The sequence below is a fragment of the Erpetoichthys calabaricus genome, chromosome 3 (genome assembly GCF_900747795.2).
Source record: "Erpetoichthys calabaricus chromosome 3, fErpCal1.3, whole genome shotgun sequence".
Taxonomy (NCBI): Eukaryota; Metazoa; Chordata; class Cladistia; order Polypteriformes; family Polypteridae; genus Erpetoichthys; species Erpetoichthys calabaricus.
The window spans coordinates 31,984,666-32,056,754 of NC_041396.2; the positions used below are offsets into that span (position 1 = coordinate 31,984,666).

General features: G+C 40.3%; 1 protein-coding gene across 1 annotated transcript; it reads right to left on the bottom strand.

Moving 5' to 3' along the window:
- Positions 1 to 9,560: 9,560 nt before the first annotated feature.
- Positions 9,561 to 56,939, bottom strand: zgc:64051 (leukocyte surface antigen CD53). The gene is made up of 8 exons (XM_028796560.2): positions 56,776 to 56,939; positions 31,005 to 31,073; positions 24,350 to 24,538; positions 23,039 to 23,113; positions 20,019 to 20,108; positions 19,736 to 19,846; positions 12,960 to 13,043; positions 9,561 to 11,524 (listed from the first exon to the last, which is right to left on the bottom strand). Exons 2-8 carry the CDS (start codon positions 31,065 to 31,067, stop codon positions 11,456 to 11,458), a joined length of 681 nt encoding a protein of 226 aa, XP_028652393.1. The 5' UTR covers positions 31,068 to 31,073; positions 56,776 to 56,939; the 3' UTR covers positions 9,561 to 11,455.
- Between the last annotated feature and the right edge of the window lie 15,150 nt (positions 56,940 to 72,089).

The window sequence follows — 72,089 nt, forward strand, 5'->3', positions numbered from 1 at the left end:
AATGCCATGTTTAAAGAAACAAATAGAAAGTTGTAACCTGAAATGAAATTAAAGTTGTCTTTAGTAAGCACTTTGAGCTCCTTTTTTGTATGAAAATGTGCTATATAAATAAATGTTGTTGTTGTTGTTGTGGTACTTCATGGGCCTGAGATGTTTTGCCAGCACATAAGGAATCGGATGAGATAAGTGGCAAGAAGAAGGCCTTTTCTTCCTAAGGTTGATACCATCCTTGTTGTGTGTGATGGCTGCTGTAGACAAGCACAGGTCACAGACAGATTTCAGTCCAAGTAGACTTCACAAGGAAGCTTTAGACACCCACTGCTCCAGCCTTGTGAAGCTTCTGCATGATCTGTTCTGCACTGGGTGGATTCATATAGTACCTTTCTAATGATACCCGGTACCTTGCTTGGTGGCATAAATATATATCAAGCATGGTCGCTGCTGTTTTTCACTTGTGTAACTCGACTTGCTTCCATGTTCAGATACTTTGTACTTTCATTACCAGCATGGGATCTTGGTGACTATCTCTTGAAAGTGTCCTGGACAGAAGGCTCAAGATGCCAGCTTATTTTATCCCACTGTACAGAAGCTCATCTGCTGGTACTCCCTTTATACCTCATCATTGATGGATTGTTGGATTTGTTCCATACAAACAAGGTTTTATAAGAGGTAAACATATTTACAAGATCTGTTGGTTTGATAATGAAATTTTTTCTGAGAATTTTTCACAAAGCCGCATTTTGAGAAAAAGCAGACATGCACCTAAAATAAATTAGTCTGTGCCAAGATATGTCTGTTACACTTATGGGCACCTTTATGGTTAACAAGAATGAGAGAGTTACCATATAATTAGCTGGCATATTGATAAGAGCTTGTTTTGTATAAGTGCAAACTCCACATGAAGAACATAGAGTTCAAAAATGGATGGAAGGATAGATCAATGATACAGAAGTTAAGAACACATGCAGAAATATCATTCATACAAAGACATGATATGTGCCTGGTGCCTGGCTGTTCAATAAACCAAGCCAATGACACTTTTAGTGTGGTCATAGTCATAGGATGTGTTTATTTCTGCAAACAGACTCAAAGAAAATGGTCTTACAGATCTGAGCAAGTTAACAGAAGCAGCCTATTTAACAAGTTCAAATATTTCTAAAATAAATAGAAACACTCAGTCCAAACAAGAGTGAAGAAAGCCGTGTTGCTTCCCTAACAGGGTATACAGACCACTGCAGGGCCAATTGGTCCAGCCCCTCAGTCAGAAACACGCTTGCAGCATCAGCATGAAGGTGAGTTCACAAAGTACAAGAAGCAAGATTTCACTAGATAAGTAATTACACTGGGTATATGACAGAAAAATAAATGTTTAAGAAGACAAACAATATTGTAATAAGTTAAATTACTGAGGGAAGCTTATTACTTACTGGCTGAGGCACCCAGTGTCTTGTTTGCATGCCTTGTGCAAAATGAAGTGATGGCGAGATGATTCTTTTAATTATGCAGGGGAACTTTATTTAACACAGGTCTTACATCCTTGGCATCCGTACTCTATGTTATACTCTAAACAAAACATAAAATTGAGGTCCTTTATTCAGTGTTTTCCTCACGACATAGGTGCCTACAAAATGCCTGATAACAGTAATAAATTTCAAAGACATAACTTAAAAGAAAACTGCACATATGTGTTTATATTTTGTTGACACATAAATATTACACCCAGTGTTGCACAGGTCTATTTGTATATTGCATAAAAAAAAGCTTCCTCATTGGAAGGCATGTTATTGGGATTGAGGAGGTCTTCGAAGTACTCCCCCCACCGACTCACAACGTCCCAAGTCGAGGTCAGCAGCGCACCATCACCACCATATACAGTGTTGACACTGCACTGCTTCCCCCTCCTGAGACGCCGGACGGTGGACCAGAATCTCCTCGAAGCCGTCCGAAAGTCGTTCTCCATGGCCTCCCCAAACTCCTCCCATGCCCGAGTTTTTGCCTCAGCAACCACCGAAGCTGCATTCCGCTTGGCCTGCCGGTACCTATTAGCTGCCTCCAGAGTTCCACAGGACAAAAGGGACCGGTAGGACTCCTTCTTCAGCTTGACGGCATCCCTCACCGCCGGTGTCCACCAACGGGTTCGGGGATTGCCGCCACGACAGGCACCGACCACCTTACGGCCACAGCTCCGGTCAGCCGCCTCAACAATAGAGGCACGGAACATGGCCCATTCGGACTCAATGTCCCCCACCTCCCTCGGGACATGGTCGAAGTTCTGCCGGAGGTGGGAGTTGAAGCTACTTCTGACAGGGGGCTCTGCCAGACGTTCCCAGCAGACCCTCACAACACGTTTGGGCCTACCACGCCTGACCGGCATCCTCCCCCACCATCGAAGCCAACTCACCACCAGGTGGTGATCAGTTGACAGCTCCGCCCCTCTCTTCACCCGAGTGTCCAAGACATGTGGCTGCAAGTCCGACGACACGACCACAAAGTCGATCATCGAACTGAGGCCTAGGGTGTCCTGGTGCCAAGTGCACATATGAACACCCCTATGCTTGAACATGGTGTTTGTTATGGACAATCCGTGACGAGCACAGAAGTCCAATAACAAAACACCGCTCGGGTTCAGATCGGGGGGGCCATTCCTCCCAATCACGCCCTTCCAGGTCTCACTGTCATTGCCCACGTGAGCATTGAAGTCCCCCAGCAGTACGAGGGAGTCCCCAGAAGGTATGCCCTCTAGCACACCCTCTAGGGACTCCAAAAAGGGTGGGTACTCCGAACTGCTGTGCGGTGCATACGCACAAACAACAGTTAGGACCCGTCCCCCCACCCGAAGGCGGAGGGAGGCTACCCTCTCGTCTACCGGGGTAAACCCCAATGTACAGGCTCCAAGTCGGGGGGCAATAAGTATACCCACACCCGCTCGGCACCTCTCACCGGGGGCAACTCCAGAGTGGTAGAGAGTCCAGCCCCTCTCAAGGAGATTGGTTCCAGAGTCCAAGCTGTGCGTTGAGGTGAGCCCGACTATATCTAGCCAGAACCTCTCAACCTCACGCACAAGCTCAGGCTCCTTCCCCTTCAGAGAGGTGACATTCCACGTCCCAAGAGCCAGCTTCTGTAGCCGAGGATCGGACCGCCAAGGTCCCCGCCTTCGGCCACCACCCAACTCACACTGCACCCGACCTCCTTGGCCCCTCCCATAGGTGGTGAGCCCATGGGAAGGGGGACCCACGTTGCCTCTTCGGGCTGTGCCCGGCCGAGCCCCATCGGTGCAAGCCCGGCCACCAGGCGCTCGCCAACGAGCCCCACCTCCAGGCCTGGCTCCAGAGGGGGGCCCCGGTGACCCGCGTCCGGGCGAGGGAAAACGGCGTCCAAATTTTTTATTCGTCATAGGAGGTCTGGAAGGACCTCGGCGTCTCAGGAGGGGGAAGCAGTGCAGTGTCAACACTGTATATGGTGTTGATGGTGCACTGCTGACCTCGACTTGGGACGTTGTGAGTCGGTGGGGGGAGTACTTCAAAGACCTCCTCAATCCCAATAACATGCCTTCCAATGAGGAAGCAGAGCCTGGAGACTCGGAGGTGGGTTTCCCCATCTCTGGGACTGAGGTCACGGAGGTGGTCAAAAAACTCCTTGGTGGCAGGGCCCCGGGGGTGGATGAGATACGCCCGGAGTTCCTCAAGGCTCTGGATGTTGTAGGGCTGTCTTGGTTGACACGTCTCTACAACATCGCATGGACATCAGGGACAGTGCCTCTGGATTGGCAGACCGGGGTGGTGGTCCCCCTCTTTAAGAAGGGGGATAGGAGGGTGTGTTCCAACTACAGAGGGATCACACTCCTCAGCCTCCCTGGAAAAGTCTTTTCGGGGGTTCTGGAGAGGAGGGTCCGTCGGATAGTCGAACCTCGGATTCAGGAGGAACAGTGTGGTTTTCGTCCTGGTCGCGGAACAGTGGACCAGCTCTACACCCTTAGCAGAGTCCTGGAGGGTGCATGGGAGTTCGCCCAACCAGTCTACATGTGTTTTGTGGACTTGGAAAAGGCGTTCGACCGTGTTCCTCGGGTGATCCTGTGGGGGGTGCTCCGGGAGTATGGAGTACCGGACCCCTTGATAAGGGCGGTTCGGTCCCTGTACAACCGGTGTCAGAGCTTGGTCCGCATTGCCGGCAGTAAGTCGAACCCGTTTCCAGTGAGAGTTGGACTCCGCCAGGGCTGCCCTTTGTCACCGATTCTGTTCATAACTTTTATGGACAGAATTTCTAGGCGCAGCCAGGGTGTTGAGGGGGTCCGGTTTGGTGGACTCAGGATTGGGTCACTGCTTTTTGCAGATGATGTTGTCCTGTTTGCTTCTTCAGGCCGTGATCTTCAGCTCTCTCTGGATCGGTTCGCAGCTGAGTGTGAAGCGGCTGGGATGGGAATCAGCACCTCCAAATCCGAGACCATGGTCCTCAGCCGGAGAAGGGCGGAGTGCCCTCTCAGGGTTGGGAGCGAGATCCTGCCCCAAGTGGAGGAGTTCAAGTATCTCGGGGTCTTGTTCACGAGTGAGGGGAGAATGGAGCGTGAGATCGACAGGCGGATTGGTGCGGCATCCGCAGTAATGCGGGCACTGCATCGGTCTGTCGTGGTGAAAAAGGAGCTGAGCCATAAGGCAAAGCTCTCAATTTACCAGTCGATCTATGTTCCTACCCTCACCTATGGTCATGAGCTATGGGTAGTGACCGAAAGAACGAGATCGCGAATACAAGCGGCTGAAATGAGTTTTCTCCGCAGGGTGTCTGGGCTCTCCCTTAAAGATAGGGTGAGAAGCTCAGTCATCCGGGAGGGGCTCAGAGTAGAGCCGCTGCTCCTCTGCATCGAGAGGAGTCAGATGAGGTGGCTCGGGCATCTGATCAGGATGCCTCCTGGACGCCTCCCTGGTGAGGTGTTCCGGGCACGTCCAACTGGGAGGAGGCCCCGGGGAAGACCCAGGACACGCTGGAGGGACTATGTCTCCCGGATGGCCTGGGAACGCCTCAGGATTCTCCTGGAAGAGCTAGAAGAAGTGGCCGGGGAGAGGGAAGTCTGGGCATCTCTGCTCAAGCTGCTGCCCCCGCGACCCGACCTCGGATAAGCGGAAGAGAATGGATGGATGGATGGATAAAAAAAAGCAAATATTGATGCATTTTTTTAAAGGTTGACTCTGTTGTCATTGCTGGCTAAAGTGCTTGTGTGAAGTGAGGCACAAGTGAAGTGCGTCATAATCCAGTGACAGGAAGAAACGACGTGCTTCCGGGGTGAAGATAAGGACTGTTTACCCTGACCCAGAAGGAATAAGGACTTGTGGACTGTTGGGCAGGAACACCTCCGGGTCAGGGGGTATAAAGGACTCTGGGAAAGCCCAGACACTGAGCTGAGCTGGGAGGTAGGATGGCTAAGTGTCTGGGAGCGGAGGATTTGTGATTATTGTAGTGATTGATAGTTATATGAGTAGTGTGGAGTGGAGGGTGCTTTGTGCACAGTATTATAACAAAATAAATAATTGTTATACTTTTACCTGGTGTTTGGAGTGGTACCTGAGGGTTCAAGAGGTGGATCGGAACCTCTGCTGCGACAGATCGGAACCTCTGCTGCGACAATATATATAAATGTTGTGGTGGACGGCCGGGTCCCATGACTGGCCGGGACGCCCCTTCATCGTATGTTCTGGGAGAGCAACCATGGACTACTCATTACCTCCCCCAGGACGTTTGGTGACAGCCTCCCTGGCTGATGATGGTGCATCAGTTTCCCGGAGGGCTCCATGGGAGATGGAGTCTTCCACAGCCCTGTGGGGATCTGGGGTGGCTGCCAGGGGGAGCTGCATGGGTTCCGGAGCCCTGCTGGACAAATCTTCAGCCCCACCCGGTAGTGCAATTGCAACCAGGTGGTCAAGCACCTGGAACACTTCCTGGTGGGCTATAAAAGGGGCCAGCCACCACCACTCAGCGGCCAGAATCGGGAGGAAGAGGACGAGGTTGCCAGGGAGGAGTGGTGGAGGAAGAGATAGTGTTTTGAACTGCTTAGTGTACAGTGCTTGGGACTGTGTTGTCGCTGGGGGGATTACAGGGAAGATGTGTCATCCAATTGAAGAAAAATAAAAGTTTCTTTATTTTTATACGTGCCTCCATGTGAGTCTGTGCCAGAACGGGCTCCAGAAGGTGCTAATCTTACAATTTTTTTTTTTTTTTTTTGTTCTTTATTTCGCCTTATACAATTTCTTGTATTAGGAATTTGGTAGTTTTCGCATACCCCTTGGGGTCAGAGCGCAGGGTCGGCCATTGTACAGCGCCCCTGGAGCAATTACAGGTTAAGGGCCTTGCTCAAGGGCCCAGCAGAGCAGTGGCCTTTTTTTTGGCAGTGACGGGGATTCGAACCGGCAACCTTCGGGATACCAGCGCAGCTCCTTAGCCTCAGAGCCACCACTCCGCCCTAAATGTATATTGTATACATTGTAATATGTATACAATGTATATATTGTGTCAAGAAGGGGGTGTTGCAATGAAAACTCTCAGACACAACCACCATGACACAGAATTCCGGTACAATAAAAATGTTTAACTTCATAAATAACTTACAAAAGACATTGAAAATCATAAATACAACACCATTCTTCTCCTTCTTTTTCTCTCTCCTTCCACATTCCCAAGCAAACTTCATCCTTCTTCCACCCGACTCCAACTTGCCTGAATGATGTCGAGTAGCTTCTTTTACCTTGAACCCGGGAATACTTCCCATGATAGGGCATAGCCCAATGGAAGTACTTCCTGGTCAAACAGAAGTCCCACAAAGTAGGGTTGATGGACCCCTGTAGCACACCCTGTGGAAAAGGACAAGGCTACCCTATGGGACTACAGTTCCCAGTGTGCCTTGTAGGTGCCTATACAGGTAGCATCACCCAGGAAGGCTGTCACCTTGCATGTCACCCTGCCAGGTTGTCTACCACTGTCCTTCCACCACACTGGCTGGGTTTTGTTCTTTGGACCCACTGCCACACTGGCATCTTCTTCCTGTGTCCTGGCTGATGCATAGAGATCTTCACCTTCCTTCTTCTGCCTCTAAAGGGCTGGCCTCTTGTCCAGGTAAGGAACCTTACCCCATCTCAACCTGGATGCCTGCCCATGCACATCATCCATCACTACATATCTCTATTATAAAAAATCCTGGGAGAGAAAGACTAGGAAGACGAGATGTGATCTTCACGTGAAGATCACAGAAGACACTTAAAAGACCAGCGAGACGAAAGAGTATCTTGCGGGGACCTTAAGCATGAGACTTTGTGCCAAGAGATTGAACCAGGACTGTCTCACGGGGACATAGAACATGAGATTCTTGCAAGACATGCCCTACTTACAACCAATATCAAATAAGACCACGGGCAACAAAACACTCAGTCATGAAAAGGCTTTGAGCACACACAGACCCAGGGCTCTCAGCGCATATAAAGTGTATAAGGACAATGCTTTATAGATGAAACATCGATGACTAAGTGAAGATGAAAGAGCAGCACAGAGAAAAGAGACTCAAAAGCGTTGGAGAGAAAAATGTGCAAATTCAGAAAATAAGGAAAGTAATTATCAGCCCAGAACAAGTGGAATTGAAAAAAAGCACGTCCAATTGGGCTCAGATTTAAAAGACAGAGTAGAACTTCATAAAGACATTCAAAAACGTTGGCGCTATACACATGCAGAGCAGGTTAGAGAATATGAAAGCAGTGGAATTCGAAAGGCTCAAAAAAATAAAACGGCACGATACACATGTGGAGAAAGTTAAAGAATATGAAAGTCGGAAAATTAGAAAGTATAAAAAAAAGAAAGTAAAGATCGCAGTAGCACAACAAATGGAAATTATTACTTGAAAAAAGGGAAAATAATCACCACGGACGAGGTGTCATTAAAAAAAAAGCAGGACAAAGCAAGGTCAGAAATAAAAGACAAAGAGTAGAAAACAAAGTAAAACGTCATAAAGATGTTAAAAAACAAGAAGGCCAAACACATGCAGAGCAGGTTAGAGTTAATGAAATCTGTGGAATTAAAAAGACTCAAAAAAATCGTAGGCGCGAAACACATGCAGAGCAACATACAGAATACGAAAGTAGAAAAAAATGACAGTGTCAAAACAAAGAAAGTAAACATCGCATTAGCGTAAAAAAGAGAAATTATTACTTGGAGAAATAACAAAAAGGCGAATAGAGATCGAATATATGGACACAGGTGATTTGTCTGAAGTATATAAAAATTGTAAGGCTTTGAAGTTTAAGTCAGAATATTTCAAAAACAGGGTTTGCCTCACATGCATTTATTGGTTACTTTGCAAAAAAAAAAATTAACTGCTGATGATGTAGATCGCTTTGTGCTGAAATTCAAAACAGTGAAACCTATCCTGAATTATGGTACAAAGTCATTAAACACTTGTCTCATGGACCTCATTTAAAAGATTCAGCATGTTGGGACTAGAAAGATTCCAAATATTGTTTTTACCAAAGTTATGAAATAAAAGTGAAACTAATGAAATAGCAACAATTCAAAAAAAAAAAAATCTTAAAAGTGTGTATCCGGAAAACCAAACAAGGGGGTTGGCGAGCGAAGCCCCCTAGGATATTTATATATATATGTATGTGTGATGTTGTATTTAATGTATGTATTTTAGCTGTATTCATAGTCTATTATTTCTATTATACTACTTAATGTCACTAGTCAGTGGTGGATATGCAGTTACAAGACAATAAATATAAACCTTTACTTAATTCCACAAGGTGGCATTGTAGCTCAGCCTTCTCTAAAATATTGGTAAAAATGCATGCCCTGTTATTCTGTCCTGTTCAGAGCTGTAAAGTTTTCATGGTCTCTTCAGCTTTGCCTGATTTTTCACTTCAAAACAAAGGCAAGAACAACAGTGTGAGTTGCAATACTACTTTGTTAACCAAAGTTCTAACATATAGTTTATGAATGACACTAAATAATTAAAGAGTCATAGAGTTTAAAGCTGCCAGCCCACAGATGCAGAATTCTGGGTTCACATTGCACCCTGTGCCAGTTTTTCCCCTGGTATTATAGTTTCCAACATGGCCTGTTGCATTAATTTTCAAGTCCAGATTGATGTTGCATTTGTGAATGTGGGTGTATGAGTTTACCCAAAAACAAAATGTATTTGGTTTATCCATCCATTATTCAACCCGCTGAATCCAAACACAGGGTCACGGGGGTCTGCTGGAGCCAATCCCAGCCAACACAGGGCAGGAACCAATCCCGGGCAGGGTGTCAACCCACCACAGGACACACCAAGCACACACCAAGGACAATTTAGAATCGCCAATCCACCTAACCTGCATGTCTTTGGACTGTGGGAGGAAACCGGAGCGCCCGGAGGAAACCCATGTAGACACGGGGAGAACATGCAAACTCCACACAGGGAGGACCCGGGAAGCGAACCCAGGTCCCCAGGTCTCCCAACTGCGAGGCAGCAGCGCTACCACTGCGCCACCGTATTTGGTTTATATGGATCATAAATTATATAAGAAAATAAATCAATACAAAGCAACAACTGAGAAAATTCATACTTACATTTTATTAATATATAAATACTGTAGTACAAAATCATAAAAAGCAATGAACAGCATGCATATTTGCAGAGATGATGCAATTTTCAAAAGAATGGCTTTTTGATTTTTCCTGGACCAGAGGACTATACAAGCACAAGGTCTATAGAGTTTGGCCTCAGGGTGTCACTTGGGTGGTTCTTCTGCATTGCTTCAGCTGTGATATGTTACCAGGGTGGGAGTCATGTCTGTTTGAGTTGCTGCTTTCTCTCAGCCCACCCATCGCACACCCTGGGCAGAACCCTGAGTCACACCAAAGGAAGCAAGAAAACTGCAGTGAGTTTAAACTGCATGATATTTCTGCGTTCAGCTGTCTGCAGTATGTCATTCTGACCCCTACACAAAATTCACAGGTTCCTAGCAAAAACATTCACACATATCTGGAATACTTCAATCCTTTGAGTAGGACTTCATCAACCTTTTTTATATTTTATAGATAGATAGATAGATAGATAGATAGATAGATAGATAGATAGATAGATAGATAGATAGATAGATAGATAGATAGATAGATAGATAGATAGATAGATAGATAGATACTTTATTAATCCCAAGGGGAAATTCACATAATCCAGCAGCAGCATACTGATACAAAAAACAATATTAAATTAAAGAGTAATAAAAACTCAGGTAAAAACAGACAATAACTTTGAATGATGTTAACGTTATGACAATGTATACATAAAAATGGTCATTATAATGCAAATAACATGCACTAACTAATGGTTTTAAGAAAAGTATTGAAATGTTGCAGGCTTTTACAAATAAATGTCTTCCAAGCTGCCAGACTGCATGTGAAAATGTTGTTAATGAAGGAGCTTTCAGGTACAGACCTCAAATGTCATTGAATAAATAAACTCTTGACCCATAAAAGAACAACTATGATGAGATACCCTGCTGACTGGAATGGCCATTGTTGAAATGAAACTGATACTGATGAGCAGTTCTCCTTTTAACCACTTCAACATTTAATTTCCTGCCAAAAGGATTACACACATTTTAAAACTATACCCCCGAGCACTTGACTGATTTCTAGTTTATTTAAATTACACTGCCTACCATGAGAGTTCTTATTACAGCATTAGTCATTTCATAAACCGCTAACACTAATAAGAAGACTAGCTTTTTCAGTGGTAAAAGCCATTGCAGCTAGGAAAGAACGAGCAGATCTGGACAGGACAAGAAGAGTAATGTATCAGGGAGCACAAGGGATCAATTGATTTCAGCTTATTTTTGAATTGCACTCTTCGCAGAAAGTTTAAGTGCTATAAGATCATTTGTGTCTGGCCATTTAATAAGAAGGGGTTCCTGAAGTGATACATGCTGCATTTAACCAGGCCTTCGTCTTTTTGTCTTACTTTATGTTTTGTTTTACCTCAAAGTTTGTGTTATCCCCTTCAGGGTTAACAGAATTCATCTTGACTTTGAGAAGGCAGGAGAATAAGTGAGAATTTCAGTGCAGTACAGCGGGCATGGAGGAAAGAAAACACTATAGAGGAATCTTATATTTACAACGTGAGACATACCGCCCAGAACAGTGAAATCCTACAAGTCTGCTGTCTGACAGACTCTAAAAGTGCAGATTTTAATTTCATGTAATATTGGACCAGTCCTACCAAATATATGAACTTGCAGGGTCCCAGACCATCTGTAAGTCAATCTGACCAATAATATGCTGTTAAATATCATACAGGTGTCCATTAGCCCATAATATCAAGGTAAAGATTGCTGTTCAAAGGAGTTGTCAGTGCTGCCGATTTACTTGCAAAATTGAGGAATAAGGAGCAGCCAGATGAGCAAAGAAAAGTCCATTCTTCTTCTTCCCTTATTTGGACCTTAGTTCATGGGAAAGACATGCCAGATTTGGAGATATGACAGTAGAGGGTTATTGCAAACGACATTCCGAGCACCTAGAAGAACAGAAAAAGTAAGAAAGTTATACTTGTAACAGGCTGGAAAAACAGATCCTTCAGACTGTCTTAACCATCTCAAGTATACTGTAATCCAGAACCATTATTAGATCCAGTTAGTGTTACTCAATGGATTGAATAATTATGTTTTATAAATTCCTATACTCAGCCATTTACAGGCATGAAGAAATTTGTTGTTCCCCTTACAGCTCATTGAACAAGAGGTGTATGCCTCCTGAAAAGCAATTGTCCCCTGTAGACCTGCATGCCTTTGATATGTTATTGAGAAGAAGAGCAATTGTGAAAAAAGATCAAGTGTCACTTATTTTACAAAGGTATTCTAAAATGGCCTGCACACATTTGTTGGTATTCCTAGGAAAGATAATCAATAATTAGATTCGAGTGATTTTTCAAACTAGCTGTTTCCTTTAATTAGTATCCCACGTGTCTCCAATCGTGCATCCAGTCATTCAGCCTATTTAAATGGAGAAAAGTCATCACTCTGCTTTTTGGTATCAACATACTGTATGTCCCATATTGAAGATGGACCAGAGAAAGCAAAGGAGAGAGTTGTCTGAGAAGATCTAAAAGAACATGATAGACAAACATGTTAAAGATAAAGGCTAGAAGGCTATCACCAAGCAGCTTGGTGTTCCTGTGACAATAATTGCAAAAAAGTTTAAGGTCCATAAGACTGTAACCAACCTCCCTGCATATGGCCACAAGAGAAAAATCAACCCCAGAATGGACAGAAGGATAAAGAGAATGGTAGACATAAAGCCAAGAACAACTTCCAAAGAGATCCAAGATGAACTCCAAGGTCAAGGTCCATCAGTGTCTGATTGCACCATCTGTCACTTTTTGAATGACAGTGGGCTCAATGGGGGAAGACCCAGGAGGACTCCACTGTTGAAGGAAAACTATAAAAAAGCCAAAATGGGAAAATGGCTGAAATGCATATTGACAAGCCATACTGCTTCTGGGAGAATATCATTTGGACAGATATGTCAAAACTGGTGTTTTTTGTCAATAAACAGCAGCTCTGTGTACACAGAGGAAAAAATGAAGCTTTCAAAGAAAAGAACATCAGACCTACTATGAAACGTGGAGGAGGTTTCGGTTATGTTTTGGGGCTGCTTGTCTAAGTGTGGCACAGGGTGCCCTGAGTCTGTGCAGGAAACAAGTATTTCTCTCTGCTTATTGTACTTGCTCTCCTCGATCCTCTGCTTATTCTCTTTCTTTATAATTATTTATCCATAAGCAAGTTTTTATAATTGGATGTGTAAGGTGGATGTTTAATTCATTCATATTGTAAATCAAAATATATGCCAACAGAATAATTAAAAACGGAAGTTTCCTGATAACACAGACTCTGACTTTGACTAATTTCCTGAACTTTCAGCAGCACACATTTAAAATACAGACAGACACCTACCTGAACAATAGATATACAGATGATGCCAATTCCCACATTCAGATAATTTTTTTCAAACCATTTTTTCATTTTCTCAAGGCAGCCCTGAAAGAAATATATACTTTAAGAAATATGTAGCTGAATATACTGTATTGTTACAGTGGAGGAAGAAACTTTCAAAAAACGTTTCCTTCTGTTCTGACTGGCCTTAAGAAGAAATAATGGAGTAAAGGAGTGAATATTAAAGCAAAGATGCATCAATCGTGTGTCAGTCACTCACAGGTCTAATGTTAAAAAGAGAAACACTGAATGAAAATAAAAACTGAAGACATTGCCATCTTTGATCATTTTGTGACTATTTTAACTAAATATTCCAAGCTGCACTCTCTGGTAATACAATAAACAAACAAACTCTTGGTCACAGCTAATGAATGCAAATTCTCCTTCATGAGGTTAGCCCGGGCAGCTTTACTCACCTGTAAAGAGGTTTCTTCCATCTTGAGTGAAACTCAAATCATTCAAACTTCTTGGCTCTTTGAAAACTCACAGGAGATACTGACTACAAGTAAGCCAGTCAGTCAGTCATTATTCAACCTGCTATATCCTAACACAGGGTCATGGGGGTCTGCTGGAGCCAATCCCAGTCAGCACAAGGCACAAGGCAGGAACAAACCCCGGGCAGGGCGCCAGCCCACCGCATGACACACACACACACACACACACACGCACACACACGCCCACACACACACACACACACACACACACACCAAGCACACACTAGGGACAATTTAGGATCGCCAATGCACCTAACCTGTATGTCTTTGGACTGTGGGAGGAAACCCACACAGACACGGGGAGAACATGCAAACTCCACGTATGGGAAGGCCTGGGAAGCAAACCCAGGTCTCCTTACTGTGAGGCGATAGCACTACCACTGTGAAACTGTGCCGCCCTACTACAAGTAAGAATCCCCTGAATTTTCTGACGTAGTTTAGTCCTGCTCCCTTATTCCAGGGCTTAATTCATTTCAGTTTAAATCGTAGTGACATAAGAGCAAGCTGAACTAACCAGGATATTCTGTCCTCTGCAACAGTTTCCAGCTCCTCCTGGTGATTCTTGTGGATTGAATCTTCTGTGGTGGTACTCAGGGGGTATCCTAACACTACATGCACAATCCACTCAGTTGGCTCCTCTCAGGATGACACAATCTCTAATTGCATATTGATGACCTGTCCACTCGGTCACCGAGTGATCCCAGTGTAGGAATCTCATTTTGGCCACCTGTAATTGAAATCTCATTGCATTATGGACTACTCAAAGCTTATGATCATAGATGAGGATGGTAAGGATGTGTATATAGATTATTAACTTTATTTTTTTTTCTGAAAACCTAGCTCCTCCTTCTCAATATTATCTCTACTATCATTTGTAAAACAAGACCCAGAGTACTGGCACTCCTCCAAAGATGGCTGGTGCTTGCCTTTTACCTCAAGGGAGCATGCTTTCTTTTTTCCCCAGAAGAAGATCATGAACTAAGATTTGGAGATGATAATTCTTGTCCCACCCATACTAATTGAGCTGTAAACTATTCCATTTAATGCCAGAGGTCACAGCCTGATAAAGGCAAAAGGACAACATCATGACCAGAGATACTAGCCTAGAGATCACATTTTTGCTGCAAAATGTGTACCTCATGTTTGAAAATGTCTTTTTATTGGCTCTTTGGTCGATATATCTAAGCTTGAACTGTTTATCTATTCATCTAGACGTAAATTTTAAGATATGAGGATTTGTTTAAACTGAAAAATCTGTTGACGTTTTCAGAATTTAAACTGCTGAGCCTGATGAACTGGTGCTTTAATTCTACCTGGAAGGCACTACAGCTTACAGGTAAAACAACAACAAAAAGAAGGCACTGCTCTCCACTTGAAAATGCTGTGTAGCCATTACTATAAGAAATTATGAAGTGTTACAAATTGATATTGATCTCAATTTGGCAGATTTTGCAGGATATACAGTACAACACTTTAATCAGTATCAATTTAATTCATTACCAAGACTGCAGTATTCAAGCTGAGTTTATACCCAGTGAATAGGCGGGGCAGCACGGTGGCGCAGTGGTAGCACTGCTGCCTCGCAGTAAGGAGACCTGGGTTCGCTTCCTGGGTCCTCCCTGCGTGGAGTTTGCATGTTCTCCCCATGTCTGTGTGGGTTTCCTCCGGGCGCTCCGGTTTCCTCCCACAGTCCAAAGACATGCAGGTTAGGTGGATTGGTGATTCTAAATTGGCCCTAGTGTGTGCTTGGTGTGTGGGTGTTTGTGTGTCCTGCGGTGGGTTGGTGCCCTGCCCAGGATTGGTTCCCTGCCTTGCGCCCTGTGTTGGCTGGGATTGGCTCCAGAAGACCCCCGTGACCCTGTGTTCGGATTCAGCGGGTTGGAAAATGGATGGATGGATGGAAGTTTATAGGCGTTTTCCCACTACAGGAACTTTGTCTTCAGGCACCAATAACTTCCTGTTTGATGAAGGCTCTGAGCTACTTTCATGTGTTATGTTCCCACTGTATAACAGGAACTGTAACCTTAATGCAGAACATGCAATATGCAAAGAAGAGTGACGCGATGTGAAGTGAGGTACGATCGGGAGTTAACATGGGACCCCCACACCTTATTGAGTTGAAGTGAATGCGGAGATTATTGCTTTCATTTGCATTTGCTTTTGCATTTGCTTTCAGGGAAGGCAGCTAGGATGGGTGATGCAATGTGAAGTGTGGTTTTCTATCTTCACTGCAGTCTATAATAAGTCCAGTGCTTGTGGACATCCATTCAGCACAATTCATCACCTGAGCCCCATTCACAATAGTTCTGGGAACAAAAAGTATACACCCTGGAGGAGGAACTAAAAATAATACCAAGAGCAACCTACCAGGAACTACACATGACCCAAGTTCCTGTGGTGGGAATGTTACATAAGTTCCAGAGCTTCTAAAAATCCCTGATTCCTGAAAAAAATTCCTGCATTGGGAAAGTGACTTATGAGTTTACTTCCAGCTATGTTCTAGAGTCTTACATTAAATGCAGATAGCCTAGTCTTTAGAGTAGCCATTCTGTTTCCTGGACTCTTGCACAGGCATCCTGGTCCTTGTTGCATTCTCTCTTATGGCAAAAATTGTCTTTTACCATCACCAAATAATTTCATGGCCGCATTCTAGGAAAATAAGGAAAGCCTTTGGTACTTGTTGGGTTGCTTGCCCTTTAGAGTTCTGGTGGAAGTTTGCCCATCTCCTACCATCTATCAATCTAGTCTTTTTGGGGCATATAGTGTACATAAAAACCATCTTACCCTTGGGTATTGCCCTTCTTTCTACACTGGCATCCCAGTTTGCATTATCACTGCCAGTGTACACTTCCTTATCTTTTCTGGAACCTCGCTAGTCCTACCCTAAGCAACACTTTCCTCTTTGCAATCTCTTGGTCTACTGGGCCACAACTTACTGTAACTTTATTAAACCAGCTTCTGTTTACCAGCCCAAGATGTCAACATATTAAATTTTGATTTTCTATGTGCTAAACATATCTTCATAAGTGAGCTCTGCCACTCAGTGATTGTTCTCTCAACTAGGAGTGTTCTAATTACTTAGTTTCAACCACACATGATAGTCGGACAGGAGACACTTTAGTAAGGAATCTGCCAAAATTCAGAGTATGTGTCATTTTATTGGAGACATAGAAGGCTGTTGAAGGTGCTGCAGGACCCACCCTAGACCCTCTTCAGTTAGCCTGGAAGAGCCAACATTTCAGGAAACATTGGCTTCTACTACATTCTGAAGCATCTGGACTGCCCGGGCAAGTACAATATGCAAGAATTATGCTTGTAGAGTTCAGCACAGTCTTTGCTTCAATAATACCTGAAATTCTTTATTTCAAATTTGCTTGATTAAATATTGGAACGTTTATTTGTTAGTGGATGTTTGACTTCTTCACAAATAGGAAAAGATACATAGGAACAAACCTTTGCTTTTTGCACCATAGGCACCAGTGCTCCATGGAGCCGCGTGTTGTCCCCTCTATTATTCTAGCCGTACACCAACAACTCCACCCCTATAGACCCCTCAGTCAAGTTACTGAAATTTTCTGATGATACTAAGCTCATTGGTCTCAATATTGATGGCAAGAAGGAAGTGTATAGGAATGAGGTGCACAGTCTTGCATCACAGTGTTACAAAATAAGAACATCTTGAGCTCAACACAGTTAAAACAATGGAATTGACTACTAATGTTCAAAAAAAGCCATACAATCCAACACCTGAAAATAAACACATACAAGTTCAACCAGACACACATTTAACTGGGACACAGTGCAAGTAAAATTCAAGCCTAATAGTAAAAGTGCAAGAGAGCTGACTGATAAAATGAAAACGGCATTAACAGACACTTGGACATGAACCCAGCATATGCAGGCTTAAAAAGAAGAACATCCACATATTACAGTAAATAAGACTTTATGACCAACACTCTCCGAACTCCACCTTATTATTCCAACCACCCCTCTTACATACACCTAGCCCTTACCCACTTCCTCACTTGCTATATAGCGCCCTTGATTCCTACATGTCTAATCATTTTCTCTGATGATGATTCCTGATAGGGGTGGAAAGCTTAGGAAAAAAACAACTATTTTAAGATATGTGACTCATCTTCGCTCTTTGTGGATTTCTTGCTACAAATATGCAAACCATATCACAGCCCTTTGCTGCTATATATATATATATATATATATATATATATATATATATATATATATATATATATATATATATATATATATATATATACAGTATATATATGTATATAGACTTTTGGTTTAGTAAAAACAGTAATTTCTAACAAACATATTCCCAGTGAGCATACACCCCCAGCAGGGTACAGTATCTTTTCAAACTTCTCTAGCGCCTTCAACACTATCCAACCTCTGATCCTTAGGGACAAGCTGACAGAGATGGGAGTAGTTTCATACCTGGTGGCATGGATCGTGGACCATCTTAAAGACAGACCTCAGTATGTGCGTCTCAGGAACTGCAGGTCTGACATTGTGGTCAGCAGCACAGGAGTGCCGCAGGGGACAGTACTTTTTCTGGTCCTGATCAGCCTATATACATCGGACTTCCAATACAACTCGGAGTCCTGCCACGTGCAAAAGTTCACTGACAACACTGCTATCGTGGACTGCATCAGGAGTGGGCAGGAGGAGGAGTATAGAAACCTCATCAAGGACTTTGTTAACTGGTGTGACTCAAACCACCTACAACTGAACACCAGCAAAACCAAGGAGCTGGTGGTGGATTTTAGGAGGCCCAGGCCCCTCATGGACCCCGTGACCATCAGAGGTGACTGTGTGCAGATGGTGCAGACCTATAAATACCTGGGAGTGCAGCTGGATGATAAATTGGACTGGACTGCCAATACTGATGCTCTGTGCAAGAGAGGACAGAGCTGACTATACTTCCTTAGAAGGCTGGTGTCCTTCAACATCTGCAATAAGATGCTGCAGATGTTCTATCAGATGGTTGTGGCAAGCACCCTCTTCTACGCGGTGGTGTGCTGGGGAGGCAGCATAAAGAAGAGGGATGCCTCACGCCTGGACAAACTAGTGAGGAAGGCAGGCTCTATTGTAGGCACGGAGCTGGACAGTTTGATATCCGTGGCAGAGAGACGGGCGCTGAGCAGGCTCCTGTCAATCATGGAGAATCCACTGCATCCAATGAACAGTATCATCTCCAGACAGAGGAGCAGCTTCAGCAACAGACTGCTGTCACTGTCCTGCTCCACTGACAAACTGAGGAGATCGTTCCTCTCCAACACTATGCGACTCTTCAATTCCACTCAGGGGTAAACATTAACATCATACAAAGTTATCATCTGTTAAACCTGCATTTTTATCACTCTTTAATTTAATATTGTTTTTTATCAATATGCTGCTGCTGGAGTATTTGAATTTCGCCTTGGGATTAATAAAGTCTATCTATCTATCTATCTATCTATCTATCTATCTATCTATCTATCTATCTATCTATCTATCTATCTATCTATCTATCTATCTATCTATCTATCTATCTATCTATCTATCTATCTATCTATCTATCTATCTATCTATCTATCTATCTATCTATCTATCTATCTATCTATCAATGGGATATACACACCTGCTGACACATCTATTGTGACAAAGGTGATATAATGACTCCATGAAAGGTCTGTATATGGCTGTTTCATCAAGCCATTAACACAGCATGCTCTTGCTGTTAATTTGTCCTTTCTGTAAAAATCTATCACCTCCTTCTTGTACACTCCTCACCATTAAGTGCCTCTTTGATCCTGTGTGGGACTGATTTCCATTTGGTGCAGGAGGCACAATATAGAGATGTAGGTAGGCCAATGGACATCAAGTCCCTAACAGCTCTACAAGAAGTGCAAGTCACTTTCTTAAGATAACTATAAAGAAGGTGAGAGACATAGAGAGAGAGAGTATGTCCCTGATCAGCTACATCATGTTTCTTAAAACAGAGGAAGAATAAGTGGAGGAAAAACACAGTACAGGAAGTGGATCATGAAAAGAGGAAGCTGGATTGTATCACACAAGAAAAGGGCAAAGTATGTAGTAACACATTAAAGTTTTTGATGAGAACAGACCAATTGGTCCAGCATAGCTCGTTAGTCCCTACTGATATAATTTTTTCAAAATATTGTGAAGATCAGCTGGTACAATGTCCAGTACTTGATAGTAAGAAATAGAGTTACTCACCTCTTTCCATAAATTATCAGTGTTTGAAACAAGACAATTTTCAGTCTTACAGCAGGAATCCGGTACATTAGAATTCCAGTCACTTGAGGAAGTTATGCCACAGCATTCCATCTGCACAGATTTTAAATTGAAATCTTAGTCTTCACATATCTAACAGATAGATCTGCCTTTAAAAGGTAAAATCTTAGAAACTCAGTTGATTTTAAGTACAGAATAGGCATATGACACAAATAAGTGAAGAGAGTTGATTTTAATAAATATGCTTAATGTGATGGTAGCTTACTCTTTTCTGGACTTCATCCCAGGTTTTGGATGTGCTGTTTTGATACTGAGACAAGCTCATCTTCAGTTCATTAGTAATATGTTCCTCAATCTGTTTACATAAGAAAAATGTGAAATTCAACATTGAACTGTTCACCCAATTAATCATCTATAACTAAAGCATGACTCTTATATAGTTACTGTGTATTACAGGACCAATCCAGCCTGTCATGTTACATTTTATTTTTAATTTCTTAATATGCTATTAATTGCCACCTTCTATCTTATGTGGATACACACTGTTGCAGTTCTTTTAAACTCTCTGAAAAAGCACTTAAGAGGTGTTCAGCCACATTCTTCATCTATACCATGTAGACACCTAAATCAAGATGCCAGAAGTTCAGCAGTGCCCCAAACATACAGCTTTGATAGGTCAGTGCTAACCTGAGGTTGGTGAACTCCATGTTATCACCAGCCGAACAGGCTGCCATATAAATAAAGTGAGATGGAAAGAGAGAAAGAGCACACTTCATTTGGTAAATGGATCAGCCTTACAGAAGTTACAAATGGGATATTTGTTTTTCATTGAAGCATTAAGATTGTATACACCTTTTTGTACTAGTGTGTAACATTTGTTTGAACTATACAATTAAAAATGTAGCTTGCTGTCAAAAGTAATGGAAATGTGACCTGTTGGGACAGTTAAATAATGATACTCTACTTACAGTCAAATAGAGTGAAGATCTCAGTATTTTCATTCCAAGATCTTTAAAGGAACCTACTTCTGTCCCTCATTTTTCAAGGAGATGCCTCCAACATCAGCTATCACAATCCAATTCCCACTCCACTTTCTCAAAAGCCAGGATGCTGTTCACTAGTATAATTATCTCAGCACTCTTGCAAGGCTGTAAAAATCTGCTGTCCAGTAGCTTTGCGAGCCAATACAATACAATTAAAACTATTTCAGCTTATTTCTGGGCTCCCCAGTGAAGTACAGGTAGAGAGACAGAATTTTATTTGTACCCAGTGAGAAATGTAGCTTTTTCACAGAAGCTCATTAAATAAATAAATACACTCACACACACTTTGTCTGAACACAAACCAAAATGACTAAAAAGAAAGAAAAGTTCTGACTTGGCTGTCCCAGTGAGGCATTATGTAGGTGTATTGCCGCTGGAATGAAGGAGCCCCTGTAGCATTTCTTTACACACTTCTCCTGAATGATTCGTTGGCAGAAAGTCCTCAGTGTTAATGTGTCAGAGACAGGATGTGCAGCATTGTTCATAATGGCACTCACTTTTGTCTTCATTCTCTCCACTGCTACCTCCAGGGGGTCCAGAGTGTGTCCCATAATTGAGCCTGTCCTTTTAATTAGCTTGTTGATTTAGTGGGTCTCTCTTAAGGTGGTGTTACACCACAGGGCAGAAAATCACACTGGCCATTACAGCATTATAGAATACACGAAGGATGTCACTACACTATACACATTCAAGGAGCACAGTCTCCTCAGAAAAAAGTCTGCATGCCCTTTTCTTACATCGTTACTATGTAATATGAAACCAGTCCAGGCTGTCATTGATGTGGACCCCCAAGCACTTTTAAGAGTGTACCATCTCCACATCCACACCCTGAATACTGACCTGACATGGAGGCTCTTTGGTGCGGCAAAAGTCATTTCACTGGTTTTGCTGATGTTAAGATGCAGACAATTCTCTTTGCACCAAGAAACAAATGTTCTCCACCTGACTCTGATACTCAATCTCATCCTCCATATCAATACACCCCATAAGTGCAGAATCATCTGAGAATTTCTGCAAGTGACGTGACCTGGTGTTATATTTACAGTTTGAGGTGTACAGAGTAAAGAGAAAAGGAGACAGGACAGTTCCTTGTGGTGCTCCAGTGTTGATCACATATATAGCAGAGACAAAGTCCTTCAGTCTCACAAACTATTATCTACCAGTCAGATAATTCAATATCCAGGACACCACCCTGAGTTTAGCACTGACCAGGGATTACTGGATGGTACTGAAGGCATTTGAGAAATCAAAAAACATAATCATCACAGTACGGCCACCTTTACCCAGGTGAGAAGAAGCCTTCTTGAGCAGATTAATATTTACATCCTCCAGTCCAATCTTTGTCTGATAATCAAATCGCAGGGGGTCAAAGTGGTCTACTACAAAAGAGCTCATGTATTCCAGGGCCAGCCTCTCAAAGATCTTCATGATATAAGATCTAAGTGCCACTGGTCTTTGGTCATTAGGTGACGAGGCACCTGCCTTCTTTGGAACAGGAGCAATTTAGGATGTTTTACACAGCAGCAGAACTTACTGGATCCCCAGGAACAAACTGAACAGGGGACAGAGGACACCGTTATGTTTGTCAGTACAGGCCTTAAGAACCCAAGGTCTGATGCCATTTGGCCCTGTGTCTTTTTCTGTGTATGGCTTCCTCAGTTGTCTGTTTCCTTGGTCTTCAGTTGCAGGCAGCTCATACTGATGGTCAGAGGTGGAACCATCACTGGTGATTCCAGGAGAATTGGTAGTACTAATTGATATAGCAGAAATGCTGTGGGGGTAACTGGTCATTGGAAGAAGGAGTCAGTGGGAGGAAAAATCTATTAAAAAGCTGGTTAATGGCGTTAGCTTTGTCAACATCCCCTTCTAGCACCTGAGCCCTGGATTTCTTGCTTCCAGTATTTATGCCAAGGGAATGCCCCATCCCAGTTACAAATGGTGCCACTACCTCCTAATCCTTCACAAAATGTTTTAAGGTTATGAACCTGTGGCATCTCATTTTAGTGAAGTATTCAAAAACATGAATATCTGTAAAAAGGCATCCATTCCTATGGCTTGATCAATACATATCACCATAGATTCACTGGCACCATTGAAGGTTTTGCATATGAGGAAAACTGACGATATTACAAATCATCAGGCTATCTTATAGAATATATACAATACACAAACCATCATGAGTGACACTGCTTTCAGAAGGTTAACTACATAAGCACATCTCTCAGCCTGTTCACAGACTTACCTCAGATTCTTTAACCAAGAGAACAACAGCAACTGACACCTCTGTTATAAGCAGGAGTAACAGCAAAATGAAGAACTAGAAAAGAAAGAGACCTATCAGATATTCAGAAAATATTCAGTGTCTCTACTTTTCATTATTTCTCTACTTCACACTTTTTAAAAAATCAGCTAACAAGTTATATTATTTATTGAGAAAGTGCATGTATGCAGTATTTGCATATGTAGTGGGTGTAGTGGCTAAAGAGCTAGACTGTGTGAAGTTAATCTGGGTAGTGGCACCCTTTTTGACCAGCAGAAGATGCTACCCTCACAGCAAAAGGTGTTTCAAGGTCTTAATAGAAGCCCTATTACAGGGTTTGAGGTTCCTCAGAGTGGTAGGCGATAATGTGTTGTGGTATCATGGTCATACTAGCTATGACAACCAATCTGGCCCTCTCCAGAACAAATCTGTTATGGGGCTAACATGCAGGAATTTCATATGTCACTAAGGGGAGTCCTACCCATGCAACACTTAAAATCAGTGTCAGGGTAGGATACCCAGAAGGTGGTTGGAGCCTAGTATAAAAGGACATTGCTTCCTTTGTTCAGAAAGCTAAGAGTTGGGAGGCAGCTGGACAAAAGCTCAGCTGGAAATATTGAGTTAGGAGAACCGAGTAGAGAAAGGTGAACAGCGGAGACATGTTAACTGATTAGCCAGGGGTTACTAGTGTCTAGTTAGGCCCTAAGGTGTTCATTATTTTTCTGTTTTGGTTACACTTTATTTTTTCCCTGTATCACTTATTGAGACTTTGTTATTAAAACCATTGCTTTGTTTTGTCATTTTGGATTCCTAGATTGGAGTTTAGAGGTGCCCCATGCAGGCCACAACTGCCATTGACCTGTCAAAGACAAACTGTGTAATCCTTCAACAAATTATTTATTAGTGTCCAAATGTAGAGAAGGGTAAGCAATTTTACAATTGTTGTTTAGATGTGACTATCAGTAAAAGCATTGGCTAAAAAATAAATGTAATACAGTACAAGATGTTGAATCAGGTGGACAGCTTAATCAGAAAATAAAAGCTGTATGTAAAGCAAAGTCCAGCTAAAGTATGTGTCCCATATTAGAAATCTGGGCTCCATGTGTTTGTCTACAGCAAAACTGATGGGAAAATGAAGCCAGAGTGCACCAAGGACAAATCATTTCGCTAACGCACAAGGAAATGGGGTCATAATAAAGAAAGCCTGGCTAACCCAGCAAGAAACCAAAGCAAAACACAACATATGTATTTTGATATAAAATACTGGGATTTAAGAAATTATTTCATACTTACTGAGCAAAGAAGACATTTATTCTCCTTCAGGGACCCGAGGCATCCAAGAAATGACACTACCATGATAATGGTGCCAACTATGATCAGAGTGTTGGAGATGGACAAGAACGGAACGCTAGGGAAGAGTCCAACTATGTAGTCCTGCATCATGAGGTATATTCCAAGGCCCAGGATGAGACCTCCACAGACCTGGAAGGACAGGAAGGATTATGGAAAGACAAAAAGCTATATGTGTATTTGACACAGAACAAAAATCCTTAATAAATAGGAATGACAGAAAATTTGGTAATCAGTCTAAGCCAGGATAAAGAAACAGAACAATCTTCTATTTGTAGCTCCAACAGATTTAAAAGAAAACTGGTAACACTTTAGAATAGGGGATACCTCCAGTGCCCTCCATAATGTTTGGGACAAATGCCCATTTTCCCTTGATTTAAACAGTTTAAAATTACAAATTAAACAATTCAGACAAGATTAAAGTAAACATTCCAGAATTTAATTTAAAGGTTTTTGCACACAGTCACAACATGTGGAAATGACAACACTTTTTCTACATGGTCCCCCCATTTCAAGGTACAGCAATGACAGGTCTATTAAAGCCATCCTATTCAGTACTTTGTCACGCATCCCTTATCATGCAATACGTGATTCATAAAAATCAGCACAGGTGCTGAGGGTCTTTCAAGCCCTTCTCCTGCCAAGCCTCTAATGCAGCCATCTTCATCTCCTGCTTATTTCGGGGGGCTTGTCCCTTTAAGTTTTCTCTTCAGCATATGAAATTCTTTGTCTCGTCTGTCCACTGGAACTTTTCCCAGAATTCTGCAGGCTCTTTTAAGTCCTTTTTTCACAAACTGTAATCTGGTAATCCTGTTTTTGTGGCTAACTAGTGGTTTGCATCTTGCAGTGTGTTCTCTGTACTTCTGTTCATGAAGTCTTCTGTAGATAGTCATCTCTGACAAAACGAATGTAGGCCCCCTGAAGTCTGTCTCTGATCTGCCAGAAAGGCCATTATTTCTTTTTCTTTATCATAGTGAGGATTCTTCTGTCATCTGTAGTGGAGGTCTTCCTTGGCCTACCAGCCCCTTTGTGGTTACTCAGCTCACCAGTGTGTTCTTTCTTCTTCATGATATTCCAGACAGTTGATTTTGGTCATCCTAGGGTTTTAATGATTTCTCTAATGGTTTTGTTCTTGTTTTTCAGCCTCATAATGGCTTCTTTGACTTTCATTGGCACAACTCCTGTCCTCGTGTTGAACAATGGCAACTACAGACTCCAAAGGGTAGAAGCAAGCCAAGGTATCTTATGAAGCAATAAGGCACACCTGAGGAATTAAATGGTGCCCTGAAATGGGGGGAATCATGTAGAAAAAGTGTTGTCATTTCTACACTGTGTGACCAGAATGCATTCAAATACACTTAAATGAAAGTCCACCATGGGCACTTTAATTACATCTGAATTGCTTGATTTATAAGTTTAAACCATAGAGTAGAGGAGTAAATCAAGCAAAAATGTGTCTTTGTCCTAAACATTATGGAGGGCACTGTTGGTGTACCTGGGAGTTACATATCATGGCGTTAATAAGACACACACAAAAAAAAACCACAATGATAATAAAAGAGTATGGAGCTTCTGTATCTCTAACATATGCATTAGTCACTTACTGTTCAATACCAAGACCTTAATAAAAACTTTAAATTACAGAGTGATTAGTAATTACAAATGCAGTTGGATGCACTAGAAGACTGGTGTCCTTCAACATCTGCAATAAGATGCTGCAGATGTTCTATCAGACGGTTGTGGCGAGTGCCCTCTTCTATGCCATGGTGTGCTGAGGAGGCAGCATTAAAAAGAAGGACGCCTCACGCCTGGACAAACTGGTGAGGAAAGCAGGCTCTATTGTAAGCACGGAGCTGGATAGCTTGACATCCGTGGCAGAGCGACAGGCACTCAAAAGGCTCCTGTCAATCATGGAGAATCCACTGCATCCACTAAACAGTGTCATCTCCAGACAGAAGAGCAGCTTCAGCGACAGACTGCTGTCACTGTCCTGCTCCACTGACAGACTGAGGAGATCGTTCCTCCCCCAAACTATGCGACTCTTCAATTCCACCAGAGGGGGTAAACGTTGAACATTATTCAAAGTTATTGTCTGTTATACCTGCATTTTTATTACTCTTTAATTTAATATTGTTTTTGTATCAGTATGCTGCTGGAGTATGTGAATTTCCCCTTGGGATTAATAAAGTATCTATCTATCTATCTATCTATCTATCTATCTATCTATCTATCTATCTATCTATCTATCTATCTATCTATCTATCTATCTATCTATCTATCTATCTATCTATCTATCTATCTATCTATCTATCTATCTATCTATCTATCTATCTATCTACAGTAAGTCCTTACAACTAACATTCTGAAGTGCAACATAGAAATCTCTTGCTTGCGTTCATGTGTTAATAATTTGATTTGTATAACAGATTAAAAAATCCACAGGGTTTCTTTATTGAAATAAAGATGAACTGACTAATATTATTGAGATTAATTAATCAATTCGTTTATACTGCTTTTTTAAATACTGATTGATGCTGTCACTATAAAAATGAATGAAGTTTTGAATTGTCAGATATTACTGCTGTAATGGCCGATTGCCAGTTGTGAGTGTATTTTAAAAATGAACATATTGACTAATGCTGTTGCTATAAAGACTGACTAATCACTGTTGATGTTATTACAGGAAATGTTTGATTAATTAATTAATTATTAGTTGCCACAATGATTAATTGATTAATTAATTATTAATGCCACAATGATAATTAACTAATTATTAATTTTGTAATCCACAAAGATGCCAATTTATTCCTCACCTTTGACTCACTAAGTAGCCCTGCAAATGTCAAACAAAATAAACAAATGTGACCTAAGAAAGCAGTTCAGTTTTGAGTGCATCTTCAAAATCAGGGCACATTTTATTTACAGCATGAATACTGAAAGGTTTCCATTACAAGCACATTGAGTATGATGACGGAATCGATTTATTATCCTTAACTGAACTTTCTTTAACTTTCTTTGCATTTAAATAGAAACTGTCCGCACGATTATTTTAATCTTTTTCCTCTTTTCAACATATATGTGCTTAAACGTTTACTTTTTCAGTTTTACAGACGTTTATTTACTCCCAAGACTTTTAGGCTTACCCCTTATTTGCTAAAAGACAGATCATTTCCAGTAAGCGGACAAGTATTAATTCATACTTTATCATGTAGCTCAGGACCTCCTTATGCAAAATTTATCTGCTTTGCAAAGAAGGAGACTACTTAAAAATATGAGTGTAAAAATATAGCAGATTAAGCCTGTGAGAGTATTTTTAGAAGACCAACATAAAGTTAGCATGATGTAGATAGCGATTAGCAGACTAACATGAATGCCAATCGATCACCACTGCGTTGCACCCTGACTAAGTTTGCCCATATCTGCCTCACAAAGTAGAGCAATAATTTGACAAAAAGCACTAAAACTGTTATTGTTAAATACTATGAATAAAGTGGGGAAAGACGACAAGGTGTAGTTACTAGTGAGCTGGTGATGGAACTATAATGTGTTGACTCTTCACAATAAAAAGGATGGCAGGTGAGATGCCCAGAACATCACAGGCAAATTGAATGGCATTAATTAGCAATTTGTCCAACACTGATCCCAGTTACTTTAAACATGTATTTAGGCATAGAGCACATGGCAAGATGAGAGTTTTTTGTCTACTCATTATTATTTTTTTATAGCAATGCAACATGTACGTTTTGCAGTAAGGTAGTTATATTCATTGATCATGGTGCCAGAGAGTAGCAACGCATTGCATGTTAATTAGGTCATGCAAGTAAGAATTTCACTGCACTCTGTACATGTGACAGTACTGACCCTATGAACCTTATCATTGATATCATAGGATGATTACTGGAACAGTTGGTCATTCAGCCAAATGTAGCTTGTCTCATTTTTCAACCAAGCTTATGCAAAATATTAATTGAGTCGAGATATGACAGTTTCTACAGTATTTGATAACAGATAAAATGTTAATAAATATTAAAATAAATTATATATATATATATATATATATATATATATATATTAAAAATAAATGAATTATAAGCAGTATTAAGCAATCAAATGAGTAATTATAGAAAGGCTCTAAAAGTTAAGGGAGCCATATGAAGAAAAGGTCTATTATGGAACAATTCATCATGTGTTTTAAAAAAAATGTAAGCAAAGAACAGAGCAAATGCCTGGCAGACAAGCTTTAAAAACATTGAATGATTTTTTTGCCAAGATATAAAAAACGTTTTGCATATGTCCTGGTAGGTAGATGATTTTTTTAGCTTTTAAATAATTATTTAAATTATTATAATATAGTAATTTACAATATAAAAAATCAGAACAGATTAAGTCTCTCTGTTGAGCAAATAAGTCTTTGGGTAACTTTTTTGGTTTAAATAATGCAAAAATGCATCTGTTAGTCATTTAGTGTTATGTGACAAGACTTAATAAACACTTCTTTTGATCTTCATAACACTTATAAAACATCAGTAGAGAGGTTATTCATTTCTGTGCTGTGTGGCATATTGACATGAGGGTAGAATGACTTGTTAATATGAAAGTCTTATACTAAATATGTAACGTCAAGAGAAATGTGTCTCAGCTAAGCCACCTCAGACCACTCCAAAGTGAAGGTTTATCAGCAGGTCATATTACAGAGATGAATAAACACAATGTTGAGGCTTAGCTCACTCCAGTTCTTAAATCTTTACACTGGGTGCCAGTTAAGTTTAGGGCATATTTCAAAATCATCCTTTTAACATATAAAGCCTTAAATGGTCAAGGTCATGCTTACTTATCTGAGCTTATCATTATTTACAAACCAAACCACACATTAAAATCTCAAGGTGCTGGTCTGTTTATGGTTCCAAGGAATTAATAAAATAACAGTGGGAGGTCAAGCTTTTAGTTGCTAGACCCTAAAGCTGTGGAATGATCTGCCTGCTATTATAAGAGGTGCCCCATTCAGTCTCAGCTTTTAAATCCCAGCTGAAGACTCACTACTTCAGTTTAGTATACCCTGACTAGAGCTGCTGATTAACTGTGTATACTGTATTTCTGCTGTTAGTCATTAGCACTAAAACATAAGTAATAAGATAGTTATAAACTAACCCTCACATACTTTATTTCTCTTCTCAGTACTCACTTGTGGCACTTGGTGCCACTGCTCTACTGCCAAATTGTTTGCCTGCCTATGAAAAAGTCATCTCTGATAAAGGAGCACTGAAATCATCAGGTAGAAGGGTCCTTTCACCTAATTGGCCGGCCCCACACTGACTCAGCTGTGGAATGGTCAGTAGGGGGGAGGCAGCTTGTTGGCTGAGGTCTCCAGAACTCTGAACAAATCGTAATCCTCATATGTGATAGTTCTGTATTTAGTGAGTGATATCATCTACTCTTGCATTTTGCTTTGCGGTTTGTACTATTACTATTGTACTGAATTCCTGAGGAGGCAATGATAGATTGGCCATCTAGATCTGTGAAGATGATTACTTGTAATCTTTTTGTGTATTGAATTTTCCCCATTTTTTGACACTCATTGTACACCCAGCATACCTGGAAAGTTTTTTCTCTCCAAATTGCCTTTCCCAATATTTCTTCTATTTTTTAGTTCCTTACAAGTGTTTTTTTTTTAGTTTTTTTTTCTTGTCAACTTAGGAAGTCACGGTCGGGGGACTGTCAAAAATAGGGTCTGTTAAAGCCAATTGTGTTACTCTTAGTGTGACGTTGGGCTATACAAGTGTGGGGAACAGCCCGGACACAGACAGGTAGACGTCATAGTTTCACCCAACACAAGTTTATTTACAATGTGTACAACACAATAGTGCATCCAACCCAGTGCCGAAGCTCCAATCACCCCTTTAAGTCCTGGCCACAACACAATGCCTTTCACAGTCTCTGGTCTGCCTCCACTCCTCTCCGCCAAGCTTCGTCCTCTTCCACCCGACTCTTGCCCCTGACTGGAGGGAGGCGGCCCCTTTTATTCACCCCGGAAGGGCTCCAGGTGTATCCTAAGGGGCTCCGTAGCCACACCCCTGTGTGGCGGAAGCTCTGACGGTACATCCGGAAGTCTTCCGGGTGTCCACAATCCTCTTCCCCCCCAGTACTTCCAGGTGTGGCGGAAGTACTGAGGTCCAGGGCTCCCAAGGCATCAGGGCGCCCCCTGGCGGTGACCACGGGCCCCTACAGGGTTGAGCTTCCATGCTCTGTACCCGTGGCCCCCAAAGCAACCAGGGCGGACGCCCCCTCATGTTCTGGAGGAGGCATGAGCCCTCCTCCGGTCCTCCTGGGCATCCCGTCCGGGTAGGAACACCAGCCGGGTGCCACACAAGAAATAAAATATTGTTTTTGTTGTTGCTTTGTGTGTGTTATAAAGACCCAAAGAAGTGCTTCCTAAGGTCTTGTTACATAATAGCAAATGACTAAAAGATGCATTTTATCAGTAACTAAACTAAAGTGTTACCAGTTTTTCTAACATTTGCATAAAATTTACACCAAACATGCCTTCATCTCTGTTCTAGATTCCTACATCAATATCCTTAAAATGGACAAAGTAACTTACCCAGAAGATTAAGTTGAATGCAAAGAGGGTATACTTGAGAAACTGTACACATTTCTGAGTCATTTTGCTCTAAAAAGAAAGGAATAGTTGCAATTATTAAGACTGATAGCAGACTTTTATAATAAAATTATATTTGAATCTGCAACACCATTTTCATGAGAATCTCCATAAAATGCCCATCATATTCAATGATAAAAAAGGAAGGTACATTACAGTATAGCATGTCTGTCTTTGGCATTCCAACGTTTTCCCATTTTAATTTATAAAACTATGGTAAATGCAATCTTTCTGTGTTCATTTACAAATTACATATAATTGTTCTTTGGTATGCTTAGAACCACCATAGCACACTCCAGCACAGCATATTGCATAACCATTAATACATACATATAGTGCTATATATACTATAAATTCATAGGTCTGAATTGCAATCTGATATATGGGTGGTTACCTAACAGGTAATGCTTGTGGTTGGTCAGCCAGTTGGCAAACATCTGCCATGTCCCCTCAGTTGCAACAACCAGATCATAGATATGTGATACAGTACCTGCCAAATAATACAAGAGTACACGACACATGTACAAATTGGGGCTCATCAGGTGTACGCACCTTTGCTTCCCCTTACAGGGATCAAACCGGCCGACTGACCGACCAAGCACAAGTTTTACCTGGTAGGTAACCATCTAAATAATCAAATTGTGATTTAGACCTATGAATGTAATACTCTGATCTTCACCCTAACATGTAAGCACACCAGCTGCTGTGGCACAATGTCAGAGGCTTCGCCTCAGGTGCTGACCCCTGTAAGGGGACGCAAAGGGGTGTACACCTGAGGAGGTACTGTGTCACATAGTATAAATTATATATACAGTTTATAACATATATATACTATAAATTGGGTCATTTTATTCAATCTCCAAGCATGCTTATTAGAGTACAAGTCAGGAATCTTGCACTGGTAAAACAGGACATATGGCAGGAGGAACTATGTCTGAACGAGGTACCAGTACATTACAGAGCCCACTTCTTGATACAATTTCAGTTTCTCTTTGAGATGTGAGAGTAAATGGAGTAAGCCTGTGTGCAAACTCCATATACCACCATTCATGAATTCTGGAATCTGTGAGAACTTATGGTACTGTAAATGTTCTTCACAAAAAAGACTTGAAAGTGTTTTTCAACAATCTACCTCTTCTATGCCTTGCAGATGAAGAAGCATTGTTCTTATACCTTAGCTAAATTTAAAGAAGCCATGGACTCCATGACTGCAGGTGAGACTTCAGGTTTGGATGGGCTTCCATCTGAATTAATTGACTTTCTTTTAAAATCAACTATTTATCCCCTTTCTGACATGATCAAAGAGACCACCTCATCCTGCCATGTGAATTCAAGAATTAATATGGTTGGTGTTACATTGTTGTTAAAACAAGGTAAGGATCCTATGTTATGTCAAAGCTTTTGGCCTCTATCTGTTATGAATTCAGATATAATACGTTTAGTTTTGCGTCCTTGTTTGTCAGTTACAGAAAATTATTCATAAATTGGTTCACCCTGATTGAAATGTTTTTTCTTGTGGCAAGTCAGAATGGGATTCAAAAATGGATTTTTAAATTTGATCACAATGTTACATTCCTCACCCTTTGCAGTTGTCCTCAAAAAGTCTTCAATCTCCCATCCCTTCCCCATTATAAAAGGGGCTAGGCAGGGACTTACACATTGCCATTTCCTATTTAATTGATCCCTTGAACCACTGGCAACAGCGATCTGTAACTGTCAGGTACAGGCACCAATACTTTGTCATGGGTTTTCTCACAGAATTTCCCTCTGTGCTGATGATGTTCTCATTTACCTTGTAATGATTCTTTAACTAATCCTGCTATTTTAGACTCTGCTTAAAACTTATGAAATCTACTTCAGTTACATAACTAACTGGACAAAATTCAAACTCTTGCCACTTGTATGTTTATCCCAGAAAATCTGTTTACCTCCATTAATCCCAGTTACTAACTACTTTAGGTATCTATGGTGTATATTTCTGCATCAATTATAGCAATAGCTAACTCTAAATATTGTCATATATTTAACAAAATCAATGCTGCTATCTGCTCTTGGACCAACAAACTTTTATCCTTACAACCTCACCTAGCCATGACTAAAAAGAATATGAGCTATGTGTTTCCTCTTCCTCGCAAATTATTGGTGAGAAGTTAAATACTTTATTTGTAAATTTTTATGATATGGCAAGAGACCCAATCTTAGTACCCATGCAACACTAATTAGAAGTAGGTTTGACGGATGAGTGTCTACCAATTACAGGACAACACCACTGGACTTCATCCTACAACCTATCTGGTCCTGGCTATCTCTTCCTTCCCCTCCTCTGCTGTGGTTGCATATTGATTCTCCATTATCCGTTCACAGTTTCTAGTGGGGACTCTCTTTTAGCCATTAAGCCTAAGTTCTATAGGCATTCCATTGGTCTTATTATCCCTTATGCCCTCAATATCTGGCATCAGGTCGAGAGAAATATTTGAGCATCAATGAAATTCCCTACTTATATACAAAATAAATTTATTAAGTATTTATGTTAGCTTGAATGCATTGTGGGGTCTTTTTGGTTATGGAACCCCTACAGATTTTGTTTTTTTTTTCTCCATCTAAACTGGAATTTTTTGACATCTGACCTTATCACCGGACTCATCTTTAGAGACTTACATCATGACACTGTATATAATGATGCTATTCTTTTAGTTGATATTTATCTGTTTTTTAAGATTGTTTAGATTAGTTTGTTTTTCTGTCTTTGTTACTTATTCTTTAATATTATTGCCTAATCTTTTTTTCTCTTTTCTTGTACCTTTCTCTTTGACATCTTGTAAAGCACTTTGAGCTTCATTGTATGTATGCAAATGTGCTATAGAAATGCTGCTAACATCAGTCACTACTCATGTGTTTATCCTGTTTGGGAGACTTCAGGGATTATGGCAGTGCACTTGTTGGGCTCCTTTTGTCCCAATCTGCTCAGTCCAATTTTTCTCTTCCTTCTTCATCCTTTTTCTTTTACTTACAAATGTGTTCATTTTAAAGAACATGGAATATCTCTCTTTCCTCTGTTTTACCTGCTCATGCTCTTGACTCCCCATCTCACTCTTTCTCAGCCCAGTAATCGTCCTGTCTCCAGCCTCTATAATGTATTGTTTGTAAACCTTAATTTCAATTACCTGTGCCTGGGTGACCATATGTTGTAATGTAAAAGGCCATTCCTGAAATCCTAATTGTCAACAAACCCAATTAAAGCTCCTTCACAATTCTTAACTCCTCCCCCAAGTGCTATATGATGGGTCTTGAACCTGATCTTCTTCGTCACTTTTGCCCACTCGGTGTCCACATGTTCTGATTCTGTCCTCCTGTTTCTCTTTTTTTTTTTGGACTTTTGTATCTCATTCCTTGGCTTCTTTTCTCTACTCAATGAAATTTAAATTTCTTTAGATATTCCTACATCTCTCCTCCTATCAGCAACACCTTGTTTGATAGAGATTCGTATCCTTGCATCACAATGGAAACCCACTGAGACCGTCTTCATTTTGAAAATTATTATATGTGGAATTATCTGCATCTTGAGACATATAAAGCATTCTCTGAAAACTGTTAAGGGCTGATCTACCTCTGTTCAGTCCCTTAAATTCCTGAATGTCTGTTGTTTGTTAATGTTCAGTGCGCTTCAACCCCCTCAGGAAGGAGGGGGTGGTCTGGGCCATGGGTGTCGTCAAGGTACAGTTCTGCTTGATTTCCTACATTGCAAATATTCAATAAATAATTTTTCACAAAAAAGAAAACAAACCTGTGTAAGTAAAGAGTTTTGCTTTCATAATAGAATTTGTATTTAACATTTTCTGCCATGAACAGAGATTAATGTCTTGCCTTCTTACAGCACTTCCTGTTGTTGCAAAATACATTACCCATGAGTTGCATCACCCAGAGATGCAACCTCTTTTGTGCATACACCATTGCAGCTAATTTTTTTTTAACCTGGTGACAAAGCTGAACCTTAGCTGTTTACCTCACAGTAACTGATGACCTCTGCCTGCTGTGGTTGTCACACTAAGCAGTGCTATCATAGCAGCTAGCAGTAAGCAACAGCCTGTCTGGCAGTATTGGGGGAGTGCTAAATAATCAAGGGACAAATTAGTGATCAGGTGACATAGAGCAAATGTTTCAGGCTTCAGTAACATGAACAAAATTTGACTTAAAAAAATGATTGACCTCTGCGGCCTCACTCTCTTAAAATTTAAGGTATGGGTACATACTGACTTGAGGAGTCCTGTAAAAACACAGTACATAAACTTCTGAGCAGAAAAGGGCCAAATTACCCAGCATTCGCCATCCTGGCATTTACTTTAGTTTTGTTCATGTTATTTCAGGATGTTATCTATATAATCCTGAATATGATTGATTAAGCAGGCTTGAGATTGTAATGTTATTTTATTTCTGCATTACATTAAAGACTCTTCCTATGAAGTTAGTAGACGGATTGCGAGAGCATGGGGTGTCATGAGGTTGCTGGAAATGGGGTGCGTGGCGCTCTCAGTAGTGTATCTTTGCAAAAGAACGAAGGTCTAAGTCTTTAGTGTCCTGGTGCTTCCTGTTTTGCTATATGATTGTGAGACATGGACGCTATCCAGTGACCTGAGATGAAGACTGGACTCCTTTGGTACTGTGTCTCTTCGGAGAGTCCTTCAGTATCACTGGTTTGACTTTGTGTTAAATGAGCAGTTGCTCATGAAGTCCTGAATGAGGTACCTCAATTGTGAGGGAGCATCAGTTATGGCACTACAGCCATGTGGCGCGATTCCCCGAGGCTGAGCAGCTCACAGGCTCCTCAATGTTGAGGACCTGAGTGTCTGGACCAGGCCAAGGGGTCACACACGTAACAACTGGCTGAGGCAGACAGATGGTCTTGTCCAGGGGGTGGGACTGGACTGTGTGTCTGCCTGGGGGGTTGCCAACTGGGATCCTGAGCTATTTCATCATATGGTGGGTGCGGCAATGCGCTGTGTAGCAGGGCATGCTCCCCAACCTGTCCTGACCTAAAAGTTGTTTCCCTACAGGTGGTTTAGTTTGTGAAACTATACAAATTTTTCCCCTTTGAATAATTTATTTTCCTGGGCAGCATAAAGGGTACCCCTGGTAGTTTATAGGTAAGGCTCATTTAACATCATACACTGAATATTTACTTCTTCTTCTTCTTCTTTCAGCTGCTCCCGTTAGAGGTTGCCACAGCAGATCATCTTGTTCCATCTCTTCCTGTCCTCGTCATTTTGCTCTGTCACACCCATCACCTGCATGTCCTCTCTCACCACATCCATAAACCTTCTCTTAGACCTTCCTCTTTTAATCTTGCCTGGCAGCTCTCTCCTTAGCATACTTCTCCCAATATACTCAGCATCTCTCCTCTTCACATGTCCAAACCAACACAATCTCAAATGTAAAATCCAACTTCAGAGACACTTAACTTACCATTTTGTGTTTATATTACATTTCCATTAATTAATTATAAAACTGAGTGCCATTAATAAACAATGCTGAACATCCTCACTCTGAACACTAAGGACTTTCAGCCAAGGAATCATTCAGCAGACGTATGTCAAGAAACGGTACAGGGGCTCCTTTATGCAAGCAGAAATATGCCTGCATAATGTGAGACGGTGACAGCCAAATCAGAAGATTTCTTTCTTTTTTATTTCCTTTCTTTATAGTAATTCTGACATGTGTTCATACCAAAGTATGTGTGTTTATGTATTTATTTACTTATCTATATATTTATGCATTTATTTCTTCAGTGAACTTCTATAAAGTGACAAATTTACTCCTGGAGACAAATAACATTCTATCTATCTATCTATCTATCTATCTATCTATCTATCTATCTATCTATCTATCTATCTATCTATCTATCTATCTATCTATCTATCTATCTATCTATCTATCTATCTATCTATCTATCTATCTATCTATCTATCTATCTATCTATCTATCTATCTATCTATTATATACTGTCTTTTATCTCCTATCTATCTATCTATCTATCTATCTATCTATCTATCTATCTATCTATCTATCTATCTATCTATCTATCTATCTATCTATCTATCTATCTATCTATCTATCTATCTATCTATCTATCTATCAGAAGGGATCCTACTCTGTTGGGCCCTTGATCAAAGTTGTAAACCTGAAAATTGCTCCAGTGCTTCGGTACAATGGTTGACCCTGTGCTGTGACCCCCAAAAGGGGGATTAATAAAAGTATATCAGAAAATATCAGATATCAATATAAACTGGCCCTTGTGTGTTTGCTGTGTGTGTGTTTGCCCTTTGATGGAGTTTTGCCCTGTCCAGGGTATGTTCCTGCCTTGAGCCCTATGCCAGCTGGGATAGGCTCCAGCCTCCAATGTGACCCCTGTCTAGATTAAGCAGGTTAGAAAACTGACATGCCATTTCACAGAGGTCTTTGACATTAAAGATTCTTTTCGTGCTGATCAGTGTCAAAGTGGCCAAATTAAATCTACAAGGATTCAATGCTGTATTAATAATAAAATGTGAAAATTTCCAAAGGGCTGAATACTTTTTGTAGGTAGTTTATATGCGTAATAGATGGGTTGTATCTATCTACAATTTTTAAATTAGACTACTGTATTGTGGTTTGAGCTCATAAGTGGAAGTGTAATTAGATTTAATCAAATTTAAGTAAACATCAGAGGATACAACTTGCACCAGGAGGAAGGAGGAAAAAACTGAAGCAGTGACAAGATGAATGTGTAAACTTCACACAGACAATGAATGGGATGGAACCTGCATCTCTAGGGCTGTGTGGTAGCAGCACTAACTGCTCCAATGAAAACTGTTTTCCATCCTGATGCAATTCACTAATAGGTAGATTTTCTGCACTGACATTGTGCCACCATACTGCAACGTCCATTCGGTTCCAGCAGCATGTTTCACCATTAAGCAGGCCTGTCTGCAGAAAGAAGGAATAAAGCTGGAAGGCAGTAATGCGGTGCATGTCTCTGCTGTCAGTTAATAAAATGTAACAATGGTCAAAATCCACAATAATTAATTTCAGCATATAAAGAGTGCAATCAAATGAGTCAGAACATTGTAACTGACAAAACTACACCACGGTGAAAAGCCAAAAATAAACCCATCTCAGTGACTTCTATTTATTTCTTAGTGAGAAGCAAAAATGTCAGTAAAGGCTTTGTAGAAAAATTAAAGCTGCAAAAGCCACATCTCTTTTTGTTACTTCCTGCCCTGCCAATGACTGCAGTCAGAGCACTCAGGAGCCAAAAACGAAGTATAACAATCATTTTACATGAAGGGATGGAACTGTGAGCTGTAAAATAGTAGCCAGCACTGAACCGACATATGGAAAGGAGAAGCTGGTTAAGTAAGTGCAGGTGCACTTGGGATCTTATTAAGAAATGGGTCAGAACACTGCACTGCTGTGTATTGGTGTAAAATGGCTCTGATAATAAAATCAAATTAAATGTTTAGTAAAATAACACTCCCTCACCCATTTAAATTTTAGAGATTGTGAGGTCCCGGGCAGCTTTGGGCAGAAGGTAGTAAGCCATACTGTGTGGTGAAGGAAGCCTGCCTACTACAGGGAGCAATCACAGACACACTGATGCTGACACTGGGCCACTTAGAACTGACAATTAACCTAAAACTCTCATTGGGGATGTGGAAGGAAAACCAAAATACCAGGACGTAAAGGAACGTACACAGAGAGTGTGAGAGATTGTGAGACTCCATGCAGACAGCACTGTTTAAAGTCCACCACTGCTGTTGATTCCAAGTAGCAGCTAGTAAAAAGAACGCATCTCTTATATTTTATTATGTTCCCTGCTCTGCGTATATCTTGCAAAGCATGCCAGTGGCTACGATATAGGCAAGAACTTTTGTGCATGTTTAGCACTTGTTTGATGAGTTTTGAGCATTTGCTGTTCTTTTTTTAAATCTTATTTCCAGGTGAGGGTCATGGTGGCAGCAGGTCATTCCAGACTTCCCTGTCCCCAACTACAGATTCCAGCTCTTTCCAGAGGTATTCCCAGGTGTTCCCAAGCTAACTGAGAGATATAATCCCTTCAGCTTGTCTTGGCTTCGTCACAGGGTCTCCACTCAGTGGGTAGAGGGAGCCACCTGGGGGGCATCCTTAATGATTTGCTCAAACCACCTTAGCTGACTCCTCTCGATCTTCAGGAGCAGCCACTCTACTCCTACACTCACTTGAATCTCTCAAATGTCAGCCCAGTCACCCTGTGACAGTGTTGCCAGGTCAAGGGTTTTTTCCCAATTTTTGATCAACTTCCATATAGAGAAATGATATGGCCTTCAGGGGGCAACACTTTGGCCCCAAACCTCCAGACACAACTACACAGACAACTTCTTTGGAGCAAACATACATATATTATTTCTCACAAAAATACCTTGGACAGGCTTCTCAGTGTACTGTGCACCTACCAGTCCCTTTAAGTATTTTTTCTTCTCTCCAACTTCTCCCAGGTGAGTGTTGTCTGCACCCACCAAACTCCAACTCACCTGGTTGAGGTCTGTCTTTTCAAAACTCAATCTGGGAGTGCTTCCTTGGTCCCTACCCTTGTGTCTAGGAAGAACTTCCAGGACAGGCAGAATCCTCCTGAATCAGGGCATTTATCTTTTGTTAGCTGCCCCTAGTGGACTTCATGGAACCCAACATGGAACCACAAATCACAGGGTGTCCTGTGGGCACCTATACTGGGGCTGGTCAGCAGGGGTATTGCTCCCTAGCGTGTGATGGAACAATTTGCTCAGGATAACCGAAGGTCTCTCACAGGGCTACGTTCCTTCTGTTCTCCCAATCAAGAAGAAGACCAACAACCATCCAGGCCAGGATGCCCCCCAGCTAAGTAAGAGTATCTCATTCATAGCGACTGGGACATCAGTCGTGGCATCACAGATGTTTCTGTGCTGCTCCATGCATGCCTCTGGACCAGGGGTGGGAAAGTTATCTGGTGCTTCATGAACATCCCTTGTCTTGGCCTCCCTGCCCATCAGGGGAATAGGGTTCCACTCCATTTGGGGTGTCAGACCGTCTATCACAATGTGCTTTTGTAGGCTGTGGTTTTTTTGGCTTTTTTTTTTTTACATATTTTTATATATTTTGGGTTATTTTTAAACTCTCCCTTCCACCACCTGCTCTAGCATCACGCTTGAAACACCAAGCAAAACCTTTCCCCTCACTCTATGATGGTTTATGCATTTACTGTAATATTGTCTTCAAAACTCCGAGGGGAAGATTCAAACGGGGGTTTGAGCTGGAAATTTAACAGGACATGACAGCCCTGGCCCACAAAGAAACCTCTTTTTTGCCACTTGTGCTAATATTCTTTCAGACATTAATCACAGCTCATGACCATAAAGGACGAAAGAGATGTGGATTGATTGACAAACCAATAGTTTTGTCATTGATCAGTACAGTGCCCACAGAACAGCTGCTGACACTCTAGTCTGTTGTCAATCTTATATTCCAGTTTTTTCCTATACTCTTGAACAAGATCCCAACATACCTGATCTCTTCTACTAGGGACAGATGGAGCGAGCAATCCAGTCTTTTCCAAGAGAGGACCATAAGCTCAAACTTGGAGATGCTAATCCTCATCCCAGCTGCTTCATCCTCAGCAGGGAATCGTACAAGTGCAGACTAAAGGTCAGAATCAGATGTGGTAAAGAGGTTAGCGTCATCTCCATAAAGCAGCAATAGCTATCCCTAGCCTCCCCAACTAGATTCCTTCACATTCTTGACTGTGCCTTGATAATATGTGCATGAAAACCACAAACAGGAGACAAGACACGTTCTTGTATGACACGCCCAGCAAGCAAATTCGACTTAATGCCAACTATTTGGACACAGCCCTCATTGCATTTATATTGGGTGAAAACAGCAGTTGCGACCCTGTGACCCCCTATTCCTGCAACATGTCTTGTAAACTCTTTATTAATGTATTCTTTGTCTATAAAATACAATACAATAAAACTTATTTTTTGTATGGCGTTCTTCACTGAGCGTAGGCACACAATGCTGTGAACAGTTCTGAGTTAAAATATGAGTATAGATTCTACTAATTACTAAATAGCAGACTGGTACACATATAAATATAAATTTGTTAAAGCACACAAAAAACAAGATGGAACTGATTAAAGCTAAATTGAAGCCAACAATGTCTGTCCATTACCTAATTGATGAACTATGGCCAGTTATCAATGGTGGAGATTAAACTCCTGGGTTTTCTACAATGGAATCCATCCATCTATCAAAAACTTTTCTTAATTTAATTCAGGGTGTGGCAGTCTGGAGTCTATCCAGATTATCAATGGAGGAACCAGTATATTTCTAGACAAAACTATGTACACCCCTTGTCAAAATGAAACCTGCAAATTAACCTAAAACACACATCTTTGGGGTGTGGGAGGAAAATAGAACTTTCTGGAAAAAGAAAGAAAAGAATATGGACACAAAGAGAACATGTGACTGCAACCCAGGACTCTGAAGTTCTGTGGCCGCAGCTCTAACGTCTGAACACGATGCTGCCCTTAATCATTGTTGTTTTGCCTACAATATTTGATTTGAATTCCCTTAGCCACATATTTAAAAGAAAATGTCAATCTCAGTTGTTTTCTTCCTGGTTTGTACTAAGGTTAAATTAAATTGAAGTGTAAGAGCAGTTTTGTACTGTCTTCTGAGAGATGAACAGAATACATTAGATCACTGTAGACAAGAATAGGCCATTCAGCCCAACAAAGCTTGCCAGTCCAATCCACTCAATTCTTCTAAAAAAACATCAAGTTGAGATTTGAAAGTCCCTAAAGTCCAACTGTACACCACACTACTTGGTCACTTATTCCAAGTGTCTGTGGTTCCCTGTGTAAAAAAAATAAACTTAGTAATATTTGAATGAAATTTACCGTTAACGTGTTACCAACCATGACCACGTGTTCTTGATGAACTCATTTTAAAGTCACAGTCTTGATCCACTGGACTCATTCCCTTCATAATTTTAAACACTTTAGTCATGTCTCATCTTAATCTCCTTTTGCTTAAACTGAAAAGGCTCAGCTCTTTTAGTCTTTCCTCATAAATCATCCTCTGCAGTTCTAGAATTAGTCTAGTCACTCTTCTCTGGAGCGCTTCTATGTCCTTTTTGTAGCCTGGGGATCAAAATTGCACACAGGACTCCAGATGAGGCCTCACCAGTGTGTTATAAAGCTTGAGCAGAACCTCCTTGGTCTTGTACTCCACACAGCAGGGCGCTATATAACCTGACATCCAGTTAGCCTTCTTAATAGCTTCTGGACACTGTTTGGCAGTTGATGGTGATGAGTCCACTATGACTCCTAAATCCTTGTCACAAGGTGTACTATTGATTTTCAGACCTCCCATTTAAAGAAAAGACAAAGTTATCTATCAATAAAACAAATATTAGTCAATAAAGAAAACTATAGATTAAGACTTTTTTCTTGCTTGTTCATCCATCCAATTTCATGAACCCACTCTGCTGCAGTGTTCTGGATGTCTGGACACCATGAACATAACTATGACTTCATGTTAACTCCAATGGCCTGCACAGTCTCCATATCTCAATCCAACAGGGCATCTTTGGAATAACATGGAGGAGGAGGTTTGCAACTTGCATGTGTGGTCTAAAGATCTGCAGGAATTGTGTGATACCATTAAGTCAGGATGGACAAGATACCCAAGAAATGTTTGCAGTATCTTAATGAATCCATTACTTTGAGATTTCAAGCTGTTCTGTGAGGAAAAGCGGTCCTACCTGCATCAACACAAGTGTAAAGTGGACATTCCCACATACATTCAAATGTAAATACAGCTAGAAAAACCCAAACTGATACAATGAGAGCGTGCAAATCATTCAGGTTTAGGTTTAGGTTTATTTGTCATATATAGGTTAACACAGGGTCAACATACAATGAAATGTGTATGACGAGAAAAACAAGTCACTCAGCCTAGATCCAATAAAGCTAAAAAATAATTTAAAAAAAATTACAATTTAAAAATAGACAAGCCATATAAAATAAAATGTGTACGTTTTAAGAGAAGTTATAGAGCAATATGAGTTGAATGAGCAGCAAAGTACAAATGACAGTTATTGCACAGATAATGTTTTATAAGTACAGATGCATATTCAATAAAGTGCAAATGCATGTTCCAGTCAGTATTCATAGCGTGTGAGTAGTGCAATGTAGGTGTAATGTAAGTGTATGTAAGTGTTCAGGTGTTGCTGTTGAGGAGTCGAACAGCCTGGTGGTAAAAACTGTTCTTAAGTCTTGTAGTCCGAGTAGCCAGACTCCTGTATCGTCTGCCAGACGGTAACAAGGAGAACAGCTGGCGTGCTGGATGACTGTGGTCCTTTAGATAGATAGATAGATAGATAGATAGATAGATAGATAGATAGATAGATAGATAGATAGATAGATAGATAGATAGATAGATAGATAGATAGATAGATAGATAGATAGATAGATGCTGCTTGTCTTCAGTACATACAGCAGCCCAGGCCCCTGTAGCTTACAGGCAGCAGTGCTAACCTCTGCACCACAGTGCTACCCATACACTGGTTTTTTTTTTCTCAAGGGTGATATTGCAGTAATTTAAGTAAATGGTAATGTAAGGTAATTTACGCTAAAGATGAGCTAGGATTGAACAGCAAGAGTGACCAACTAAGCTAAGAGTCAAACAGGATGAGAAAAAGCCGCAACAGCAATAGAACTGCATCTATATATTTGATGTATTGTACACAAGTGCATCACTCATGAGTGTACGTGTTCTGAATGCTTCACAAACAGTTTACCTGAGGGCTCAAAATAGAACGTGAAGCCAATGAGATTAGGCAAGGGGTCAGAAGACCTCAGTCGGTGAATCTAAGACCATGTTCTACTTTTTTTGGTGTGAGAATAGTAAAATAGTCCTCTGGAAAGTCTCTAAATGGCAGAAGTGGGGTTATTTTGCCATTTTAAGGCAGGTAACCAGGATGTCTACAGGGTGAACAGACACCAATAGTCTGATGTCTTTGTATCTGAAATAGGTTGTCTTTGATCCAAAGAGATGGGGTGAGATGTAATGCTTTTCCTGGGAACATCTGAAACGGGCATACAGCATGATGGCAAGACCTAGATGAGGCAGCAGTGATGTTTTAGCTTGTTGTTTTATATTTCACACTTTTTAACATTATTCCATAGTACTAGGGTGTTGTACTGTGTTAGCCATTATGAATTGTAGTTAAAAGTCAAGCAAAATGACACCTTTTATTGGCTAACTAAAAAGATTACAATATGCAAGCTTTTGAGGCAACTCAGGCCCTTTCTTCAGGCAAGATGTAAATCATAAAGTAACATTATTCCAGATGCCAAGAGATGTCAGAAGTCTTCTCTCCTTTTAGAGTATAAATGCAAGAAATATATCCAAACAATTGTTATTCAAATGCTACTTATCCACTCGCACCAGAAGCCAGGCTTACGTCCAAATGAGATGAAACTACTCTTTGTTTTTTTTTTCCCCTCTTATCTGTTTTTACTAAATGTTCTTTGAACCCACCATGAAATTTTGCAGCGTGGCTAATTTCTGCTCTTTATTAACAAGAGGAATGCCTCAGTTAGGCCATGGTGACTTTGCAGTAACTGACTGGCTTTAGCCCATGTTACAATGCAGATGACATTATTTTAGTAGAAGCACTGCTGTGCAGGGAATTGTTTTTAAACCCTCACTTTGGCTGTCTGGTTAAGTCTTCATTAGGCATGTCTTAATCACACTTCATTAAGATGTAACAGAAGAAATGTTGTCTCTTGTGCTCTCTTTTTTTCTTTTTTTAAAATCTTGCATTAATCTTAACCTGTTCCTTCCTGTTCCAGAAGTACCCTGATGTAGCCCTTCTGTAATTTCTCAACTGTATTAGATCCATCCATCCATCCATTATCCAACCCACTATATCCTAACTACAGGGTCACGGGGGTCTGCTGGAGCCAATCCCAGCTAACACAGGGCGCAAGGCAGGAAACAAACCCCGGGCAGGGTGCCAGCCCACCGCAGGGCACTCCCACACCAAGCACACACTGGGGACAATTTAGAATCGCCAATGCACCTAATTAGATACGTGATAAAAATCTGAGAAGGCATTTTTCTCTAAACTCTAATTGTGCCATTGGTCATGTGCTGCTGACGTCCATCTGAAAATACACTGAAACACATAGGGAGGTGTGTCTTCACGTTAATGCAGGTGTAGTGAGGATTTCAAGTTCATTCCTGTGGTCCACCTGTGGCTGCAGGTTTTTGTCTCAACCAATCTCACAATCAGTACATCAGTGTTACCTCGAATTAATCTCATTGTTTAATTAGCTGACTCTTTTTCCTTCTCATATTTTGAATTCAGGTAAGTGAACTACTGCAAGATTACATTTTTTAGAATGTAGGATTGTTTTTGCTATAGCATTAAAAGTTCATCTCTGCCTTGTCATTTTTTTTTCAATTCCATCCTTATATTTTCTGCCACTTATCCAGGTCTGGGAAGCCTGGGCAGCAGTAAGAAATTCCAGACTTTACTTTTCACTGTTACTGCATCCAACCCCTTTGGGGGGTGACAAGCGTGTCCTGGGTCTGCCCTAAGTTCTCATCCCGATATCCTAAGCAAATGCCTGGATCGCCTCAACTGGATCCTTTTACTATGGAAAAGCAGAAGCTCTACTTTGAGCTCCTTCTGAATGTCTGCACTCCTCACCCTACCTCGAAGGCTTAGCCCAGACAATCCTGAGAAGAAAGCTAATTTCTACCATTTGTATCCATGATCTAGTTATTCTGGTCTCTGCCTGAAGCTTGTGAGCATAGCGGAGAACAGGAACATAGATCGACTGGTAAATTGAGATGTTTGCCTTTCGGCTCAGCTCTCTCTTCACCATGACTAACCAGTACAACATCTTAATAAATGCAGACACCAGTCTGATCTGCCTGTTGATCTTCCACTTCTTTCTTCCCTCACTCATCAACAAGACCCTGAGATACTTAAACTCTTTGGCTTGAGGAAGCACCTCATCCTCAACCTGAAGAGGGCACTCCAACCTTTTCCAGCTGAGTATCATGATTTCAGAGTTGAAGGTGCTGATCCTCATCTTGATTGCTTCACATTCTACTTCAAACTGTCCCAGCGCATGTCTGAGGTCACAGACCAAAGATGCTGATCATCTGGAAAAGCTAAAGATGTGATCCTGACTTCACCAAACTGGATACACTCTTTCTTGCCTGTGCCTGGAAATTCTGTCCATAAACATTATGAAGAGACTCAGTGATAGAGGGCAGCCCTGGTGGATTCCTACACGCACCATGAATGAGTCTGACTTACTGCCAGCAAAAAAAATATAAAAACACACTCATGCTCTAGTTATTCAGGAACCAAATAGCTCACAATAGCAGGCCAGGTACTTTTTTTGGCCTATGCTGTTTATAGCAGGGAGGGAGTGCTGCTGACCTCACCTGGAGATATAGTCAAGTGATTGCAAGGACCATTTCAAGGAACTTCTAAATCCCACTGACATGCATTCCTTTGTGGAAGCAGAGACTACAGATTCAGAGGAGGACTCATCTATCACCGGAGCTGAGTTAAGTCAGAAAAAACTCCTTGGCTGCAGATCCCCAGGGGTGGACGATGTTCATCCTCAGTTCCTGAAGGCTCTGGATGTTATTGGGCTGTCTTGGCTGACACACCTATGCAACATTGCCTGGAGGTCAGAGACCTTGAATCTGGAATGGCAAACTGGGGTGATGGTCTCCATCATTAAGAAAGGAAACCAGAAGGTGTGTTCCAACTTTATGGGGATCACATTCCTCAGCCTCCCTGGGAACGCCTATGCCAGGGGTCTGGAAAAAAGGTCCAGATGTTGGTCGAAACTCAGATTGAGAAACAACAATGTAAATTTCATCTTGGTCATGCAACACTGGACCAGCTTTTTATCCTCACAAGAATTCTGGAGGGTTCATGGAATTTGCTCAGCTACTCTACATGTGTTTTGTGGAATTGGAAAAGGCATATGATCTTGTCCTTTGGAGTGTCCTATGGGTGTGGGGTGATCCACTCTTTTTTTGTTCTTTTCAATTAAAATTCATTATTCTGCTGAGTTCCTATCTTATCTACATTAGAATAGGCTTTTAAAGAATATTTTATCTGTGGCACAGCTACATGATAACCACCTTTTTCCACCCACTCAAACTTTTTAATGTTTGGAAACCTTATGGGATTAAAAAATTTAGAGATTTGTATATAAATAATGTCTTTGCATCCTATGAACAATTACACTCTAAATTTAGTTTCCCATCAAATAAATTTCTCCACAATTAGAAATTTTGCTAAACAAAATCTGCCCAGTTTTCCTCACCTCCCACTTACTTCTATTCCAGAAGAGATATTGATCAGTCTTGAAGACTTAGACATCATTTTTATAATATATTAAACCATTTTAAAGTCTCTTTCTTTTAAAGATCCCAAAGTACAGAGAGAAAACATTTCAGAAATGGAGTGGAAGGCAGCCACACACAGAATTCACTTGAGCTCCATATGCACAAAGCATTCAATTATTCAACTTAAAATTATCTATCGAACACACCTAAAAATTGTCCAAAATGTTTCCAGGGCAAGATCCAACCTGTGAACACTGCAATCAAGTTCCAGCCTCACTGCGCCACATGTTCTGGACCTGCACCAAATTAACATCATTCTGGACCAAAATCTTTAAATGCCTTTCAGACAGCCTTCGTGTCACAATCCCTCCTAATCCACTAACAGCTGTGTCTGGTGGACTTCCAGATGGGCTTAAAGTGGAGAAGGACAAACAAACTGGAATGGCCATTACTTCACTACTGGTACGTAGACTTATCATTCTCAACTGGAATCATCCTAACCCACCTCTTTTAAGTCAGTGGGTAACTGATGTTATATACTGTTTGAAATTGGAAAAAATAAAATTCTCTCTTAGAGGATCTGTTCAAAACATTTTTAAAATCTGTCACGATCTAATCAAGCATATTTTAGATTAAGCACTTATATTGTGAAAGACTCCTTTCTCTCTTTACTACTCTGAAAAGTTTTACCCTAGGTTCTTGTCTATAAGCCGGACTCATGTATAAGTCGGAGACCAAAAATCATACGAATTTTTAAAATAAAATCGTATCATAGATAAGCCGGACTCATGGATAAGCCGAACGTTACTATAACCTATAACTAATAGAAGGGAGAGAGGTCAGTGGTCTCACTCGCACCCATTTAATTTCTTTAAGGGGGGAGAGAGTGTGAGATATTGGCGTCTCTCTCACTCCCCGCATGGCGCGGTTGGAGCGGCCGGAGTACGTTCTTTCTGCTCTGGGCGTCGCCGAGTCAACACGCACGCGTAGCGGTCATTTAAATTGTGATTTTATATGTAAGCATATTTAAATATATATCGCGGATTTGTTGCTGGTTCGCGGATTTCTGCGGACGATGGGTCTTTTAATTTCTGGCACATGCTTCCTCAGTTGGTTTGCCCAGTTGATTTCATACAAGGGACGCTATTGGCAGATGGCCGAGAAGCTAGATTGCTTACTTTTCCCTCTCTCTTGCGCTGACTATCTGTGATCCTGACGTATAGGGATTGAGCAGGGGGGCTGTTCGCACACCTAGACGATACGGACGCTCGCCTAAAAATGCTGAAAGATTATCTTCACGTTGCTATCTTTTGTAAAGCTGATTCCTGAAGGACATGCTGCACAGTGCTTCGCATACTTAAAAGCTCGAAGGGCACGTATTGATTTTTGACTGAAAAACAAACTCTGTCTCTCTCTCTCTCTCTCTCTCTCTCTCCCCCTGCTCCTGACGGAGGGGGTGTGAGCTGCCGCCTTCAACAGCTTTGTGCCGCGGTGCTTCGCATACTTAAAAGCCAAACAGCACCATTGATTTGTTTGCTAGAGATTGTTTTCTCTATCTATGTGACATTCTGTGCTCCTGACACACACTCCTTTGAAGAGGAAGATATGTTTGCATTCTTTTAATTGTGAGACAGAACTGTCATCTCCGTCTTGTCATGGAGCACAGTTTAAACTTTTGAAAAAGAGACAAATGTTTGTTTGCGGTGTTTGAATAACGTTCCTGTCTCTCTACAACCTTCTGTGTTTCTGCACAAATCTGTGACCCAAGCATGACAATATAAAAATAACCATATAAACATATGGTTTCTACTTCGCAGATTTTCTTATTTCGCGGGTGGCTCTGGAACGCAACCCCCGCGATGGAGGAGGGATTACTGTATAAACCGGATTTATGTATAAGCCGATATTCTATTTTTTCATTTTCACAACTTTTTTCCTTAGATAAGCCGCGGCTTATAGACAAGAACTTAGGGTACTTAGGCTGTTGGCCTTTCTCTCTTTCTCATGGATGGGGGGGGGGGGGGGTATTTGAGTTGAATTTAATTTTGTTAAGTTTAACTTGATTGTATGGAATGTTACATGCATTAAATAAATTCAATTAAAGTTAAAAAAAGAAAAAGAATACTGACAATTAATAATCATCAAATCAGACAAAGGGCGTAAACAACACTAATTGCTAAATTGCTTAAATAAGCAGAACATTACCAAAGAACAAAGTATTAAAAAAAGAATGAATACATACCCATCTAACACCACACACACACATACACACACACACATGTTTGCTTCGTCATGTAATCATTAAGCATAACAAGTATATAACCTCTGGTTAACACAATAAAACAAAGAAACTGGGAAATGGCAGCTTGTTTAATTAATAGAGAAGTCTAATTAAAACAAGAAATTGATTTGGGTAAACACCAGCAACCACAAAGTGGAGGGCCAGGGTTGAACTTGAAACCTCTTCCACTGAAATGTGAGGCACTCTTATGGCCAAGAGATTAAGACCTTGAAAAAGACTCCATGCATCCCTTCATTTGCTGGCACATTTAATCCAATTAAGGGTTACAGAAGGCTGGTACCCATCATTGCAGAAGCAACATCTGATTCAAGGCAGGAATCAACCCTGGAAAGAGTGCTCATGCCTCTCAGAATGTGCTGAGGAAAAACCCACTCTCACTTACTTTATCCAATTTAAATATAGCCAGCTTGAGATGTGGGAGAAAAAAAATGGAGTACCTGGCAAGAAATCTGTACAGAGAGGAGAATGTGCAGACTCACACAAGCAGTGACCGGATCAATGTTCAAACCGAGTTTCCTTGAGCAGAATGGACTGATGTGCCCCAAAACTATTTTTTTTAATAACAGGCAGGGGTCACACAATGAGGAAGAGGAAGGGAGTGAAAGACAGAGCAAGGCCAGCAACTGAGGATATACACAAGGACGTAAGGAATAAAGAAGCAATCACATCACTCTCCAGCATACAGAACAGTCATTTAGGAGGCAGCCTCACAAACATTGTAATGCAGCAGACTTCACATTTTTTCTAGATGTTGACCACCAGTACTTTACATCAGTTTCAGAGTGTCCTATAAGAAATGCATATATCTTATTAGTTAGTTTGGTAATCTATAAGTACAAGTCTATATGAAAATGGATGCTATGAATGTTCTTAACGGTGCAGCTCGACCTCTCATTTTCAAAATACACCAGTATTTTGTCTGAACCTGTAAATCCATAATCCGTTGCTGTTTTCCCTAGATAGCATTTATTTATTTATTTGTGTGTGTGTGTGTGTTCATAAGAATTACTTTTGAACACTTTGAAATCATGTCAGATTTTTTTTTTCTTTTCTTTTGTCTGGCTCCTCCTGACTCACTGCTACAAGAAAACTCCTCACATATGATATACCTTTTATATTGCAAGAAGTCAAGCACTTTTGGATTCCTCCCGTTTTTAGACCTTTAGACCTAAAAGAAAAACTACTCTTTTAGGCCATTTTGGGCCATATTTTGTGCAGGAAATGACACACTTATGATAAAAAAGTAAACCAATAGATGTCTTCAGGAAAAATGATGCAAACCTCAAGTTGTGTTTGCGACATCCACTGACCCCAGGACTTCGCCTTTAATGGGATATGAGGTATCAATGTTACTTCTTTTTCATAAAACTTCAATAATATAGGGATATGGAGTGTTATTTTATACTATTTTGAGGGTGCTGATTACAAATAAGATAAATATATATAAAACGCTTTTAACAGACGTATGGACATGAACCCAGTGTATGCAAGCTTAAAAAGAACAACATCCAAATAATCAAAAATACCCTCTGAATCCCACCTTAATAATACACCCTCTGACACCCACCTACCCCCTCCTCATTTGCTATATAATGCCTTTGATTCCTGTATGTCTAATCATCTTCCTCTGATGATGACACCTGATAGGTGTCAAAAGCTCAAGAATTAAAGACTATTTTAAGATATGTGATTCATTTTTTCTCCCTTTGTGGATTTCTAGCTATAAATATGCTAACCATATCACAGACCATCACTTATATATATATATATATATATATATATATATATATAGATATATATATATATATATATATATATATATATATATATACAGAAGGTAAGAGCTGACAAATTTCAAATATAAGCTTGTGGAGTATCATTTTAGACTATTTCAATGTCAGAGATCATAAACGTGATGTTACAATCGAAAAAAAAATTAGACTTGATTTAAACATTTAAACTGAAACACACATTTTAATATTTCAAATATCTGACACAAATATTCTTGCTCATACTAGTCTCATTGGTTCTAATGCTTCAAACTTCTCTGAATATATTGCAAGGACCTTCCTTGTAGGGGAGATCCTCTCATATGTACTGCATCAGAGCTGACCACAGTGGGAATGGAGTTGATTTTGTGTACATGCAGCAGAAGAGAGAACTGCATATCTGACCTATTAAACAGTTTGATCTAGTATCAAGGCTACATTGTTTTCCTGGAGCCATCAGAAGGAAGAACATCAGTATAATTAGCCTTAAGATGAGGTACTATGTCACCCTTTGCCTGTGGCACAGAAAATGAGAACAGAAAGTAGAAATCATAACTTTCATAATAAGGAAAGTGGCCAGCACTAAACATTAGAACACTCTAGACGAGAACAGACCATTCAGCCCAACAAAGTTCACCAGTCCTATCCACTTATTTCTTCCAATAAAACATCAAGTCAAGTTTTGAAAGTTCCTAAAGTTTTACTTCCTACCACACTACTTGGTCACTTATTCCAAGTGTCTGTGGTTCTCTGTATGTTGTACAGAAATTTACCCTTAACAAGTTTCCAACTGTGTCCCCATGTTCTTGATGAACTCATTTTAAAATAACAGTCTCGATCCACTGTATTAATTGCCTTCATAATTTTAAACACTCTGATCATGTCACCTCTTAATCTTCCTTTGCTTAAACTGTATAGGCTCAACTCAGCTTAATCCTTCCTCATAATTCAACCCCTGTAGCCCTGGAATCAGCCTGATCGCTCTTCTCTGGACCTTTTCTAGCACTGCTATGTCCTTTTTTTGTAGCCAGGAGACCAAAACTGCACACAGTATTCCAGATGAGGCCTCACCATTGCATTATAAAGTTTAAGCAGAACCTCCTGTGACTTGTACTCCACACATCGTGCTACTGTATATAACCTGAAATTCTGTTTGCCTTCTTAATGGCTTCTGAACACTGTCAGGAAGTCGATAGCTTAGAGTCCACTAATGACTCCTAAATCCTTCTCATAAGAAGGATGTTTTACTACATATATACTACCTCTTGTTTTCCTTTACCTCAAGAAGTAAACCATTACATTTCTATTGACTTCTATTTGACTTTTTTTATTAAATATCATTTTATTTTCTAAAACCAGAATATTACAATGGCGTGTGTTACTCAGTGACACAAGTAGCAATAACTTAACAGATACAGCCATCCATCCATTTTCCAACCCGCTGAATCCGAACACAGGGTCACGGGGGTCTGCTGGAGCCAATCCCAGCCAACACAGGGCACGAACCAATCCTGGGCAGGGTGCCAACCCACCACAGGACACACACAAACCAAACACACACTAGGGCCAATTTAGAATCGCCAATCCACCTAACCTGCATGTTTTTGGACTGTGGGAGAAAACCGGAGCACCCGGAGGAAACCCACACAGACACGGGGAGAACATGCAAACTCCACGCAGGGAGGACCCGGGAAGCGAACCCGGGTCTCCTAACTGCGAGGCAGCAGCGCAACCACTGCGCCACCGTGCTGCCCCAGATACAGCCATTTACTTAAAAAAAAAAAAAAAAACAAAGTAGAAAAAAAGTAAAAAAGCAAAACGATACAGAATTCAATCCTTACTCGAGAGTAACAGAAAAGGAAGAATTTAAGTGGAAAAAAATAATTTTTTGAAAATGATTAAAACAATAACACGAGAGAGTCAATCATAGGCTCAGCATGCCTATTCAATAATAACTCTATTGAATTCTTGCCATTCTTCAAAAAATGTATCATCTAGAAGAGGAAATCATGATGCTGCAGAACTTCATTGGCTGGTAAAGCAGCCTCCACCTGATGCATCAAGACCCCACCAACTGCATTTGGGGGTTCTGGGAAAGGTGTAAGGCACTATCGTTTGAGCAGGTAGCTGAACCATGATGTTTGTCATTCTCATCTTGACATCACAGATGACTTGTACATTAAAGGAATGTAACAGCTTTCGGTTAACAAAAGTAGCCTTATTCTCACTAAGTGCCCTTGCAATATGAGTGCAGTAAAGTGTTCTGATTACATTAGGAGAACTAGGCACTGTTGCATGTTGTATGTACACCCACATCATATGAAAACATATGAAAACTGGATGTAGTACCTCACCGATTGTTTATTGTCTTCCAGCACAGCAGGTATAATGGAGCGGTGTGCAGCTTGGCTGAGATACGCCTGACCTGTCAGCCAGTTCCCTGAGAAGTGACAACAGGTAATTGATAAAAACTGACAAAAAATGAAAAAGTTATTCAGTTCAAATACACAGCATTGGCCCTCTTAAAAGGAACTAAAGCACAGTATGAGCATGAAACTTATCGTTTTTGAAGTGTAATATATTTGTCACGTCAACGCACATAACAATAATGACTTAGTGATATGAATTATTATGCATGAGTCATCTTTTAGCTGGTTTGGCTGCACTTCCTGCTTAATCAAGTGTGCTGTCATTACCTAGTTTCTCCGAAAAGTTACGTATGCTTGGGTCAGACTTGCCATAAATAGTTTCTTTTATAAATCTTTATGTTTGCATGAGAAGTTGTATTGGCACATTTTGCGTCTATTTTTTTGTGCATAGGCTAGCTTTATAAATGAGGCCCCTGGTTCATAAGAACATAAGAACACTTTTGACAAGAACAGGCCATTAAACCCAATGTAACCCATCAATCCCTATCACCCAGCTCTTGTTAAACATCATCCAGTCCAGATTTAATAGTCCCCAAGGTACTACTGTCAACCACACTAGTTGGTAATGTATTCCACATACATTATCAATGGGTCTTTAAGTGAGGAAAAACCCTAAAGTTTACCTAAACCAGCTTCCATCTATGTGCTCATCTTCTTGCAAAAAAACTATTTTAAAATAACAGCTGCAATTCACCGTACTGATTCCCATCATAGTTTTGAACTCTTCAATCATCGCTTCTCTTATCCTGAAAAGAGTCCGCTCAAACACAGTCACAGAGAAACATTACGAATGCATTGGTTTTGAAAGTTTAATGAAAATCTGTTACAGTAGTTTATAAAATATAAATGAAGGAATAATACTGTCATCACAAGTAGTTAATATTCCAGATAGGCAGCCAGATAAAATAAAACTCGACCATGTCCAGTACGACACCTTCTCTACATATAGCTGATATTGTAGCAGTGAAAATTTTTCAGAATAATATTATATTAAATTTGTTTTATGCAGTTTTGGTATAAACGGCACAAAAATATTTTTTGGTCAAAATCAACAGGTTTCCATCATTTCACAGTACTAAAAGCATTCCAAAGTTTCCTTCAGACTGAGTGACTCGCTTTTGGCCCAGAGTGCACAGTCTCCCATCCTCTGACAGTTACTAAATTATGTTCAATTGTAAATCTGTTTAAAATTTGCATTCATAATTTTGACTGCATATACCAAAAGTAAAAAGGTAATTCTAAAAAGGCATTACAAGACGCAAAGTAATATATAGCAGAAATTGATTCTTATAAAGAAGAACTTTATTATCTTTTAAGTTAGAAATTAAGTGAATTCAAAAACAGGTTGATGTCTAGAACATTGTCAGGCTGTGCTTAAAGAGGCGCAGGAGACACAAGGCTAGCTGAGTGGCAAAGAGTTGCAATGAAAAACTAAAAAATCACGCCTGTCCAGACCCACAATGATATTCTGCTGGAATGCGTTTTAATAATAAAGGAAAGGAGAGTTTTCCATCCAGATGTGTTGGCCAGTGTTTCTTTCAGCTATGAACTTATTTGGCTGTTTTCTGCTACATTTCTTGATGAGACTTCTGCTTTGTATTTAAAATGAAACTTCAAATCAAATAGAAACCACACAAGTCAGACTGATGAAAATAACTGCAAACTGAACACCAAAAACTGCACATCATTCCGAGGAGATATACAAGAAATAAAAATGAAAGAATGACAGTCTATGGGTTAAAGCTAAAAACAAAAGAAAAAACCTTAGTATTTCCAGCCAGCCAGCCATTTTCCAACCCGCTGAATCTGAACACAGGGTCACGGGGGTCTGCTGGAGCCAATCCCAGGGCAGGAACCAATCCCGGGCAGGGTGCCAACCCACCGCAAGACACACACAAACTAGGGCCAATTTACAATCGCCAATCCACCTAACCTGCATGTCTTTGGGAGGAAACCGGAATGCCCGGAGGAAACCCACGCAGACACGGGGAGAACATGCAAACTCCATGCAAGGAGGACCCGGGAAGCGAACCCAGGTCCCCAGGTCTCCCAACTGTGAGGCAGCAGCGCTACCCACTGCGCCACCGTGCTGCCCTAGTGTTTCCAGGACATGTTGCAATCTCTATTAAAACTTTTACCATTTTTCTCTTAATCTTTTTATCTGTTCATCTCTCCACGTATGGGGATAGCCAATGCCTATCCTGGTAACACTGGACACGAGGTGGCATCTGGCACTGAACAGGACACCAGTCAATCACAGGCCCCCCTCTCTCACACACCCAAGCCAACTCACATTGGGTCAGTCAGCAGTCAGTAATTAAGCTGACTTCCAGCAGCTTTGAGTGGTGAGAATGAACTGAAGTATCCATAGATAAAGACAAGCAGACTGAGCAAACTTCACCCAGAGCTTACAGTCAAACCCAGGACTGTGGTGGTATGAGGCATCAGCACTAACCATCGTGCCAGCACGTGGCTCATTTTAGGTTTTAAAGAGACAGTTTGGTTTCCTTTTTTGTCAGCTTTATATCACATTTGATTATGAATATGACATTTATACTTTTGTGTTTAATAATAAAAAAGAAGCTCTCCATTATTATTTTAAATAATTATTGGAAATGAGCCTTGGCAGAAAAAAAATAAAAACATATAAAGATGGCTAATACAAAAAAGAAACAGAACCCTGTAACATGAAATTAAGCAAATGTCTATAGTACTTTGTAAGGCTGGAATGTTCAGCTTAAAGACAGACAAGAGACACAAGAAGATGGCCTTACCTTCACAAATTTGAGACCGTTTCTTATTCTTTATGATAAGCTCGCTGAAGACAAGTGCAGGGCAGATTTCAATCTGAGCAGACGTCTCAGAGCAACTTAACTTAATACACCCACTGCTGTAGCCTTCTGAGGTTTGTGAATTATCTGTTTTCTACTGGGTGGAGTCAAAGAGGCCAGGCCTGCAGAAACTTTGAACAGATATCCGGTGCCTCGCTTCTGTGTGAAAGCAGAACTCTCACATAGCTGGTGCAACAAATAAAAGCGGAAAACTGTAATGAAAAGAGAGAGAGAGAGACAGAAAAAGCTATGGGTAGCAAATAGAAACCAAGCACGGCTACTGCTGTTGCTCACTTGTGTAACCTGACTTGCCTTTTTTGTTCAGTTATTTTCTGTTTACATGACCAGCGAGGAATATCTGATACCATGGTGTTGGGCAGAGGGATGAAGATGCCAGCTCACTGCATCCCAATGTTGAAAAGCACACCTGATTGTACTCTCTTGTCATTGCTGATATTTTGAATTTTGTTTCTTACAATGTAATATGGTAAGAGGTAAATAGGGTTTATTGTGTCAATTTTGTCACTTTTACAGAATACTCAAAATTCTTACTGGCATGTCGTAATCAACATGCAACACATCACCAGTTTCCAGTGTCATGGTCAGCGAGTATTACTGCCTCATCTTGAAACATCTGCCTTTCTTACCTTGAAAAGGCCATCTTCCTTATCTGAAATAGCAGCTGTAGCTGCGTCTTTTCTTGGCTCCCAAAGTCAACCAGCTATTGAGTTAACAAGACAGGATCCAGCATGAGTCAAATGCGTAATAAAGAAATCTCTCAGTCCAAAAAGTTCATTTTAAAAAAGTTTAGTGAAAATTTAAAAAACAACAAATCACACATTAAAAAAATATTATTATAAATGCAGAATAAAAAGCAAAAAAAGGTTTCTTCTCTGTTTCATTACAATCTTAGCTTTCTCATGTTAAACTTTGGTTACTTTCTATACTTAAAGGTTGTGTTATTTCTCAATCAGGACTGGCACCACCATTAAGGCAAATTAGGCTTTACTATCATTTGGGGGTGGGGGGCAAGTTAGCTACTGAATAGTCAATTGGTGCACTAATAAGCTTGGCCAAAGGGCACAAAATAACCAACGCTGTTCTCAATGGCAAACTTACAGAGGCTTCACGTGGCACATTCAGTACATTCTTTATTAACAGATTGAAACTATTTTGCCTTCCATGCCTTACCAACTGCAAGGTAGATCATAAAATGGAACAAATCTGTAGTCAGAGGAGGAGGAGGAGGAGGAGGTTGGGAGCATGCACTGATATACATATAGCACGTTCCTGCATTTACCACATGATGAAACACACTCAGGATCCCAACTAGGACCCTAATGCAGCTGTGAATTGGGTGACACCTCAGCACCACACTGACCCAATGTCTTAATTGTGTTTCTGAATGAATGAGTAGTAATTTTCTCAAACTAAATAAGGAAAAAACAGAAATCTTAGTGATTGGCAAAAATGGATATAGTGAGGGTACTAAAAATAAACTTGATTTATTAGGCTTAAAAGTTAAGACAGAGGTAAAAAATTTAGGGGTCATTATTGACTCTGACCTGAATTTTAAATCACATACAGTAATCCCTCCTCCATCGCGGGGGGTTGCGTTCCAGAGCCACCCGCAAAATAAGAAAATCCGCGAAGTAGAAACCATATGTTTATATGGTTATTTTTATATTGTCATGCTTGGGTCACAGATTTGCGCAGAAACACAGGAGGTTGTAGAGAGACAGGAACGTTATTCAAACACTGCAAACAAACATTTGTCTCTTTTTCAAAAGTTTAAACTGTGCTCCATGACAAGACAGAGATGGCAGTTCAGTCTCACAATTAAAAGAATGCAAACATATCTTCCTCTTCAAAGGAGCAAACAAATCAATAGGGCTGTTTGCTTTTAAGTATGCAAAGCACCGCGGCACAAAGCTGTTGAAGGCGGCAGCTCACACCTCCTCAGTCAGGAGCAGAGAGAGAGAGATAGAGAGAGACAGATAAAAAAATCAATACGTGCCCTTCGTGCTTTTAAGTATGCGAAGCACCGTTCAGCATGTCGTTTCAGGAAGCAGCTGCAGCTGCACAAAAGATAGCAACGTGAAGATAATCTTTCAGCATTTTTAGACGAGCGTCCGTATCGTCTAGGTGTGCGAACAGCCCCCCTGCTCACACCCCCTACGTCAGCGCAAGAGAGAGAGAGAGAGAAAGTAAGTTGGGTAGCTTCTCAGCCAACTGCCAATAGCGTCCCTTGTATGAAATCAACTGGGCAAACCAACGGAGGAAGCATGTACCAGAAATTAAAAAACCCATTGTCCGCAGAAACCCGCGAAGCAGCGAAAAATCCGCAATATATATTTAAATATGCTTACATATAAAATCCGCGATGGAGTGAAGCCGCGAAAGGCGAAGCGCGATATAGCGAGGGATTACTGTATTACTGTAATCAGATTACCAGGACAGCATTTTTTTCACTTAAGAAATATAGCATAAGTTAGATCCCTTATAACTTTGCAAGATGCTGAGAAATTAGTTCACACTTTTGCTTTTAGTCGGCTAGATTACTGTAACGCAGTTCTCTCAGGACCACCCAAAAAAGACAATGAGTGAAGAATGCAGCTGCTAGAATCTTAACTAGAAAAAGAAAATCTGAGCATATCACACCAGTTTTGACGTCACTACACTGGTTACCTGTGCCATTTAGAATTGACTTTAAAATACTGCTTATGATTTGCAAAGCCTTAAATCATCTCGCTCCATCCTATATTTCAGAATGTCTGTCACCTTACACTCCAACTCATAACCTTAGATCTTCAAATGAGTGTCTGCTTAGAATTCCAACAGCAAAACTTAAAAGAAGTGGTGAGGCGGCCTTCTGCTGTTAGGCACCTAAAATCTGGAAGAGCTTACTAATACAGCTTACTAGAGCTAATACAGTGAAGCACTTTAAAAAACTTCTAAAAACTCATTATTTTAACATGGCTTTCTCATAGCTTCATTTAAGTGTAACCCTGATATTCTGTATATGCATTTAATTATCATTTTTATCATGGCTCCTCAATCTGTACTAACCCCTACTTTCTCTACTGTTCTTTTTCCGGTTTTCTGTGTTGCCAATCTGCGCCACCACCACCTGATCAAAGCACCGTGCAGTCCCTACAATAGATGGACTAAAGGCCAGAGATCCACATGATTATCGTCATTTAATTCTTCCATGTGAAGCCTGAAAACCGTGAGGACTGTTTGAGATCATTGATTTTAGGTAGAATGGCCTGTGGCAGCTGGGTGGTCTCGTGGCCTCGGAACCCCTGCAGATTTAGTTTTTTTAATTCCAGCTTCTGGAGTTTAATTTTTGTTTTTTCTGTCCTCCTGGCCATCAGACCTTACTTAGTATTGTCTAATCTTTTTTGATATTTTTAACTTTTCTTTTCTTCATTTTGTAAAGCACCTTGAGCTACATCATTTTGTATGAAAATGCACTATAGAAATAAATGTTGTTGTTGTTAATTGGACTGGCACTCCAGCCGCTGTAAAAAACCTCAAACCTTCTGAATGCCAGCGCAGATCCCTAGCTTCAGAGTCACCACTCTGTCTCATAGTCAGACAGACAAGAAATAATTAGAATATTCCATTCATAGTTCAGCCTGTAGTAGTTATAATAAACCTCCCACTGACTATGCACTAATATACAGGCACACATTTTAACCCAAATAAGAAAATACTTATGTCAACTTAGCATAACCTAACTAACAAATGGCTCTTACAACAATTATATACAATATGAACCTGCTATTCATTAAACTCCCTTTCCGTCTGCACTATCATGCCCTCATTCTAGCATATATTTATCAGATTGCAGGTTTGGTAATGAATATTTGTTTTGGCATCAATTTATAAAGCCAAAAATGAGGCTAATATAAACTTGTCTGTACCAACACATCTATGTTAGGCTAATTAATGAGTACCTTTAAGTTTATTTTTTGTTCTTTTATTTTGCTTTATACAATTTCATGTATTAGGAATTTGTTAGCTTTCACATACACAGGGTCAGAGCACAGGGTCAACCATTGGACAGCACCCTGGAGCAATTGTAGGTTAAGGGCCTTGCTCAAGGGCCCAGCAGAGAAGGACCTCTTTTGACAGTAACAGGGATTCAAACTGGCAAACTTCAGGACACAAGGTGCAGATCCTAAGCCTCAGAGCCACCACTCTGCCCTCAAAGTGTACCAAGAATGAGAGAGTTGCACTACACTCTTAAAAATAAAGAGGCCAGGGTGGTTCTTCAGAGGGAAACCATTTTTGGTTTCTAAAAGAACCATCTGCATGAAGGCTCCAGGAAGACCCATAGATCCATAACAGGCTTCATACTGTAAATAACCATGAACAGATGGTAAAAGATTTGTGAAATAAATTTAAGTAGTGATTTTAAAAGCACTCTCGCTGCATATGATAACGACGGCCCACAGATTTGCAAAGGAATCTCTTACACACCTGAAGGTCTATAGAAAAGAGCTGGGTAAATGTGCCTATTGGAAAAATGAAGGAGGTTCTCATTTATTTAAGGTATTTATTTATTTAAGGTTTTCTTAATCTGTTAGTGTCCTGCTAGGTTGTCTATGATACATTAAAGATTTCAGTTTTTTCTGCATATTAGGAAGTTTTTGAAAGCATAAATAACTAATTTCAAATACAAAGAACCCTTCCCAAGCAATGTCTCTATGAAGAACCACAAAGTAAACGGCCCAGTAAAGAACCATAAAATGGCATTAAAGAGAGTAATTTTAAGAGTGTGGGATTGGCTGGTTTTTGTTTTTTGCATAACAGTGAGAGCTCCATGTGATGAAAAAACAGAGTTAAAAAATGGACGGAAGCATAGATTAATAATACAGACTTTTAGAGTTAACATACAAAAACATTACTTATACATAAGCATATCATATGCAACTGGTGGTGGCTGTTCAATATGCCAAGGCAACAACACTCTTAGTATGGGGTAAGGTGGGTTTATTTCAGCTAACAGACTCAAAGAAAATAGTCTTATCACACAGATCTGACCAAGTTAAAGGAACTGCATCTAATTTTACACCACAAGTTCAAATATTTCTAAAAAATATACAAACATTCATTCGATCCAAACAACAGCGAATAAGCTTTATTCTTCTATTATGGATTTTGATACTTTTCCTAAAGGACCCTCCTTATTAGCTGTGTCATCTTAGACTGGTATAGCAGAGCTTCTTCTTGTATAACGTCTGGAAGTGAACTGAACCTTTTATGGTGTGACCCCTCCTTCAAAGACACGTCAAATTTTGTGGCAGCAGCGCAGTTTCTTTTGCCACTTCAACAACTTTTAATTTAAAATCAGCTTCATATTTTCTTCTGATTGAACACTCCATTGTCGATAAGGGATGCTCTTATGATAAAGGTGTATGAGGATGTGAGATACAAAAAACAAAAAAATCAGTGCAAATATCGCTTTCGGAATAGTTCAGGTATTACCATGTGGTCACGTAGGCACAATACATAGAAAAAAAAACGCCGTGTGCTCCGTGGTGAATCTCTCAGGTGGGCATTAGCATATCGTAATCTATTGGACCGATAGATTCGACCACATTTGACTTATTTGACTGACATTATAAAAACACCAGAAATTATACGGTAAAATCAAGTCCCGACTTATCCGCAGGAGAACTTAAACGCGAGTATATACGGTAACCAATTGCATCTCAGATCTTTTAATGCTGCACCTTGGAGAAAGGCATCAGTCCAATAATAAGTAAAAATATGAAGTCTTGAAAGAGATTAAAACAAGACTAGAAATAGTTCTCACAAAAAGTAACATGCTTTTCAAGCCAAATTCTCAATTTTGACTCCTTTTACCTTAGTTGAATCTTAAGTAAAACTGTATACAACTATTTCTCCTAAGAAATTTTAAGAGAAACATCTGTGACAATGTTACTTTGTAAATGAAACATAAATAAGAATCTCTTTTATGTTTCATGAGCCATTAAAGATCAACCTTTGAGCAGTAAAATTCTTTTATAGGATACAATGCATTGAAACAGCTTGAGGTGTGCTGAACGACCAACACACAGACATAAGCAATGGGCAATGGACCTTCGAAGAACTATTCTAATCAATTAGCAATAACTAATTAGCTCTTTTCTGCTGGGAACCTGAAATAACTCTCATCCCAGGAAGACAGCGAATTAAATTCTTAAACCTCTTCAGGGGAAATGCTGTCTTCATGACTACTTCTCCCTGTGGCATTTGTCTTCACATTCTTTTCCAGGACAACCTACTGCGCTGTTCAGTGAAGCTCCTGTCATGACACTCCAGCACTCATGGCTTCACCCTCTTGCAGATTCTCAGCTGCATATTTCCTCTCAGGTCAAAGTCACAAAAGTACTTATAAATGATAACATAAAATAAGTGTGCTGCATGTGAATTATCTACCACTTTTCCAAAACGACACTCAATACCTTATCAAAGAAATACTCCATCAAAAAATTTGAATTTTTTATCTGTTACTTGCCCTGTATTGTATGTAGTGATGGCCCGAGAAATATTTTAAATTTCATTTTTTTTGTTGGGAATAATGTCACGAAGTTTATAATACAATACACATCAATCGGGGCCAGCGGTGTACTAATATTGAACAAAATCAAAAAAGATTAAAATCTTTTGAACAAGTACGTTCAAAATTCAACCTCCCAGCTACACATTTCTTTCACTATCGTCAAATTAGAAATTTTGTTAAACAGAAATTGCCCGATTTCCCCCACCTCGCACCGTCCACAATGCTGGAAAAAATACTGCTCAATTTCGAGGAATTAAACACCATTTCCGCATTATATAAAATCCTATTAGAGTCCCTACCTTTCAAAGATCCAAGAGGACATTGGGAAGAAGATCTCTTAATCAATATATCAGAAAAGGAGTGGAAGGTAGCAAAGCAGAGAATTCACTCGAGTTCTATATGCGCAAAGCATAGAATTGTTCAACTAAAAATTATATATCGAGCCCATCTGTCTCGCTTAAAACTGTCCAAAATGTTTCCAGGGCAGGATCCAACCTGCGAACACTGCTACCAAGCTCCTGCCTCACTGGGTCACATGTTCTGGGCCTGCACCAAATTAACATCATTTTGGACCAAAATTTTTAAGTGCCTTTCAGACAGCCTTGGGGTCACAATCCCTCCTAACCCACTAACAGTGTGTTCGGTGTTCTTCCAGACGGACTTGAAGTGGAGAATGACAATCAAACGGTGATTGCATTCACTACACTCTTGTCACGCAGACTTATTCTGTTAAATTGGAAGAATCCTAACTCTCCTCTGATAAGTCAGTGGGAAACCGATGTTTTATATTATTTGAAATTGGAAAAAATCTAATTCTCAGTTAGAGGATCTGTACAAAATTTTTTCAAAACCTGGCAGGATCTAATCAATATTATTTTAGAATAAGAGAAATAACTATTACCGCATTTAATTCCCTTCTCCATCTCTTATTTACCTATATATTTATTTCTCTCTTTCTTTTATTTATTGTTGCCTTATTAAAAAGCCCTAAGCAATTCTCCTTTGGCTAAGCTCTCCTTCTCAGGGGTGGGGTTTGATTTGTCTTCAATTTTGTTTGGTTATAAATTGATCTATTTGTATGGAATGATTACAATAAAAATTAATAAACAGAAAAAAAAAAGATTAAAATGTACAATCTAAGGTTCTTGTGTTGCATATTCCACATATCAGTCATCTAGGTGTACCTATACAATGTGCAAAAGGTAAGCATTTTCGGCTAAAATATTGGTAAATTATAGAAAATCAGAGCATTGCACAGCTGTGAAGTGCATTCAGACGAATTGATTTTTCGAAATGAAGACAGGACCCTAGACCAATGATTGTGATGGGGAAGTGGATCTTCAATTTTAAACCCATTGCCTGTTTCCTGTTGATGCTCCTTTAATTTCCTTGAAGCTTTGAGCCTAATTTGTGCCCAGAGAAAACTTCACCTAACTGATGATCCTGATTCTAGAGAAGGTATCTCAAAATTGGAGGGCCGCAGTGGCTGCAGGTTTATATTCTAACCCAGGGGTGGGCAAAGTCAGTCCTGGAGGGCCTCAGTGGCTGCAGGTTTTTGTTCTAACCCGGTAGCTTAATTAGAAAGCAATTCTTGCCAAAAATTTAATTTCATGGCTTGTTAGTGCGTTAACTCTGCTATGTCAGGTCATTCTCATATCCTAGATTTTCTTCCTCTTTCTAAGGATATCATCCAAATGATTTGAAGGCTAAAATGGAGGAGTAATTCTCAGTGCTTCACTTTTTTCTCTTCACTTTCCTTCCAAGTATTTAATTAAACCCAATAGTGCATGATAAATACACACAGAGGTGTAAATGGTAACAAGCTAAATGGAGAAATGCTGGTCTCTTTTGTCATTTACATGTTATTGCTAATTAGGAACAATTAAAAATCAAGACTACAGCTGTTTACGACTAAAATAAGCCATACAGGTTCAAAATCTTAACAAGCGAGACAACTAAGTGAAGCAGAAGTGTCACTTGAGCAATAAGTGCTTCTTATTAAGCAGCTGGGTTGGAGCAAAAACCTGCAGCCACTGCGGCCCTCCAGGAACGACTTTGCCCATCCCTGTTCTAAGCCTTTTCTTAAGTAATGACCTGTTTTTGCTGCTAAGTAACTTCTTTTGAATTAACTTTAATTGACTGGTTTTTTAAGATTTTTTCCCCAGAATTTCTTCATTGTTCCTCTGAATTGCTTCATTTCTTTCCTTGAACAGAAATGAAATGTGAAGTGAGTGAGCCAACAGAAGACCACCTATGTCAGGGCCTCAAACTCCAACCAATTTCACTCCAACTAGTTTAATTAGGCATCGAGTCTTGTTGTTAATTTATCTCATTTTTTTAATTCCATGGGTTGTTGCTGCACTCATTGTGGAATCGCAGACATTTTCAAAATTGCTGATATTTTCTTTACTTTTCTAATAGCACTGTTAAAATATTTTAGGGACCTGAGCAAATCAACATTCCTGAGACCTCCACCCTTTTTATTTTCAGATATTGTATGATGGCCACAGTTTGCCGGTCATGTTCTGGTTCATTTTGTATCTCATTATTGTTTGGCTGCCAATTAATGAAAAAGAAACAATTTTTGGGTCTGAGTCTCCAAGAGCAAGTCAATTACAATTCATTCAAAAGAAGTTAAATAGCAGCAAAAATAGGTCACTAAGTACGAAAAGGGTTAGAATGAAAACCTACAGCCACTGCGGCCCTCCAGGACTGGAGTCTGAGATCTCTATTCGAGAGTGTGCTTCTATCTATCCATTGCCAAGTCTCTCTTTACCTAATTAAATAATCAGAAGGCACTGGAGACTGCTATCTTGGAAACATCTGGAAAAGGCCAAAACTGTATAGGTCACAAGTCTACTACAGAATTCCACTCTCAAACCAAGGTTTTGGACAAGCTAGTCTTTTATAATCATCACCTGCTTTTTCTCCCAGTTATAGTCATTGAGTGCTGGTGTCTTCCTGAGCAGTAATGGGTAAATGAAAATTAATCTTAATAGGATGCTCTTTCATTGCAGGATTCAAAATGGATTTTTCAATGGGGTTTCATCAGTATTATGTGCTTTTCCTACACCTTTTTCCAGTAAATGAAGCAGTTACTTAATAAAGGTGAATATTAAAGTTAATTCCAGGTGGTGACACTACAGTATTTTAAATTTAATGTATACACCACAATTTACTTCCTCTTGCTGGGTGTACACTCTTGCAATACTATCAGTTCACCTCTTGCTCTAGCATATAAAGACGAGTGAAGCAGTCACAGGACCATGCAGACTGACTAAAGCCCGTTTCTTAGGTGTGGCTACATAAATCCCAGTGGTGTGACCGAGGAGTGTCGGCACAAGTCATGCAGAGCTACCTCACATCTGAAAAGGTTGCTGCTTTTTCAGCAAACACAAGAGTCAATAAATGATCAGATTAGGAATGCCAGTTTCTATAAAGGAACTGCGTGTTTTTTAAACAAATTACCACATTAAGACATATAGAAAAGAGACTGAATGTATAATCATCCAAATGTTTTCCAGAACACCAGACCTTTGTTTTCACAGAAAGGCCTACTTGTTTCTTCAAAATAGAATGATCAGTGTTGCATACTGCTGAAAGTAACAAAGTATGCTTGAATAAAAAGTCAGTTTTTAACAAGAGACTAAACTTTGGTTTGTAAGTAAGGATTGTGTCTAGTTGGCAAGAGGTTGCCAGGGGCAATGGCACAACCAAGATGATACAAGGAGGAGAGATGGGAAGAAGTTTCTGTAAACTGCCACTATGAAAGAGAGACAGAGAAGAGGAGGGTGAAAAGTATTAATAATGTCGGTATGCGGGATAGAACCTGAGGGCAGTATACTTTGTATATGTGCTGAGTGCCTTGGAAGGACAGGTAAATCAACAAGCAGTTTGGGTGGAAACACCTGGTAGCCATTCAAAACTGTAGGGAATAGGCAAGCACTGAGCAAGAGGCCTGGCCCCAGGGTTGCCAGACTTCTAAAATCACAGATCAGGACAACCACCATTTCAAACAACCCCCAAAAAAAGAACTTTTGTTATGGAACTTAAGGAATACAAAAACATAGATAATTTTAATTAAATTATAATTATAGATATATAAACATGTATAATCTAAACAAATAAGTATATGGAAATAAGTACATATTGTGGCAGACGACCTGGGATCTTGCCCTACTGGGATGGCTGGAGAAGGGAAGGACCAGGAGAGGGGCAATATCTTCCCCGGGGAGCAAGAGGACAGCCCCCCTGGATTACATCAGGGCCGTGGATTTGGATCTTGGAATCTCAACCCTTTTGGGGTCCGTGGCAACCGGCAGGGGGTACCTGGACTATTCCAGAGCCCTGGACAGCAGCACTTCCACCACACCACATCTCTGCCGCTCGCGTACGTGGCTTTCACTTTCACCAAACAACAAATCTTTTAATTCTCGCTGATACGCCTCTTCATTGGAAAGAAACACTACTTTTCCCTGATGGCAACATGAATTAGACGATCTACAAGTCTCTGACTTGAAGTTTAAATCTGAACAATATATTCAGTCTCTTTTCACTGTTCCGTTATTTCACTGAATAATAATTTCCAGTTGTTTGTGCTAATGCAAACTTTACTATCATTTTTTGACACTTTCAAATTTTAGTACTTTCATTATCTCTGACCTGCTCTGCATGTGTATCATGCCAACATTTTTGAATTCTTTACGATTTTCTATTTTGTCATCTACTCTTTGTGTTTTATTTCAGCCGTGGTTAAATCTCTTGGCACAAAGTCTCATCTCGCGTGACATGAAAGTGTCTTTCTGAAAAAGTTTCATCTCATCCCAGGATTTTTTTATTTTAATAGAGAGATATGCAGTACATTCTCAGTAGATGGATCACTGTAACATCACTGAAGTGATCCTCTATAACACAAAGAAACTGAAATGTTGTTTTCTGCAAGCTCTATTGTTGTTTTTCACTATGAATATAGATTTGTTTTAGTTCTCTTTATTACTATTTGCATATCCCTTTCTTTGTGTGGACATTTAACAAAGCAGAACAAATAAACTTTCAATGAGTAATAAAAGCAAATTTGGTAAAAACTAAAAAAAAAAATCTTTCCAGAAATAAACAATCATAAACCTGTTATCTTAGATAGATAGATAGATAGATAGATAGATAGATAGATAGATAGATAGATAGATACTTTATTAATCCCAAGGGGAAATTCACACACTCCAGCAGCAGCATACTGATGCAAAAAACAATATTAAATTAAAGAGTAATAAAAATGCAGGTAAAAACAGACAATAACTTTGAATAATGGTAACGTTTTACCCCCCCCCCCCCCCCCCCCCCCCCCCGGGTGGAATTGAAGAGTCGCATAGTGTGGGAGAGGAACGATCTCCTCAGTCTGTCAGTGGAGCAGGACGGTGACAGCAGTCTGTCGCTGAAGCTGCTCCTCTGTCTGGAGATGATACTGTTCAGTGGATGCAGTGGATTCTCCATGATTGACAGGAGCCTGCTCAGCGCCCGTCGCTCTGTCACGGATGTGAAACTGTCCAGCTCCATGCCTACAATAGAGCCTGCTTTCCTCACCAGTTTGTCCAGGCGTGAGGCGTCCTTCTTCTTAATGCTGCCTCCCCAGCACACCACCGCATAGAAGATGACTTTACCTTAGGCAGGCAAAACAACTTGACAGTTGGGCCGTGGCACCAAGTGCCACATTTGAGTACCGAGAAGAGAAACAGAATAGGTGAGGGTTAGTATCCAATTATAACTATCATGTTACTTATGTTTTAGTGCTAATGACTAACAACAGAGATGCAGTCTGTACAGTTAATCAGCAGCTCTAGTCAGGATATGCTAAACTGAAGTAGTGAGTCTTCACCTGGGATTTAAAAGCTGAGACTAAAGGGGCATCTCTTATAGTAGCAGGCAGCCCATTCCACAGTTTAGGGGCCCTGTAACTAAAAGCTCGACCTCCCATTGTTATTTTATTAATCCTTGGAATCATAAGCAGACCGGCATCTTGAGATCTTAATGTGCTCTCTGGTTTGTAAGTCATGATAAGTTCTGACAAGTAAGCCGTATTCCACCTGGCATAGAGGCACTGAACAGAGTGCCAGTCCATCTCAGGGTGGACACACTCACAAACACACAACTAATTAGCACATCATCATCTTCTAACAGGCATAAGTTTTGAGTTTGGCATTTTTCCATCCAGCCATTTTAGCTCTAGTCTGTCCTCACATGCAGACACACACATAGACACAAACTCTGCATCAAAATATCGATTTTTTTGTATCGGGGACCATAAAACATCGAGATTCCCCCCTCCCCCATACACGATTACATGATGGGTTATGGTGGAGGAGGGTGTAAAGCAATAACTCACCCACTCCAGAGCACGTTCATAATAAACCTCCAGTTATGGGAGACCCTCCAGATTTATATGGCAGAGAGCCAGTTCCTGGTGGTGACTGGGAAGTGGCTTCACCCACAAAACACATAGGATATAACACGGGTATCTTAAAGAAAAGAATAAAAACAAAAAATGATGTACATAATTAACAAAAGCAACATTAACATAAATAAATGATACAAAATTAAAAACATAAAACAAAACTTTGAACCTCAGTCGGGGGAGGAACCCTGGCTGAAAGTGCCACTGCTTTCCACCAATGCAGGCTAGATGATGAAAAATGATCAAATGGTTTACTGAGATTTGCTTTCTGATGCAGTGGCGCAAAAGGACATTAATCAGGCAAAAATGACAGAAAAACATTGCTGAACAATAAAATTCTTACTTGCCTGGCCAACCTGCAACCTTTCACTACTCTATAGAAGTATAAAATAGAGCTTGTCCTCACTGGCTTCTAGATCTAGATATTCCACCTGCTCAGCTCAGGTCTACAAACCACTACAGAGGGGGGCAAAACTGGCATAGAATATTAGTGGCCCACTGCTGCCTACTGACCTGGACATACTGTATATAATACATGCTGCCTTAGGCAAAACAACATTATTAAAGGTTTCTGCCATCTGACACAGGCTCTTTTCATCTTCCTCCATGTTGTGGTGTTTAATTTTGTATATAAGTTGATACATATTTTGTATGTCTGTATTTGTAACTTAGACAAAGCAATGTAAGAACAACTCCAGTCTTTAGGAATGACTCTTTGTAATTTTATGACAGGGTTGTGGGAAAGTGTCTAAAACCAGTTTGGCAAGTGATTCTCTGCAGGACTCTCTCAATCAACCTCCGCATGGAGGCCAACTACCTCGCTGACAAACATCATCTTAACAAATGGGGGGCATGTGTGAAACCATTATGTCGCACCAGAATTCTATTGGTCTAAAGTTGCCTGTTTGGTTTTAAATTAGAAGCCATTATGTACCACAACACCCTATTGGCTGTAGGGTTTGGACAGAGAGTCTATACATTTGCTTGCTTTACCCCTCCGCCTCTCTCACAGCTTCTGATGAAGGAGCATCTCACACACCATGAACTGAACAGGACAATACAATGAAGAGCACAGCTGGGCAGCCATATTGAGACTGGCATGTGGCCTGTTCTGAAGAAAGCCATAAAATGAGGACTTAACTAGAGACATTTTAAGTAACTAACAAGTCTGTGTGCCGCCTGAAACTACACATCAGCATTTATCAGGTTGTATGGTTGCCAATATTCATTTGTATTTTGCTTATTGTTATTATTTATGAATATTATCAATAATGCATTATTTAAAGTGTAACTCCTGCTTATCTTTTACTACACCAAAATGACTGAGGTTATAAATATGGAAGGAAAGGTGGGTAGAAGTGATATGGTACAATACCTTATAAACAGTAGTAAATCTGTGAGATTTGGAGCATTCTGATAAAGTCTACACATTAATAATACAAAAGGGAAAGTAGAGTAATATAGAGCTCTACCAAGACAAAACACTCCTTTTTGACTACATGGAACAGGATTATTAGCTCCCACACCATTCGATTCAGAGCTTTTAACCAACAGGTTATGAAGAGACTCAATAGCTGGCCATACACATTCTTGTGCATATGGTGCATTTAATGTATGACGCTTTATTTATTGTCCTTTTGTTACCTGTTATTCATATTGTAATACAGTCAACAGACTGAGGGAGGCAACCAAGTCAGACTTGTATTGCACAGTGTACACATTACAACAACCGCAAACTTTAACCTGAACTCGGACGTTTACCTTTCAAAAAAGGACCTTGTTTTGAAGCTCTCTATAGTGTTCTATAGCTTCAGTAGAAGGTATAATACTTGTGTAACAGTGTAAACATGAGCTAAAGCCTTGTGTAAATATGTAAAAATAGCATAAAAAAATCACCTATATGTTTGCGTAACTATTCAAAGCACATACTAACCTTTAATTATATTTGCTACGCACTTAAAATGGGGCTATTCAGTTTAGGATAAAGTCTTTTCAACATTTGACTTCTCTTAACTGGTTCAGGTCACATCTTAGCGGTAGACACTTTTCAGTGTCGTTCAATTCCTATTTCTTTACTTTTCCTGAGGTGTTACTCAGGAATCCATTTTGGGTCCTATTTTATTTTCTACTGTATATATTTTTATCCTTCAGCTTCTATATCTTCAGCTATTTTCAGGAAATTTAATATTTTTTGAACTGTTATGCTGATGATACATAGGTTTATAGTCCTGC

Excerpts from the sequence above, each read along its gene's own strand:
- zgc:64051 (XM_028796560.2), bottom strand. The coding sequence starts at position 31,067 with ATGACTCAGAAATGTGTACAGTTTCTCAAGTATACCCTCTTTGCATTC. Across the intron at positions 20,109-23,038 it reads TCTTGGTTAAAGAATCTGAG|ATTGAGGAACATATTACTAA; the intron begins GTAAGTCTGTGA and ends TTATGTAAACAG. Across the intron at positions 13,044-19,735 it reads CTGATAATTTATGGAAAGAG|GGCTGCCTTGAGAAAATGAA; the intron begins GTGAGTAACTCT and ends TATTTCTTTCAG.